Consider the following 72,089-nt stretch of genomic DNA (forward strand, 5'->3'; position numbering starts at 1 on the left):
CTCTTTATTTCTAAGGGCAGCACGATACTCCCTTAGATTCATACCCAGCTGGTGAGCCTCTAGAAATTGAGCTTTCTCCTTATTAGTAGAGAGCCTTTGACCACTGTTGTTTAATTATACACCAATCAATGCCATAAGTCAAGGCAGTGATGTAGAGTGGCTGATCAAGGGGATGATGCAACAATCTAACTTGGCGTATCCTTTCATTGATAGCAGCTTGTCTTTGCTCAAGAAATTCCTGTACAGTGATCTACAGCCGGTAAGCATCTCTTTCATCTGGATTCATTTTAAATAAGTCTGGCTCACCACGGGTAACCGAATCATCTTCCCAAGTTCTGTGTTTACCATGACATTTTGGGGAAGATGGAGGATACATGATTGATTCACCTATGCCAGATGAACTCACTAGAAACTGATTGACACGATTATCCTTTGTTCTGTTAAAATAAGTGAGGGTCTGAGGAGAGATAGGTGATTGAACAAATAAATGATCTCCACTACCCCAGACTGTAAAGTCAGCAGGATTAACCGTATCATCATCTTGATTAGCACCCAGCTCAACCACCTTGGCTGGGTCTTCAACACTTGTAACACCCAGCAGCACACTTCTGGCTGGGTCTTCATTCATAGCACTCCTTGCTGTGTCTTCAGTACCAGCTGACTGATTAGTATCAGCTGGTACAACCACCTCAGTATCTTCATCAGCTGCCTCAAATAAGGGTCCTTTCCTTAGGGGCTGATTGTCCCTAGGAGCAGATTTCACCCTTTGTTTATCTATGGGCATGGGTTCAGCTGATAGTTCTTGTGTTGATACTGGCTCAAGTGGAGGCAGGTAGGGAACGATAGCAAGATGCTCCTCCTAAATATCATCATCATCAAGATTGATTGTTTCTGCTGGCTTATGTTGTGTAGCTGGCTATGCAGAAGATGTTGGGCGTGAAGATGAGCTGGTTTCTAACATAGCATCTAACCACTTCATAAAAATGTCAGCTCTAACTCCTCCCCCTGACTCAGTAGATGCAAGATAATCTTTCATTTCTTCTGGAGTCATCCGTTTGATCCTATCTGCTCGCTCAGCATACAGCTTTGCCCTCTTTTTGTCGTATTTGACCATGAATTTGGCATTTCTTTTTCGTGCATCCTTTTTGAATCTATCAATGCCAATCAGGTCATCATCAATGTCCCTCTTTTTCGGGGTCAGCCATTTCCTATGCTCAATTCTGTGGCGTTTAAGAGCAACATAGGCATCCCATTTGACATTGAAGGCATCATTTAATTCTTGCTGTCTCTTCTGATGTCTCTCCATTTTTCTTTTCATTCTTCTTCCAATAGTTTGAGAGACAACAAAAGTTTCAGCAACAGCCAAAGCAGAAACATCACTGGGCTTATGCCAGAACCAATATCATCCACTGATGTGGCAGACACACTGGGTTGAGATTCACCAGCTGCCTGTACACCAGCTTCAGTATGAGCGTTGCTGGGCTTAGTGCCAGAGTCTTGACCAGTAGAACCATCACCACCATTACCATCATCATCTCTCCTTGGTTGTTTTGGAGCCTTTTCATGCTCATGCTCCCCCTCTGATTGTTTTCTCTTTTTGAGTTTCTTTTTAGATTTCTTCTCCCCCTTTTTGTCATCAGCAGGGGCAGAAAGGTAAATAGGGGAGACCTGTGCATCAAGGTCACTATCTGAATCTGGAACAGAGAATGCAAAATCAGCAACTTCAGGAGTAAGATGGGCACTAGGATCCACGCCAAATTGTTGAAGAAGGAGGTTGGAAGACCTAACTTTATTCCTTGCAACACCCATAGCCATCTGTTCAACAATGGCCCTAACATCACCCTGTAGGGTAGCCAGTCGATGCATATTTTCAACCATTTGAACATAGGCAGAAGCAGGAATCATGTTAGCCATTTGCTGTTCCTGTGAATTCAATCTCTCATGTAGCACTGTATTTTCTTCATTAAGAAAAAGAATTCTGCGATTTGCAGCATCTAAATCAGCTTAAAGACAGGCAATGTCCTCAGTATACTCATTGTGAGAGATGATTCGTTTCTTTAAGTCCTCCTCCTCTTCATGTAGTTTGACAATGGCAGCCACCACAAGATCTGCAAAGGCACATACTTGTTTGAGATGAGCTTCAATATTGGAAGTGGTAGCTTGCCCAGCGTTACGTATGGCTTCAGTCACACTATCAGCAATAGCAGTGCGAATGGTGGATTGTAGATCAGGTGTAACCTCGGCTAGTGTCTTATAGACAGCCAGGGTAGTGATGTCAGCCACCTCATCAGCATTAAATTTAATATAGCTGGTTGAGGGGTGGTCAGAAGCAGCTAACATAGGATTACCTCCGTGGGGTGGTGGAGGTGGAAGGTCAGAATCTGACTCGTCACCATGATCACCATCTTTTTTACCTTCACCCGAAGGTTTAAAACCACTGGTATCCTTGTCAGCATCAAGATCAGCATCATCGGTGAGATCCACTGGTTTATCTTTGGTACCAGTCACATTATCATGAGTGACTGGTTCATCCTTACCAGTACCTTTATCAGCATCACCATCAGAAGAAGAAGATGATGAGGAATAAGCTGATGAATCAGAAGGTACTGGTGAATCAGGAATATGCTGCATAACATATTTACCAGTAGAGGGATCTCTGATGAACTTGAGAGGCCTCCATGTACCAGGCCACGGAGAAGCAGCGGGAGTCATGCCAAAAAAATGATAATATGGCTGCTCGTTGATCTGTTCTAAAGTAGCCAGCCTCTCATAAACTTCTTCTCGAGCTGGTCGATCAAGCTAAGACAATAGTTCAGTCAGATCCTCGCGAGGCAATTTGCTGGCTGAGACTATGGCAGTTTGAGGATCAATAGTTAGCTGATCCACCAGCAGAGTAACTCTGGGAGTAATAGATGCTCCCCGATAGATGAAGTTAGGTACAACTTCATCAGGATCTGGTACCTGGCACACATAAGGTTTCTTCTCAGCAGAAACAGAAGCCTGAGAAGAATCAGTAGTGCCAATAGCAGAGGTAACAGCATCCACAATGGGTTCCGTAGAACCAGTAGCAGCGGTAGGTAACTGTGCAGTAGGTGAAGAAGCAGCATCTGCAGCATCTTTAAAGAAAGTATCCGGTGTGGAATCAGAAACATTCGGAATAACACTAGTAGCATCAGTATCCACCGTTGGCTCTATGGGGACATAGCCAACATAGCCAGCATTAACAAAATCAAGACCCTCCAGAACAGTATTACCCTGTGAACCAGAATCTGATGGAAAAGTAGCACTTTTACCAGCATCCATGATAACATCAGATGGAAAAGTAGCATAAGTACTAGCATCCACAATAACATTTTGTGCATCGGTAGCAGCAGCAGACGCAATGTCACCCTTTGGTTCAGTGACAGGTTCATCAAGTAGAACATCCTTGACAATATTGTCAATTACCTTTTTAAGAACAGGAAGATCCACTATGATTTCACCTTCCACTTCAGGTGTAGTAGTGGAAGCAGCAATACTGGGAGCAGTATCACCAGCAGCTGTAGAAGCAATAGTACTAGCATCAGCACCACTAGTAGGAGAAACAGTAGCACCAATACCAGTAGCAGAGGCAGCAATCTGCTCAGTAGGAATAATATCATCTTTAACTTGCTCCCCCTCTGCTTGTTCATCTACCATGCTAAGAACTGAAACAATAGAAAATTTTATGTTAACAACTGTAGAACCAAATAAATTTGACTCAACAATTGCATCTGATGTTGGTCTCTAGGGACAGACTGGTGATTTGGTCAGCCCTTCGAATGAGACAGAATAAGGTGTCTGTAAGTACAACTGTGACTCTGCTGACTCATTGGCGACACATGTTGACCCAGATAGTGTAAGAGTTATGGCTGGTAATGATGTAGGAGTGAGACTCTTATCATGATCCGAGTAACATAATGGTTGTGCAGTATCCTGAGCTGGTTCAACACGATGAGGACCCACCTCAAGTTTGCTTTGGGGGACAGGTATGTGCTCTGCTGGTTGTACTGTTAGCAGAGGATATAGCATTAAGTTCAATTTAGAAAAATGTGGAAGTGTCTGGCTAGAAGAGTATGGGTTGCTACTCTTCTTAACAATAGTTTTAAAACCAGTCAGCTTGGGAACCAGGGTTATACCTTTAACTCCACTTTCATTTTTCAAGTCAACAGATAAAAGATTTTTAATTATGTTAGAATTTTCTGCTGTTTGGTCTAGAAATGCACCAGGTTCCATAGCCACATCCTTTGCAGGAGCAGCAGTTGAGACTGGTGCAATCTCCCATGTGGTGAGCCTGGAGCCAGCTTTTGCTCGTTTGGATTTTTCCGTTACCAAGAAATAGTTAAGCAACGGATTCCAATACTATAAGTGGATAGTCAGTATATAAGACTAGGGTTGTTCTTTATGATCAGAGAGTACTACATTCTAATACAACTACTGCTTTACCAGTATGTGAGATGGTGACTGTACTAGTTGAGGTAGCTGGCTTCTTCCTTTTTACAGCTGGCTTTCACTGAGGTCCCTCCCCCTCAGCTGGTGCAGCACCAGAGGCAGCCGGTTGGTTCACTCCACCTCGAGCAGCAAGATACTCAAGCATGCCTGGTGTTAGGACATTATATGGAGCAGCAGGAGCATCTTTTGGCATTCCCCCTTGTTTTGGAGGCAGGTCGAATGATTCATCAGCAATCTGCTGGTAAGCTTCACCCATCTCATTTTCAAAAACAAGGCTCAAAAACCTTGGAAAAGGGATTAAGTGTGTTCGTTTAGGTGCAAGCACCATTTCCCTTAGCCTTAAGTAAATTTCACCGGCATAATCAATATTTTGATTGAACAGCATCCCATGACCAATCTTCAGCTCAAAATCTGAGCACTGATCAAAGCTCCCGGACTTCTGACTGATGCAATGAGTCAGCAAGCCAAAGAAATAGTTCCACAGAGGTGGCATCTGCTTCCTTAAGGGCATATGAGCCACTGGTCCATCAAACCCTATAATCTCCAGTACCTCTCTTCTAAACTCATCACTGGTTGGTGAATTAACGAACGGACCAATGCGTAATTAGAGAGCACGTCGAATGGCATCAACAGTGATGGAGCAGGCTAGGGTTTCAGTCACCATGCCACAAATACATGGAACGTTCTGTTGAGTGGTGGCCGTGGTGGCAGTATACCAGAATCTGGCCAAACAAGCCGGATAAAGACGAGAAGGTACGCCGGTAATAGCTCGAGCCAGTGGTGATTGTCTTATGTAGTCAATAAGTGTATCATAGCCCAAGTTGGCTTTGGATTTGGGAATTGAAAGGGCATGAGCAGCATTGCCTCTTGATAGGCGAATGGAAGAGTGTTCTGGTGCATTTGCAGCCCTAACAAGGCTTGGGTGCAGGTTGAACAGAGGGCCCTGCACCACTTGTTCTTTAATGACCGGTGGTGGTTGCTGTTCCGGTTGTTGTGGTGCTACTGGTTGTTGTTGCTGTGGTTGTTGTTCCTATGGCTGGTTTGCAGCAGGTGGTGATTGATGTTGTTGTTGTTCTGCCATTGATGATTTCATAGAAGATGGATGTATGAATTGATTTGAAGATTTGGGGATTTTTAGAGAGAAGAGTGTGAATTTGATGATTTCTCGAGTCCCCAGTCTCCCTACATTCACACAGTCTCCTTAGGCCCGACTGGTGCCATTCACACAATGTACACATAATTTACACACAACATCAGGCATACTATATTATTCTAACATGGCAATCCCTACATTATGCATGGTAAAAGAGTCGACCACAGTAGCATGATATGCTACTTAAACTCTATTCGGAAATAGACCCACTCACCAATTACCAACAACTGCTCAGTTATTAATTCTGAGCTTCTTCTCTGTTCTTATCTAGGGATGGCAATGGATACCCGATCCAGTGGATATCCATCCGATCCACCCGGTTATTCGTGGATATGGACGATCTAAATGAATATGGATATGGATATGGATGTGGATGAAAAAATTTCATCCATGGATGAACACGCTTTCACCCGAAATAACTAAATATATAAATTTATCACTCAAATTAGTATCATTTATGTAGTGATATTTCATTAATTATATTCATATTCATCTTTCTTTATATTTTCTCTAAAAATATAACTTTCTTCTTATATTTTGTTTTGTTTAAATAATCAAATGTATTTATCGTACTTTGGTGGTTCAAATGTGATTCCATGTAACTAAAAGTAAGCAACTTACATGTCGATATCTTTACACGTTTAATAGGTTATCTATTGAATATTTGTTATATATATTAGTAAAATGTGACTTTCGGTCGCATAAACTTTTAAAAATATTACTTTTGATCGTATATAGTGAACTACCGCTTATAATTGTTAAAAATAAAATAAATTTAAACGGATATGGATAATTATCCATTAACCCGCTTCACCCGACGGATATGGATATGGATGGATGAAAAGTAAAAAAAAATAAATGGATACGGATATGGATACGGCCTCACCCGATTCATATCCGATCCATTGCCATCCCTATTCTTATCTCCTGAGAACAACAAAAACCAAGTTATAATAGTGTTCCAATCAAAATTAGACACACTGACAGCACATTTCAGCAAATTAGTAAAAAAGCGTTCGCTAAAAATTCATGCTTAACACTTATGCATTTTCAAACTTTACATCCTGGAAATCATAAAAACACACGGGCAGCATAACGGCTATAAATCAACTCTTAGTAAAATTTTAACTACCGAAGACCATCGGCCGACCGACCAAGACAATCGGACGACTGTCTTCACACCATCGGCCGAGGGTCTTTTCTACCGATCGAACGACTAAAGAAATTTCACCAACTGAAAGACTCCCACCATCGGTCGATGGTCAACGACCATCGGTCGGTTGTCAGTCACCATCGGTCGATGGTCAAAGACCATCGGCCGTAGGTAGTTCATCAGCTGCAGCAGCAGCAAAGTGACGGGTTTCAAGCTCAAACCACCAAATCTCGACCTTGGACTCATTTTAGACCCCAAAACAGAACACATCTTGTACACAAAATATTTAGAAACATAAACCCACAACCTTTAAGCACAAACAACAACAAAATGAACCAATTTTGACATCAAAACCCACTTTCATAAAACTTAACTGAAACACCCATTTTGATACTGATTTGATCACAAAATCAAACAAACTTTACCTTGTTAGAATCACAACAACACAAGGAACGATTTGACACCAAAATCAAGTTTTAATTCGAGATCAAATGATTTAGGGTTGTTTGAGATAATGAAGATGAGGTTAGGTGAGAGTGAGTGATTAAATGAATTTTCTAGAGAAAGTGAGAAAGTGGCAGCTGGTATAACACTTAATTGTGTTATATCACAATACCCCTCGACACACGGGTATTTACCAGTTATCTGATATCTTTCGCACAGGATTAGGTAACCCAAACGAGGTCCAATTAAAATAAACAAACCTGTTCTGGGACCCTTGTCACAAACTGGTTTCAACACAAATATAATAAAATACTAATAAAATAATTAAAATAAAAGCACTTAAGACTAAGCACAAACCCTAAGGGCAAAATAGACAACTTACAACTAGCCCGGGTTTCAGTCTGTTACACACACTACCCGAATCGACAACAAACACCTTATTATCCAACACTACCCGACGAATCTGATGAAGCACGTGTTCCTGAAACTCCATGTGCCGAACCCGAACTCGAGGCCGAACCCAAAACCGTAGCCGATCCGAAAGGAAAGAAAGTGAAGTGTCCGAAAGTTGATTGGTTCGACTTGGAAACTATAATTTTAGCAGAGCATTATGTGTTTGTTTGCGAACATCTGGATGCGAGAAACGACCAAACTTATAATTCATTTTGGGGTAAGTCCGAAGACAATATAATTCGCTAGCTCCGGAGCAAAGACGTACAGATAAAACTAGTGGGAAATGGGCTAAAATTGCATGGGGTGTTAAGCAATTTATTGCAATTTATTAAAAGCCCGAGGGACATTGGCAAAGTGGTTGTGTGGAGGAAAGGAAGGGATCTTTTGAACGCGGCCCGAAAACAATTCAAGCAACAAGAAAAAGGCAGTTTAATTTTGAGAATGCGTGGCGCATTTTGAGGGATTGCCTAAAGTTTTTAGAAGGTGAAGGTATTGCGGCAACTAACAGATGAAAACAATCCAACGATATAAATGTTACAGATGAAATTTCTAACTCGAACACAAGCATGAACTCAGACCCAAGGCAATTTGAAAATTTGTTTAAGGATCAAGACCTAATCTGACACCCTCCAAATCGAGCTAGAAGTCAAAGGGATTCATACTCATCTAATTTCGCGAGCCGTATTTCATTCGATGAAGTACGTTTAAAGATAGCTCAATCCGTCGAAACTTCATAATTAGCGGTGAATCGAGCCTTGGAAAAGCTATGTGAAGATAGCGACATGCGGACAATGTTTAAAGGTTTGAAACTTCTTCCATACGACATGATGATGAGGGCTCGGACGAGAATTATGAAAAGATATGCGAAGGCATTGGAAGCTTCGAACGAGGACGAGTAGTTTGATTGTTTAGTTTCTAGTATTTATTTTAATTTTTGTTGCATTTTAATAATCATCGTAATGTTTTAAATTTTAATTATTGTAATGTTTTAATTTTTAATGAAAATCTAGTTTTATTTGAATAAGTATTTATAATTTATATTTAAATAATTATAATTATTTAATTTTATAACTAAAAAAGTAATATAAAAATTAATTGAAAATATTGAGGAAATATGTCATTGTTGGCAGTGTTTAGTCCTGGAAAGGAAGTGAGTGACGCTAATGTGATATCTAGTCTTGGGGAGGAAGTATGTCACCATGGGATCACTTTATGACTACTCAGGCCGGATGCCATGGTCCGCCACCCACATCGGTAATGATCCGCCACCCATTCACCACCGTCGGCAGCAAATAGTGAGCGAGTCCACCAGTTGGGCCTGCAACGAGGGTAACGGTCCTCTGGTGGGCCCCCTTGTGACATATATTTTTTTTTATTTGCAATGGTTTTTCATCATCATCTTAAATTCATCATCATCTTCATCAATTTGAAAAGCTTGTTGCTAGAAGTTAGAGTTGTAAGAAATTAGGGAAACAAAGCTAAACCAAAAATGAAACCTTGTTAAAAGAAATTAGGGAAACAACCTTGTTGCTAGATGTTAGAGTTGTAAGAAATCAGAAATGCAAACCTTAAATTCATCATCATCTTCATCAATTTGAAAACTAGAGTCCTTGGATGTGTGTGTGTATGTGTGTGTGTGTTTTGGGTCGTGAACCAGATAGGGAGAATGGGACGAACGAGCCAGGGAGAAAAATAAAAGAATTTTGATATTTGCTAACTCGAATAAGTGATAAAATCCTTACACGATAATACACGGGTATTTAACTATTATCTAAAATCTTACGTACCTCGTTCGGTAACCCAAACGAAGTTCAATTTTAACAAACGAATGTAATGTTTTATTTTTAATAATGTAATGTTTTTATTTTATTTAATAAAATGTTATTTGTATTTATGTATTGTATTTAAATAATAATTTTAAATTGATTAAAGTTTGAAATGAAGAGTATGATAGTGAGGGTTTAGTGAAAGGAATGTTAAAGGTTTTATGCTGATGTGGCGAATAAAAGTTGTGTTAAAATCATGACCCATTGCATGTGGCCTCAGAACCATGACTTATTTCCTCACTACCAACTCAGCGCTACATCAGCGATCTCTCTCCACTTCCTCACCACTTTCTCCCATGACATTCCCATAACACACAATTGCCAACCAAGTCATACTTCCTCAAACTTTATTATTATTTTTTATTTATTAACTAACAAATAAATAATTATTATTAAAAATGTATTATTTTTTTAAACAAACCTTTTATTAAATAACATGAATACACTTACATTTTTTATATAAAAAACATAATTAAATATTACATAGACTTAAACATAACTTAAAAGCTATAAAACTATTGGCCATCTTCATCACACTGGTCTTCCTCGTCTTCGTTTGATTCTGCGGTTTCTTCTTTGTTTTCGTCTTCTTCATCACTTTCGGTTGTGTTGGAAGGTCCCACATGTGGCGCGTGTCGAACACAGAAATTAGCCGGAATATTTCAATTGTGTTCGATGAGCTTTTATCGTAGTAGATGATGAAAGGTCGAATCTCGCAATTCTTTATTAACTCGAAGGTGCGCTTGAACCCTTTCCTCAAATGATCTTCTTGGACACGAACCGGCCTGTAATTTTCTTCAAGCTCACACATTGCACGTTCGTTGTCTCTGGTGATCATATTGTGTAATATAACACAAGTGTGCATAATTTTTCGAATTCTTTCGACATAGAATTGTCGGCTAGGGTTTTTAATTAATTGCCAACGACCTTGAAGCACTCCGAATGGCTATTCATTATCTTTTCGAGCAGATTCTTGAGACTTTGAATTTTGCTGCTTCAGGGATAGGCGGACTTTTGAAAGACTTTACTAACGTCGACCATTTGGGATGTATCTCGTCGGTTAGATAGTAACCTTTATCGAGGTTACACCCACTTACCGAAAAATTACACGATGGTGCCGTGTCTTGAAGTAACTCGTTAAATATATCAGATTGATTAACCACATTGATGCTGTTGTTTGAACTAGCGGGTCCAAAGTAAGAGTGCCAAATCCATAAGTCATACGAAGTCATTGCTTCTAACATGATTGTTGGGTATCCATGATAGCCCCTTGTATAATGGCCTTTATACTATATGGGCAATTTTTCCATGCCAATGTATGCAATCTAGACTACCCAACATTCCCGGAAAACCATGTATTTCTGCATCTGCGGTTACAAAATGTTGTACATCTTGTGGAGTCGGTTTTCTCAAATATTTAAAAGCATACAAGTGAAACACACTTTTAAAAAAAATATTCAAACAATCGTATGATGTTTGTTGGCTCAAATGTAAATACTCATCAAAAGCATCAGGGGCAGTACCGTACACTAATTATCGTATCGCGGATGTGCTTTTTTGAAAAACTTTAAAACCTAGCAACCCGGTAGCATCTCGCCTTTGACGAAAATATAAAAATAATTCGGAATAGGTTCTTGAGAGAAAATTCATTATACCTTGGCATATGCGTATAAATAATCGCCGACTCATTCTATAACATTTGCGAAAATAATCTCTGGGAAAAGTCGGATTTTGAGAAAAATAATCATTCCATAAACACATACCAGTTCCCTCTCGATCTCTTGGCATAAATCTTCAAGGCGATCTTGGAATCGGTTGGACAAGTTCTTCTTCTTCTTCATCCATCATTTCAAGTAGATCGAGTACGACAATATTAAAATCCGAACTCACTATTTCAATTACATATTGTGTAAGACTATCCATTTTTTTAGAGACATTGTTAATGATATAGAAGGTATAAAATTGTGATAAAAAGTTGAGATTTTAGAGTGATATTGATAGAATAAGTGTGATATAGATTGAAATGGTATAGGAGTATATATATATATATATATATATATATATATATATATATATATATATATATATATATATATATAGTGAAGATTTTTTTTATTTTTTTTTAAATGTGTTTAACGGCTATATAGCGGTTTGAACTGCAAAAAACTCACAAAATTTCGTTCGCACTTATGCTTCCACAAGATATAAACGAAAGCAAAATGGAGCGAGAAAAGTGAGGGCGGCCCAGGGCGGCTTGAATGCCAATGGCACCCTCGCTAAATTTGGTTGAGGGCGGCATCGTTTAGAGTGGTCTAATAGTCCGTAATAAGCATGGTATATAAGCGAAAAAAACAAACACGTGCCCCACTAATGAGGAATATCTACCTAACGGCATACCTTCAAAACGACAACTTTTCAGAAGAATTTTAAACCCCAAACGACAAATACCCCTTACGATGATATATATATATATATATATATATATATATATATATATATATATATATATATATATATATATATATATATATATATATATATATATATGGGGAAGTTCAATACAGAATCAAAAAACTACAAAACTAATTAATGTGCACAGATTTATACTTGTGCACAACGGTGCATATTAAAAAGTTTTGTATTTATGCACAAAAATACATTTGTGCATAATGGTGCACATTGAAAAAGTTATGTATTGAACTTTTGAATATATATATATATATATATATATATATATATATATATATATATAGTGGTAGGATCAAGAGGGAAGTAACCATTCCGGGGGAAGCGGGGGGAAGCAAAAACTTTTTTTTTTCTTCGTTTTTTGAAAAAACTTTATTCACGAACATTATAGATGAGATGAAAATATGAACATTTAGTAGAGACACTTTGTGATAAATGTTTTTATTTTGGCGGGAAAACGCTCGAAGAAGTAATATATAACAATTATCGTGTTTTTCGAGCGTATTTTGAGGTTTTAGCTATTGGGGTTTAGATATTAGGGTTTAGATATTAGGGTTTATAGGGTTTAGATATTAGGGTTTAGAAATTTAGGGTTTATGATTTAGATTTAGGATTTAGATTGAGTTTTTAACACGAACGGTTTAGAGTTTAGGGTTTAGGGTTTTGGGTTTGGTGTTTTGGGTTTATGGAATAAACCCAAAACATCAAACCCTAAACCCTAAACTCTAAATCGGGCTAAATTTTACTTCACAAAACATGAAGAAGAAAAAAACGTTCATATTCTTTACGAACAATATTATCTTGAATGTTATTTTTGTCGATCGTTTTTCCGCCTAAATAATAACATTCATCACGAAGTGTCTCTTCTAAATGTTCATATTTTCGTGTGATCTTGATGCCGGAAAAAAAAATTCAAAAAAAACGGAAAAAAAAAAATTTGCTTCCCCCCGCTTCCCCCCGATTGGTTACTTCCCCATTGATCCTGCCTATATATATATATATATATATATATATATATATATATATATATATATATATATATATATATATATATATATATATATGTTGGTTAACTTTTCTATTTTTATTTTTAAACCTTGTAAACCACAAACAGTATAAATTGTGTCATAATTTGACACTATACAAACTATGACTCAATAAATAATTCTAAGTATAACTTAATTTAGATACTTAAAATTTTGTAATATAACTTATACGGAGTATATGTATATTGTCTTATACGGAGTATATGTATATGTATATGTATATTGTCTTATCTAAACAACCTAAAGTAAAAAATAAAATTAAATAATCAAATAGTGTAGAAATACCAGTGAAGCATAATCAAGAATTCAGAAGTCATCACATGTGCTCCCTTCTTGTAATTATTATTTCACAAAAGAAAAAGACTTAGGTTAATAGGATATACAGATATAATGGTAACTTATTAGGAGCATGAAAACCCGTTTTCCGTGTACTTACTATGTTGCTGTTCGATAATTGCCTTTTGATTGACAAAAACCAAAACTAAATTATTTACTAATTTAATCAAATATCAAATAATAATAATAATCACTATTAAAACAAAACCCCAAACACCTTTTAAGGATTAATCACTTAACAATGTTGCACAACTTAGAGGCTCTATTTGAAAAAAAAAAAAAAAAAAAAAAGAATTCAACCATAAACAAATTGAAATATGAAAAATCTATCTATTCTATCTAAGAAAATGGACTTTAAACTGAGGTCATTTCATGCTTTAAAGGGTTGTAACATATCCTTTGAAAGTTGTAACATGTACTTTGATGACGTAATAGTAGTGAATTACTCTATATAGCTTACACAACACAATTTTACAGAGTATTTAATTCACATTGCATATCTTTGTCCTCCAATCGATTCTTCCATTTATTCAGCTCCTAATTTGAAATTTGAAATTGAAATCTACTGCCCTGTATTTACTAGGTATGTATTTTCTATCTATTACAGTATATATTTGATTTTCTTTATTTGTTCTTACTATTTTTTTCTATATATTTCTCAATTTCATCTCAATGATCTATCTCATGATTCGTAACCTTCTTTCAAAAGTAAGTTTTCATAATTATTTAATTTATGTATATTTCGCTCATCATTATTATATCTTTATGTATATTTATGGATTCTCTCTCTGTTAGGGTTCTTTGCTTCGTTTCATTAAGGTAAGATTAGTATTTTAGGGTTTTCTCCACTTTTTTCCCAATAATTTTATGCTAGGTGTTGAATCGTTGTTGTACTTCAAAATCCTCAATACGAGCTCAAAATACCATATGATCGCAATTAAATTTGCAGGGGATAGATGTTGTTCAAATCTCTTTCGTAGATGTTATTGGAATCTCCTTTGTAAATGTGTTTCTATAACTCATGAGGAATTTAACATGATTTTTAGCAACATCAACAATTTGTGCTCCCATCAAATACCTTAAGGTTAAAAGGTATGCTTTGCATCATTCATTCAATATCCTCCGAGATTTTCTTATTTTCTTCCTGTGTGTTTCACAAGTTTTTGATGGTTGATATATGGTTGGTTTAGATGTACTTTATTATTTTATATTTTTGTTGAACACCAACTATTTGATGAAATGGCTAGATATTTTTATGCTTTGAATACGAGTTTGTCTGATTTTGTATATGAAATTTTGATTTATACAAATGTATCGATTCAAGAAGACAAGCTTTATTGGAGCTATAGTTTGGATTGAAGAACAACTTTGCCGTGTGATAAGTGCTTTATTAGAGCTATAGTTTTGAAATAAGATGATGTAATTAACATGTTTATTTGCAGTCCTTTTTCGGGTATCTGTCGCCTTTTCAGTGATTAAGGAGTGAAGTTCCTTTGGTAATTTCGTCATTGGTGAAGTCATTTGATGCTTCTTATAAGGTAATATGGTGCACAATAGTAATATATGTTGAAAAAATAATTATATTCATATTCTATGTATTCAGTAGAGTAATGGAAAGTCATAACTGATAATTTTTTCTTCAGGTATTACCTTCAATTTCTTTTCATTTACCTACTGATTAATTATAGTGGCAGTTGGTAAAGTTCTTGGTCATGCATATTGAAATGAGTATGACTTGAAACATGATATATAAATTTGAAAAAATGGGCTTTCAACTGAAACTGAATGGGTCTCATAATGTGTCAAACAAAAAGTGGCAATGCACATCAATTAATAATTATATACCGTGAAGATGGAATATTGGAAGTTGATGTTGTGAACTACTGCCAAAGCATCTTGTATTGATGTGTGGCTTTATCTTGGATTTGTGCATACATAACAGAAAGTGGATGAGTGTTATTCTTGCAATCTTGCAATAAATTGTCTTTTGAATTTAGAGAATGATGTGTCTCTTCTTTTACGCGCATATGGTGTCTGAAGAAATGATGGAAGGAAATTCGGTTTTAGTCCCGGGTATGGTGAGCATTTGTTTTCATCTTTAAAGAACGGATGCTTTGATATTGATGTTGAAGATTTTTATGCTCATTATAGAAGTATTGAGTCATGTGGCTTTTTTTAATGTTGACTACTTGATGTTAAAAATAAAATGCTTTATTGTTATTGATGCATGATCGCCGTCTCTTACAAATCTGCTTTTGTTATTTTAAATCCTAATATTTGTTGTAATATCATAGCATTTGTCTCAAACAAAGAACACGAATATGAACTGTCATTTTCGTTTGAATTTGTGACAGTATAAGGGGCAGTTTTTGTTGTATACTATGATAGTTTTAATGATACTTCGAGTATATTTGGTGAGCAACAATACACTATCTACTGTACCACTACACTTAAAGAAAATGTTGTTGCAGGTCCCGAGCTTTGAGCCTTTGTATATATCGTAAGCAATATTTGAAATGGTTATGTTAATTCGCGGGTCAGTGGCCGTAATATTATAATGTAGACTCCTTCAGTAAATCCGTGAATTCACGGGTCCCTAAACTAGTTTAATTACATAAAAGCTACTGTTCCTTGAAAGATACTGTAAAACCTTCAAAATATCTTTTAGAGAATTAATCTGGACACCTAAAACGCTAAAACCTTCAAGTCTGGCCCACTGGGCTACATATAATATGGTAAGGCCCATTTATATTATGCATACATATTGAAGACCTAAAACCCTTCATCACTTCACCTCGCCACTTTATTTTTGTGCGCCGTCTCTCTCAGGTATCGGCTTTCAACCTTTTTCTTTCATGATCGCTGCATCTATATCTATATCTGTATATTTGTATACATCAATTATATATATCGTTCCGTAAACTATAATACTAGCATATATCCACTAGGTTTTCTGTTCGCCGTAGCTGTTATTTAATTGTTATTAGGCTTTATAAGAAGTTAATTTTGCTTTTAACACGAAACTTCATATATTCATTAGCAGGAGGTTTGAACAAGTGATTTGTGCATTAACGGCAGGCAAAAATGGTTCATGTTTCGTTTTATCGCAACTGTAAGTTGGCTCCTCTTTAAATTGCTTTCTGTTACACTTATACATGCTTTAGCTTTTAATTAATATATTTTTTTTTTGTTAATTTTTGAAATTTGACTTTATTGTCTGTTGTAATAATTTGTGATTTTACATTTTCATTCCACGGTATATAAGGAATCTTTATAGAGGGTTTGAGAATTGCACCTCTTGATATATCTTTTTTAAATAATACTAGTGATTAAATATTATATCTAACACTTGAAATGAGTACTTAATTTGTAGTTACATATAATGACTGTTGTTATTACAAGTTATGTAACATCTCAAATTTATATATTGATCCTACTTGATGAAAATGTGAATATAACAAGGTTTTAACTATTCCAGATGGAAAAACTTTTAAGAAGCCTCGACGCCCATATGAGAAGGAGCGTTTGGACGCTGAGTTAAAGCTTGTTGGAGAATACGGTTTACGATGTAAGAGGGAGCTCTGGAGGGTGCAGTACGCTTTGAGCCGTATCCGTAATGCCGCCAGAATGCTTTTGACTCTTGAAGAGAAGGACCCACGTAGGATCTTTGAGGGTGAAGCTCTCATGAGGAGGATGAACCGATATGGGCTGTTGGATGAGAGCCAAAACAAGCTCGATTATGTTCTTGCACTCACTGTCGAGAACTTTCTAGAACGTCGCTTGCAGACTCTCGTTTTCAAGACTGGTATGGCTAAGTCCATTCACCATGCTAGAGTCCTCATCAAGCAGAGGCATATCAGGTATACTTTTTTATTTTTGTTTTAATTCTAACATAGAATCATTTAATTGTTAACTGCTTAGGGTCGATTTTGTCTGTCTTTTTTTATTAACATCAATGTGTTTATTTCCGAATAACACATAATGTGAACCATATGGGCTAAAACAGCAGACCGTTTGGGCTAGAACTTGTTGATTTATGTAAATAATTAAGTGGTTGTTTTTTATTACAAAAACTCTTGACCCATCGCAGTGCTATTTATATTTATTGAAAAAGTCCTTGATTTTGATCTGTTATCTAAATTGTTTATTTTCTTGTGTATACTTTATTTTTTGTACTAATCATGAAATTTAATCTGTATTATCATATGAACTGTTTGTATACTAGTGTTTTTCTATCAAATAATTAAATGGAAATATATGTATCTGTGTTATCTGGCTACCATGTTTTTTAATCTGTAACTATAGGATTTAATGTTATTGTCAGTTTTTTTAGTTAGTTTTGCTTGCTTAAACTTCTCTCTTTGTTTTTTAAATTCAACTTGTGTTTCTCACATAACACATGAATCTCTTGATTTGCTCTAGCATTGCATCAGTTTAGGTTCAATGTTTTAACTTGATTGTGGTTGTGAGTACAGGGTTGGAAGGCAAGTTGTGAATGTACCATCATTCATGGTTAGAGTTGACTCCCAGAAACACATTGACTTTTCTCTTACAAGTCCATTCGGAGGTGGTCGACCTGGCAGAGTGAAGCGAAAGAATCAGAAGGCTGCAGCAAAGAAGGCAGCTGGTGGCGATGCGGAAGAGGATGAAGAAGAATGAGCTTTTCATGGTTAGAGGATGAAATCTTTCAGCCCATCTTTGTTTTTGAAAGGTTTCGTGTTTTATTGTTTTTGGTCGACATGTTTATTTCATCTATTTACCTGTTATCATAGGGAGGATTTCAGTAATTGTTACTTATGTTGTTAAGAACTTGATCCTGCTATGTGTTAATGGATTAATATGCTAAGTTATTAAATGTCGGACAACAGGGTTTTTATTTAAGGGTGTATATCATTAGGCCCCATTACCGAACCTAACCTGATTCAACCTTTTTAAAATGCGCGCTTGCTTTTTAGTTGAAGAATTTTTTTTCCCTGCTAATAAAATCTAGTAACTTTTGATTAGGTCGCTTACATCATTCTTCTTGAATAAACTGACAAAAAAAAAACAAAATCCTCACGGTTTACCTTTTCTAATTTAAAAGATCAAACTCCACATCACTAAGAAACATGCTACAAAGTACAAAAGGACTTTGTGTGGTAAGATATGAGGAACGGTAGGGAAGACAATGGATCGGATATGGAGCGGGTGAAGCCGTATCCATATCTATATGCATTTAGTTTTTGTTTATCCATATCAATATTCATTTAATTTCAGTTCATCTATATCCATATCCAATGAATTAAGCGGGTTAATGGATATCCATGGAGTATTCAGAAAATGTTATAATATTTTCTAATACGTGATTAAAATAAAAACGTAATATAAGAAAATTTTATATAATGTGGTATAATTAAAATTTATCCATAAGAACATGTAATCTTTGTCGAAAATATAACACAATTTGTTAAACTTAATATTAAACATATAGTATGATAAACTAAATTTGTAATTTGTATGTTTATTTGATTATATATACGTGTTTTATTGTATTTTTTCATGGTTAATTCATTATATAATTTCAAAAAAAAATATGTGTAATTGTAAATGCCTTTATAATATATTAATAGTAAATGTGTTTGCATATATCTATATTTATCTATTTATAAATGTTTTTCGGGTGTATATGGATTATGGATATATCCATAGTCCATGGATGAAATTTTTTCATCCATATACGTATCCATTTAGGTTCATCCATATCCTTATCTATATCCATTTAGATTCATCCATAGTATTTTTTTTAGAACGGCAATAATCGGCATCGAATCCCCTCATTTGCCACCCACGCACCCGTTAGGAAGAAACTCCTCGCATCCATCACGCAAAGCGTACCAGAAATGCTTTAAGTTAACTGCTTGGCCCGCACATAGTGAAAGATACCACAGGCACAGCATTTGGAGAAAACTCCCCCTACCCCCAGGATTTGAATCTGCACATATTTTTTCAAGGATAAAGGCCCACAAACAACTGACGCTTATTATCACTCAACCAATAGTTCATCCATGGTGTTTTATTCCTCGTTCATGTGGTGAGCTTCGGTTGTGGTTAGGTTTATGTTAAAGGTTTCCCAACGTCTAGTGAATTCGAAGACATGCGAAACGCTCCAGTTTCAGTCTCTTCAATTATAACAATTATGAGTGGGTTGAGATGTTTTTATTCATGTTGCCGGGTCATTTTGATATAATCATATTGATAAATATATTAATTTGGCTCAAATCAACATCAACAATATTGAACAGCCATGGATGTGAAGATTTAAAGGGTATGGGATGATCATCCATGGATGTGAAGATTTAAAGGATATGGGATGATAATCCATGGATGCTTTTCAAGGGCGGAACGTAGTGGAGACCCAAAAGGGCCAAGGTCTCTCCAATTGGTTGGGCTTTTAGTGTATTTTTTCTATTTTTTCATGGGTCAAATATTTTTTATTTAACTGGCCTGCCTAAATTATTTTTTACCTAGCTGAGCCTCTCGACTAAAATCATCACGTTCCGCCACCGATGCTTTTGTGGTTCTATGGTTGGTAGATGTAAAGATTTGCGAGTATCTCCAATTTTATGCATGGAATGATCAACTTGGATGCTTATGTGAGTTTATAGTGTTCTTATGTGAAGATAAGCTTGGCTCTGTTAGTGATGGCTTAGGTTGTTAAGAGTTGTTTTTTGCTTTTTTACAGTTTAAGCGGGTGTGATCTCCTGATTTAATCTCCAAATTTTCACAATTTTGTGAAAAGTTTTATTAATTTTAATTTTCTGTTTTTTGCCAAAAATAAAAAATAAAAATTGAACAGCTATACATTAAATTAAATCTCCTAATTGTTGAGCTCGTATATTGTATTCACACTATCACATCATGTATCCCAATTCGGTTCCTATTTCAATTCCAATGGCTATAAAAATAATTTCATACTAGTAATAGATAATAGATGCTCATCATTTATAATTTCATACTTGTCTAAATTATGTCGTTTATGTGTTTCGATTGCTTTACCATCTTTGAAGTGTTTTGATGTATTTTATTTCTTACGATAGTTCGGCTTCAATTTTTGCATTTGTAGTTAACAAACGTAACATGAGTTTGGCTTCAAATTTCGTATTCGACACACTCCAAACGTGGGACATTCAAACGTTGCCAAAAATGCAAGTGAAGAGGACTAGGAGTAACACGAAAAAGAATGTTAGTTTTAAAATTTTATTAGTTACAATGTAACTTTTTTATATTGAACGTAATTCTAGTTTAATTAATGTTTATTTATTTTAATGAAAGTAGTTTGTTTTAAATTAATGTAAAGTTATTTTATTTTCATGAAAGTAATTTGTTTTAATTTAATGTAATGTTATTTAATTTTAATGAAAGTAATTTTAGATTAATGGAGGCTAGAGTGATATGAAGAAAGGTGTCATGAATGACATTATATTAGTTATTGGTTTAGTGATAAAAGAAAGTGTTGATGTGATTCTGAAATGACAAGTCAGTTGATGTAAAGGGCGGGACCTAGAGGTTGATCGTTGTGGTTCGTCTTGTGTATTTCGTTTCATTTGGTTCTTACCTTTTTCATGTAGTTTTCGGTTTTGTTTGGTTTGTTTGTTTTAAGGTTTTCAAAAAGTTAGGGGAGGCTCGGTTATATATAGTTTTCGATTAGATGGTTGCTATCTAGGTGCGAGCTTTCTCGTTTCCCCCGTCGTTTGTAATCCTTGTTGAGGGCACTTTCCTTTGAAAAACAACCACGGTTTATATAAGTTTTCGTTATTTTCGCAAAAAAAAAAAAAAAAAAGTTGATGTAAATTTAACTTTCACCATTTGTATACATATTCAATGTTTCCGATGCTTACATATTGATTTTATAGTCAACCTTGCGTTTTGAGCTGCATTGTTATAAACTTGAAACTGGGTGCACCAGAGTAGATGGTTGTGGTGTGACCATCCAAGCTAGCTTGGATTTGTAATATAATTATTTTAATATATAAAGGGGTAAAAAATTATTGGGGAAAATAATAAATAAGTTGATGAATAGTAATCCGAATTTGCTCAATTGATTATAAGAATAATATAGCGTTTCACTGTTAATTTTAGTGGTAAAGATTTGTATTTGAAAAATTCATCCGAAACTTCTTTTTTTGAACGTTGAGTACTATGTTTTGGTTATAAGGATCATTCTCAACGAGCCTCATGATGGGGCTTAACGTCTTGTGATAGCCTTGTCCTTAGGATGGAAAAAAGAACCGTATCTGATGGGTAAAGCCAAAACCCGACATTTTTGGGACAGGTTCGGGTGCGGGTATTCGGGTCATGGGCCGGGTATGAGGATGATTTTATTTTTTTGCGGGTTCAGGTATGGGGATGAGTTTAGATAAAAACCAGCATACCCGACTCGTATACCTGACCCGCAGGGGATTTCAATTTCATTAATAACAATATTAAAATCAAATAGGTATTGAAACAAAATTAGAAATAAATGAATGGTAAATGAGAATGACTAACGACGAGGATATTCGATACCTGCGAGAATACCCGCTAATCCAAGAGTTAGTAAGTAAATGGGGATCCTCGTTTATCCGTGGAAAAACCCGATAACCCGACAGTTAGTAGTAAATAGGAACCCGACGGGTATGGGTCCGAGTTTGGGACATGGTTTCTTAATTGGATTCGGGCCTGGCATTACCTAGATCCTACCCAAACCAGACCCGATGCCATCCCTACTTGTCCTTGAGGACACCGTTGATAGTGGTGTGTGATGATGCTTGCTCTCAGTTTGTCCACACACTTTGCCATGATTTTTATTTAAATAACATTTTGTAGCACGAGCCTAGTTCATTTTCTTTATTTATTTGTGCTATATTTATTTGTACTCATAACTTTAACACTTGTAAATTAGTTTATTTAATTAATTTGGTGGGGCGTATGTTGGGGAGGAAATATGTCATAGCTAAGAGCGGTATGCGATGAGGAGGAAATGAATAAAAAAAGCTGATGTAATTGTGTGTGATAGAAAGGAAGAGCGTCATAGTTGGGAGAGTTTTAATAAGTAACTTTTTTTTTCTATCTTTTCCTTTACTTTTCTTACATATCAAGAATGCACATAAATCAATTGATATTACCGAGTACTTCATTTCCATTCGTATTCTCTAGGGATATAAACGAGTTGAGCTGAGTTCTAGCTCGGTTCGTTTAACATTCACAAAGTTCGAGCTCGGCTCGATTCGAGCTTAATATCTTAAGCTTGAGCTCGCCTCGACTAATATAATACAAGTTAGAGTTCGGCTCGAGTTTGACTCGTTTATTACATAATTATTTTTCTTATTAATTAATTAATTATATTACATATATTTATTTATTTTGCATTTTTACCTATATATAATTTGATTTACTATTACTATTAAATTTTAACTTTTATATGTACCGTAGTAGTTATTATTATGTAATTATATATTACATTGCTAAAAATATTAACTTGTGTATATAGATGAAAAACTCGTTTAATCTCGCGAGTTTGTTCGAGCTCGAAATATGAATTCGAGTTCGAGCTCGTTTAAGCTCGAGCTCACTTAGGTTCGGCTCAAATCGGATTTTTAACGAGTTGATTTCGACTAACTCGTAAATAATTCGATTCATTTACACCCCTAGTATTCCCTATCCGTTTCCATCACATTCGTGTAATCGTGTGGGCAGAACTGAAAACTCTAAAAGATGAGGTAACAAAAGATGAAAGTCGGCTAAACCGTTTGCTCAATTAAAAGGTACGGGAGTAAATATAAGTAAGTCTAGGGGTCATATGGCAAATAAACTACACCGTTAAAATTTCCCCAATTCACCTTCATCATTATTCATTAAAAATTGAAATTAGGGTTTTGCACGATTGATGGAGTGCGATTACACTTCTGTACGAAGCAACACCAAATCTATGTAAGTTTGCTGTATCTATTCTTCTCATATATATTTATCTATACACTATCTATCTATATTTGATTTGGATTTAAATACTCTATCACTTATATTTTTTTTTAGAAAAGCAACAAATTTCATTATATAAAAAATTACAGTGGGATAAGCATTAGAGATCATGCTTATCAGGAACAATTCGAAACAAGTAGAAAAGCAGAGGATAGCAACCTCTATACCTACAAGTCATATCACACTAAAAAATATGACAGGATGCACAAGACTTTGAACAGTACAATATAAATTAAACTTGATCATCGTAAGAACTCGGGTTAATAAGCCATTGACTCCATTCGAAGGAACACTTTCTCACTCTTTTGGAAATCCACTCGAACGATTTTATTTGAACCTCGTTTAAAGCCATCGGACCATTCCCTCTTTTTCGTTGGAATAAGGTAAGATTTCGATTTCTCCATATATGATACCCGCAAACCCATTCGATAGATTGCCACAACTTGGATTTGGAACCACCAATATCACCCTTGAACATATCCCCCAGACACGAGTACATATGCCGATTAGATCCCCACCATCTAAAGATTCGACTCCAAATATCCTTTGCGAACTCACAATGCAAGAAAGTGTGTTCAGCCGTCTCGATATCATCGTCGCATACCGGACATCTAACCGAGTCCATATCAACCCCACGTTTGTCTAGCTCAACTCTAACCGGAATTCTTTCTTGCATGACCCGCCAAATCAAGATTCCTATTTTTTGTGGAAGTAGATGCAACCTTGCTGTCTCAAATGACATATTCGCGTTTGGCAGAATCTTTTCGTCGAGCAATTTGGTTAGAACAGAGGTGTAAAACGTCTCGCTAGGATGCAAGTTCCATGCCCATTTGTCCGTTTCACCATTTTCATAAGAAAAACCATTTAGCAAGTCGCACAATCTGTTAAGTTCGGATAGTGTTCGCCCAGTTGGGGGGCGTATCCACTTCCAGCAGAAGAGATTACTTGGATCGTTTTTGATAATTCTAGTTTCAAGCTTGACCTCCTTGTCCATCTCTAGCATGAATAGCCTTGGAAACTTGTAGCAAATAGCTTCATTATTTAGCCATTTGTCCGTCCAAAATTGTACCTTGTCCCCTTTGCAAATTTTCTTAACAAACGAATTATTGAACGAGATACCCAAACTGTTAATGTAGTTACCCGCTTTGATAATGTTTTTCCATGTAGAACCCATACCCGAAAAACCGTATGTTGATGTAAGACCCAAACCCCCATCCCGACCATACAAGCTTATAATGATTTTTACCCAAAAAGCATTCCTTTCATTAAGAAAACGCCACCACCATTTTCCCAAAAGAGCGTAGTTTTTTGCCTTTAAGGCTCCAATATTTAACCCCCCCCTTTCGTATGGAAATAAAATATGGTCCCATTTTACCCATGAAATTTTAGTGTTATCCCCCGACCCGCCCCAAAAAAACTTACGTCGCAAACCTTCAAGCTTGTTGATGACACACGATGGAGCACGGAATAGGGAAAAAGCATACAATGGAAGACTACTAAGAACCGATTTGATTAGAGTAAGACGGCCACCGAATGAAATTGTTTTCGCTTTCCAATCCGCCAACTTCGAATGGATTTTTTCGATGTATTGGTCCCAATCCCTTAAATTACTCATCTTCTTCCCGATAGGTAAGCCAAGGTAGGTGAAAGGCGTTTTCCCAACTTGGCACCCATATGAATTAGCCATGCTTTCGACTCGACTTTTTTGGACACCCACCCCGAATAACCAACTTTTAGACAAGTTAACTTTTAACCCCGAGAAAATTTCAAAGCATTTTAAAACATTAAGAGCGTTACGTATGTTTTTACCACTCCATTCTCCGAAAAGAATTGTGTCATCCGCATATTGCAAGTGCGAAACTAGAACCTTATCCCTCCCGACTTCCAAACCTTTCATGATATTTACTCGAGTAGCTTGATGTAGAAAAGCATTTAGACCCTCGGCTACAATAAGGAAAAGGTATGGTGAAAGAGGATCCCCTTGTCTTACTCCTCTATGTAAAGAAAATTCCTCGGTAGGGCTACCATTTACTAGTACCGAAACCGTAGCCGAAGAAAGACATGCTCGAATCCAATTCCTCCATTTAATCCCAAACCCCATTTGCTCCATGACTTTAAAAAGAAAATCCCAATTAATACTATCAAACGCCTTTTCGAAATCTGCTTTGAGAATAAAGCATTTTTTCTTTTGTCTTTTGGCGTCTTCAAGCGTTTCGTTAGCCACTAAAATGCCATCTAATATGAATCTTCCCTTTAGGAAAGCACTCTGCTCAGCCCCTATTAATTTGTGAATTATTTTTTGAAGTCGCCTGGAAAGCATCTTGGAAATGATCTTGTAATAACTCCCGATTAGACTAATCGGACGATAGTCGCCAAGGTTCATTGGGGAGGCTTTTTTCGGGATCAAGGATAAGAAGCTTGCGTTGCAACCTTTTGATATCGATTCCTTGGCCCAAAACCAATCAGTAGCCGCCTTCAAGTCATCTTTTATGAGCCAAAAGAATTTTTTAAAGAAGTTTAGGTTGAAACCATCTGGACCCGGGGCACGATTTGAGTCACAACTGTTTATTGCGTCCCATATCTCCGCTTCAGAGAACTGAACTTCTAGCGACATAGCATCGGAGCTGGAAAGTTTTTCAAACATGATGGAATCCAAAGTGTGCAGGATAGGTTTGTCTTCTTGCTTGAAATCGAACAATTTTTTGTAAAAGTCAAAAATCTCCCGTTTTATAGCTGTAGGTGATTCATCCCAATTTCCGTTTATGAAGAGACCTCGCAAGTTTGATCGGTTAAAATTCCTCCTGATAGAAGCATGAAAATATGAAGTGTTATCATCTCCCTCAGCGGCCCATTTAATTCTCGCCTTTTGTTTAAGCATATCCGCCTTTTCTTGTTCTTTTTTTAACCAATTAATTCTAGCATCCATCCACCTTTCTCGTTCCACCTCATTTAAATCTCCCCTGTCAGCTTTCAACTCAAATTCTGTTACTATGTTATTCCATTTTTCGATGTCAACATCCAGGGGGCCATACTTTGATTTGCTCCACACTCGTAATGCCTCCTTCACCGCTTTAAGTTTATCCCTGAATTTACAGTCCACTCTAGTGCTCCACACATGTTTATTCCATGCGTCGATGATGATCTTTTCAACGTCCTTAGATTGTAACCATATATCGAAAAGCTTGAAAGGTTTGGGACCAAAATCCACATTTGTGTCCCTGAGAAGGATTGGACAATGGTCGGATTTATTGCGATCCAAAGGTGCAACCGATAAATCACCCCAAGATCGAAGGAACGAATCATTCACCAAGAATCGGTCAAGCTTACTGAACTTTTTACCGTTATCACAAATCCGAGTAAATCTTTTCCCTATTAGCGGTATCTCGATTAGATGGTTTGATGCGATAAAATTATTAAACCCCTCTGCCCTTCGTGAAATAAACTGGGTGTTCTGTCTTTCTTCTTGTGATCTAACCTCATTAAAGTCACCCCCGAATGTCCAGTCCATCTCAGTATCGAACATCAGCCCATCTAAGATCTCCCAAAATCTTTTCTTTTCATTGTCTTTATGTGGTCCATACACGTTGACCACAATAGAATCTTTCTCCTTGCCTATCCATCTTCCTTTTATAGCTAGGATAAAATTTTTCTCAACAGCTTCATCCACTTTGAAAATCTTCGGGTCCCAAATGATCATCATGCCACCCGATTTACCAACCTTTGGTTTTTGGACAAAGTTGAAATTGGGGGAACCCCATATCTTCTCGATCCATTTATCGTCTACAAGATTGCATTTTGATTCCTGTATCAACACAATATCAGGCTTTTCTTTTATTCTCATTCTCCTGAACCAACCTATCTTGTTTTCTTTTTGGTTGTCGCCACCAAAACCCCGGACATTGATAGATAGTATCTTCATAAGAAAACTAACTGAATCGAAGTACTTGATGCCCTTTACTGTTGGGGTGTAGATTCCCACTGAACCCCCAGTTTTGCCCCTATCTCCTTCAGACCAATACTTTGAGAAGATGATGAAGTCCTGGAATTACCACTTACGGTTCTTTTTCTCGAGACTGAGTTCGGTTTTTGCTTTCTTGGAGTCATCCTTGCCATGTGTTTGAACTGTAAAATTTTTGAAGTGCCAATCCTTTTTCTCGAAATACGCCCCGAATCTTTGCCACTGTTACATTCATGGTTGATGGTTTCATTGTTGTTTTTAGGTGGGTGATGGGAGGTTTTTGGTGGTAATTGGTTAGGATCATTTAGGTCATGGTTAGTGACAGTAGCCTTTTGTTTTCTATTTTGGCTGGACATTTTGGTAGATTTTTGGTTTTGTGGTTTGGGAAACTTAGGGGATTGCGTGTTAATGATTGTTTTTGGCTCATGTTCTTGAAAGAGATTAAAGGATCTAACGGGACTGATAGGTGCATCACTTAGATTAGGTTCATTGTGATTGATATAGTCACAAGGAGGGGTAGGCCGAGATGGAAGGGGTTGGTCAGTTTCTGTTCGATTGGTTCGAGATAAATTTGGTGACGGGTTGATTGGATTAAAGTTGGAATGTGGTTCCATTGGAGATATTTTTTCTTTTGGAGATTGAAGAGACGAGTCAGGAAGGTGGGTGTGTGTATGGATATTATATTGGTTTTGGTATGTGCCTGATTGATTAAATGGTTGGGTATCTTCTGGGTTATTCTGATTTTGTTGGGCTGCCTGGGGAAAGTTTGTATGGGTTACCTTTGGGTCGATTTGGTTGAATTGGGCTGCATGTGGGTCTGTTTGATTGTGTTGGGCTGTTTGGTTTATAGGGCTTGTTGGATTCGTGGGATGCACACAAGGAGAGCAAAAGGAATAATTATCATTTACCTGGTGGTTGGGATTTTCGGGAGGCCCACCATTTGATTTTTGTGATTGTTGGTTACAGCTTGCATCGAGTCCCACAAAATTCGCCTCTGGAAAATGATTATCTTTTTTGAAATTGTCACATGTTCCAACGCATTTAGACGTTTGATCTTCCATCTTCTTCTTTTGAACTGTCTCCGGCGCCTCTTCAGATTCCGGCACCGAGTCTACATCAGTGTTGTCAACATAATCCAAATTATCATTAGAATCCCAGTCTGAAACACTAACATTATCCTCTAAATCTAGTTCCACAACATCCCGAATCTCCTCCGAGGCTCTGATATATTCAATTGTCGAGTCGAATTTGACTCTGATTGATTCCTGAATTGGGACCACGCTTCTGACTTTCACCAGGACCTTTCCCGCTATTAGATTTTGGTTTTGTTCATTGACATTACAGTTTTTCGTATCCAGAACTTGACCCCACCATGCCGCAATTTTTCTAAAATTGGATTCATTCCAACATGGAATTGGAACACCGTAAATACTGATCCAAGCCAAACGACCTGGAGCTAGTCCTTTTCGGTCCCATCTCCTCAAGTTGTTAACCCATCGTTTTAGATTATGGTCTTCTGTTTCTAGTATATTTGTGACTGTTGCTTCTGACTCGAATAGGAAAATGGCTTCGAGACCTCCGATGTATTTTATTGCAAAATTGTTCAGCCCTTCTTCTTCACAAAGGTCTTGAATTTGCTCCAAGATATCGAGATTTGAAATTTCTCCTATTAAGGCCCTTTTCATTGAATCTATTAGACTGGAGTCTTCTTCCAAGTTTACTAGTCTGCCAGTTGGGTTGAGGTTTGTTGGTAAGGTGTTGGTGTGGGTAGATTGATTAGGGATCGGTTGATTGGTATTGGGTGGGTGATTGGGTTTGGTTTGGGTGTAGTGTTTTGGGTGGTTGTAGTGCTTGGTACGTTGTGTATGGTGACGGGTTTGAGGAGTCTGATGGTTGGAATGGTGATGGTTGTGTTTGGTGGGTTGTTCATGCTTGTGGTTGTCATATTTGTTGTGATGGACATGCTGATGGTTAGGTGGAAAAAAGTGGTTTGATTGATGGTGGTGGTCATGGTAGTGGGAACATGTGTTAACAACCTCTGTATATTTTCTGCCGTCGTTATTGTATCTTGAAGTATGGATTCCATGAAGGTCTGGAAAGTCATGCTCTTTCCAAACATAATCACTTTTTCTTACATCTTCCATGTACCTTTTCTTTTCTGACCTAGCCTTATACACCCTTAGATAAGTATTATTAGTTAGAGTGTTGTTTAACTTTGCTGCTAACGAATCTGGATTCACGACCTCCTCATATCTGACAAAACCATAGCGTTGCCCATTTCTAAGGGTGTTTCTTGCCATATAGATATCGTTCACTTTGCCAAACCTTTTGAAGAACCTCCACATATCTGTTACCATCCATGAAGTAGGAAAATTGAAAAACAAAAACGATGTTACCCGTTTGCCGTTTACCATTGAAGTAGATCCGTAGTAGCTTCCATTGTTCCCTCCTCTCGCCGCCGCCGTGTACCTCGTACTGCCATAACCAGCCCGGAAAAAAGTTTCTCTCTCACCTACTCTCTCTCTCATTCTCTCTCGTGATTTTTAATACTTACTCTATCACTTATATACTCCACCTAGTTTTTTCTAATACATATATAGCTGATTTTACGTATATGTGTATGCATTTTCGATAAATATACTTTAATTGTATATGTAATGTTATCCCTGACCTGAAGTATCCACCAGGTCGCCTTTCGCTTAGTGCGGGGCAGCGGGGAGGGGGTTTTACCGGCCATGTCCTCGGATTGGTCCGGGTTTCCTCCAGGGCAGTAGTTGGGGGCGGGTTATGCAACTAGAGATGAACGCGTGGGTGGTTTAGTTTCCCTGGGTGATCCCAATTGTTAAAAAAAAAAAAAAAAATTGTATATGTAATGTAATTTTTTGTTTATCTTAGGTCGCCTGATAGTGCAGCTAATCTGTTTAATGTGATATGTGCTTGGTCTCTTCTAGTCCTGTATAATGTGACCGTACTGCTTCTTCGATTGAAGTACACTGGAAAAGAACAAACTCCCTTTGAAACGCATGGCTTATTGATGAAAACTTCTATAGTAGCGTATTTCACTACTGGGATGTTGTCGTTGATTATGTTTCGCAATTACCTGCCATTTACGAATAGGAAACCATTATCGCCTGCTGCTTCGTTATTCTTAAAATTTGTTGTGATTTTCTTGGGTGTTCTTGCACACCTGTTACTGTTGATGGTATTAGTTGCAGGCTAAGTTGTTATCCAGGTTCCTGTTATAATGTTCCATGTGTTTTCACTGTCTTTAGTATTGTATTCGGTGTTTAAATACAAGACACTTATCGTACTTAATTATCATTTATCATCTTGTTAATAGATAATATTCACTCTCTATCTCTTTTTCTATAAAGTTCCATGTGTTTTCATATGTAGTTTGTGTGCGGTTAGAGGCATGTGATTGAGTTCATTTGCTTTTGGTTAAGAGATTTGCTACCATCATTAACTACACTAAAAAGTTTATTAGTAAGACTATTTGTAGTGGTAGAGGGCGTTGTTTTGTGGTGTTGGTTGTTTTTCGAACTTTTTTTATTTGCACTTTTTTTGATGACTAGGATGTGTTGGTTTTTGGTGTAGAGTATTGGTGGTGTTCGTTTTTGGTGTGAGTTAGGAGTATTGTGATAATGCGTTAAAAATATAATTGGTAAAGTAGTTAAAAAAGGATAAAAATAATATTTTTAAAATAATATAAGATCAAATTGCTTCCCCCCACCCCACCACCAAACCAACACCACCAACCGCCACCGCGATACGCCGGATATTGGTGTTGCTTTTCTCCACCTTGGATCCAACGCATTGCTTGCTGGCGATACAATCGGTCTAACACCCTTCTTTGAAGGTATCTTTAAATAGAAGGGATTGATTCGTTCCAATAGAACCAATTATCTTGTTGTCCAGCACAAAAGTTTGAGGCAGTGATATATCATATCAACCAATAAATTATGAATTAGTAGACGTATTTACACAAACTGAACAGTGAACATAATAATAATTTGTGAATTCAAACATATATAAACAATTAGATGTACTTCTAGTTGTGTAAATGTGTGAACTGAAATAAACAATTACTTAGTAATCACGTTCCATGTGTGAACTGAATTTGAGCAGCCACGTGATGAATGGGAATATGAGATGTGCGAATAAAGTATAGAATCGAATGAAAATGAGAATTATGAACCAAGATAACTAAAATTTTATAAACATAACTGTTGATACCTATTTTCGATTAGCGGCTAACAAGTATCAATACATGTCTAGAACAACTTAGTGTGATTAGATGAATTTCCTATTGATATTTACCCTCTGGACGGATCTCTGCAGACCGGATCACGGTCTAAAACCGTGCGGTGGATTTATCAATATTTGTGGAGCCATTTTGACCTATACATTTTCTTTTATATGATGTATAATAATAAGTAATATGTTAATATTATTTTGTTTTTAAGATATTAATGTCATTAACTGTTAAAACCACTTTAATTTCATGATATAAGTTTTATGATATGTGTTTGTTTTCTATGTCAGGCCACATGACTACACAGATTCTAAGATATTGCATATATGCTTGGTACGAATCTGATATTGATAGTAGTCTTTGAAGCAAATTTTGCATTGGAAAAACATGCTTACTGTGCATCCACTACTTATACAATTCTCTATTCCTCTGTATGCATTCCCGTGTCTGACTCTCATTATTCTGGCTTGTATGTTTAATGCTTTGAAAAACTCGTCACAACAACGCCACTTCTCACGTGGCCGTTACAAGATCGCAAAGTATATTTATTACTTCTTGTGCTTTCTTGCACACTTACTGCACGTGCTCATGATTTTTCATCTCTATGTTCATCACTAGATGGGCAGTCTACTTTGGAGGTTGAAATACTCTTCAAGGGAAATTAGACAATAAAAAAACATATGTATCCATCCCTGTGTAATACTTTTGCTGGATGAATTGATACTAAGATTTATCCAAAACAGTATCTTCTAAGTTCGGGTTCACACAGGTCACAGACTCACAAGTTTTGTGATCGTTGTATAATGTATATTCAAGTAATAGCTAATTTATTACTCAGTCACTTTTAGTCAAAGATTTCAGAATACAAGTTTAACTGTTTAAGATCGCCCTCTTTAAGTTGTTTTGGCAACCGCCAGTGACAATCCAAAATTTATTTGTTGATGTGGCAATGGCCAAGGGGGTGGAAAAATAATCTGAAAATGTTAATACTCTTGAGTCTCGATCTTTAACAATCTTTGACAATTAAGAAAATATTACAATTGTCGCATGTATTAATGCTATACGCTACTAAAGTACTAATATGGGTTAAACTACTATAACGATGCCAAAAAAAAAAAAAAAAAAAAGTTGCAAATAACCCAAACATGCCATGCAAAAACCGAGTTATTATATTATGGACACAAAATCAAGAAGATAAAATTTTACTAACGTTACAAATTACCACAAAAAGCACGCTTCCCCTCAACTCCAACCAAGCTAAGTGTTGGAAGAAAATTAATAAAAAGGGGGGCAAAAATGAAGCCGTACAAAGAAAACACAGCCCCAGCCTTTAATCGAATACACGCATCACACGCCATACAAATATACAAGATTCACAAGCAAATTAATAGACCGAAACAGACTCACTCTTAATCATCACCCTGCCACTAGTCCTGAATAGTAGTACCCGTTCTTGCTTGTGATATACGGTTCGCATATATTGTAACTAACCGCAACTGTGTACTGTTGAGACCTTCTAAATGCGGTAAAAAGGCTTTCCCGAGCATTATGTAGATGTCTACCAGACAAAAAACAACAGTCTGCAATGACAACCAACAAAGATAGCATGAGTTTGATGCTCGACAAAACATAATGATTAATTCATTTAAGCAAATGGTCGAGGTTGCCACCTTTGAGAAATATTGTTAAAACTACCAAGTAATTTACCTTACGAACATCGGCACTTTGGTTACCAAAAGCATCAAAAAGAGCAGGCAAGAAAGACGGTAACTGAGCCGTTAGTTCCTTCTGGGAAAGCCGACCCACAAGCTGAAGAAAAAACAGTAGACAAATTTTCAGATACAAAAATGTTTTTGCATTATATATTCATATGTATAAAAAATGGCATTTACTTGCATAGAACAGAAGACAGAATATTTAATTTCACGAGAATCTACCTTAGTCAAACAGTTTATACACGTTACAAGAGTTTTCTCATCTTCTGTAACCAATAATGGAACAATAACCTACACAACGTCAGAACACGGATCGTGAAAATGTATATAATATAACGCAAGTATATTGCAATACGTATTAATGTTAGGTAAAATAACAACACTGCAACATAGAATAACTTACACTCAAGCATCTAAAAGGATCATACTGAGATAAAACAACACTTATGCAATGTTCTGCTTCACTTGATACCTACATTGCGGAAAAAGATGTCATAAATAACTCCTATTATCGAATATATTATAAATTATAAAGTATATATTTATTTTTTGGAAGAACCAATAGTCTGATAGGAACTTACATTTGGGACTGGGTCCTTCGTAAGATTTAATAACTTCTCAATTACAATCTCAACAGACTCTTCCATAGTATTTTTCTAGAGGAATCAGAGGATGAAAACTTAATGCCAGACAAGAACATCTTATAAACATTAGCACAACATGAAACTTAAGAGAGCATACCTGGTTCTTCAGCATTTCGGCTATTAATGAAAGAGCAAGCTCTCGAATTGATGGTTCAGGGTCATCCAATATCTCAAGGACAACCATCAAAATTTGGTTGAAATACTGCATACAAATCAAAATAACAAAAGTTATTCAGTATGGTTGTTGCTATTTGCTACTAGTACATTGTATGCATTAATGATTGACTTGTACCAACCTTGGTCCATATAGAGAAATCATTGGCAACAGAAGCATCAACCAACTGCTGAAGGGCTGTACGTTTGGTTGCCGTATCACATTCATCAGCCCCATTAGAAATCTGAATGAGCAAATAAGAAAATGAGATTACAATGTTGGAGCGTAACCAAAAAAAAAAAAAAAAGACGTTGCTCTTTCAGAACTTGAACTCACCATATGAAGAATTTGAGGGATGCTTGGTCTAGTATCAGGAGCAGAATTGATCTTCAAAGCTGCAAGTTTCGAAAGACTGTTTTCCAAATCAGGTGCACCCTCAATGTCAATATCACGCTTAACAGCAATATGTTGAGTATCAGAGCTAACTAATCCGTTCTCCATGTTTGAGTTGCTTTCTAAATATTCTGACCATTTTACATCCTTCGCACTTAAACTGTGTCCACCATTATTGGAACCAACATACAGATTGTCTTCACTTCCATCAGCAGCTGCTCGACTAGTAATTTGGGCGGGTTCTTGTGCAAAACCCGCTCTCCATTTCTTACCACTATCACTATCCATAGAACTGTTAGAATACCTGCCATATACGGGAGTCTTTTTTGATACTGCAATATATCCTTCTTCAGAAGATGTGCCAGCAACATCGTACGGGTCATACGAGGTTTTGGATCGTTGTCTGTCTTTCTTCTGTTGCAGATAATTCATCAAGTCAACCTCTATACGAGGTGTATGTTGCTTGAGTGCTCGTCTTAAAGAATTTTGCTCTTCAACCGATAAACTAAGAATATAATTTAAAACAGATGTCGAATCAAAATGAGAGTATACAGATATGATGCATGTGATAGCTGCTTCCTTCAACTTTGTATTTTTGTCATAAACTAATGGTGCTAATTTAGCAAGCCATAGCTTTAAGATGCCACTATTTGCAGCACCCTCGGAATTTGTCGCGTGTTTATTGAATGAAACGATAGCGAATTCAATTACAGCCAGTTTTGCCTTGGGAGATCGTTGTTCATCTAATGACCGGAGCAAAGCGGGTAACAAAGAATCAACACCGTACGTTTTACCGACAATTTCTAAAGTTGTTGAGCACGGTTGTCTTACCAATTCTTTTGGATCAATTAAACGGGAGAACACATGAGGTAATATTCTTTCCATGTAACTTTCGAAAGGTCTTCGACAAGCTGGGATGATGTCAGCAAGTGTAGTTAGAGCTGCTTGTGCAACTTTATGGTGAGGATCATCCAAATGTTGAAAAAATAACTTCATTACTTTCTCAAAACTTTGTGTAACTTCTTGAACTCCTTTCGGGCCTTGTTGGAGTAGTGTGCGAAGATAGTTGAATGCAGAAACCCTAGCGTTCCAATCGGAACCGGATCTGAGACCATAACTAAGGGCATCATTGAGTGAAGTGGGGCCCTCGGTATAACTTGATGTGTCTCCGGGAGAAAACTGGCTCTCATCGAAGCTCCTGCGTCGGCTTGAAGCCGCTCTCCCGGGTACGTTTTTCCTTGATAACGGTCGTTGAAAATTGGGCACATGACTATTATGCGGGTCCCTGTACGGTGTCTCTAAGTATTGCCTATCGGTATGCAAATTTACCGATCGTCTGGCCTCTCTAAAATCATGGTTATCTTCAAATGAGCTTCTCTGTTTTTGAACCTTTTCAGAAGCTTGTCTTGATGAGTAAGATGAAAGTGAGGACAACGTCTCGTTTGCAATGTTACCGCGATACGAGTGTTTAGCAGAATCCCGTGAAGCCTGAATCTGAGTGATGATGTCAGACAAGACCAAACCGCCATTACGATTGTTACCTTTTGAGATACCATGTGTGGTGGTTGTATCTAATGATAAAGAACTGGTGAGACTATTGGAAGCAGGAACAGCAAGAGGGAATGGTGGATCACGAGATGATGGTGGGTCCACTCCTGCACTAGGGGCAATAAAAGTAAAAATCTGACCATTCAGAAATCAGAAAACACACACTGTGCACAAAAATCAATTAGCACTTTATACAGTACGTTACCTAGATCGAGGCTCGATGATCTAACTCGCCCGGAATCTAAACCTTTAAGCATGCTTTCAATGGCAGAAACTTTCTGTTTGCTAGAATGCAACACACTTTCTAGGCTACGTTCTGTACTCTTGTTCGTGGACTTTGGTTGAGATGAATAAAGCCCAGATGAGTGAGAAGCTGCAGACACAGACGGTAAGCTTGCATTTCTGTCCATTGCAACAATGGCTGAAGTTCCATAACCAGATAGATTAGAAGAAGCGGTATTTTGAGTGTTATGTGCTGTTTGCGGATTCCTGTCACGAAGTAAGGGTGACGCATGCCTCCTGTGCATACCCCCATCCTCATCGTTAATTATCTATGCATCCAATATACAAAAGTACCTTATTAGTTTGATGAGAAGGAGTTTACATGTTCAAAACAAAGATGGATCAAACACATACCCTTTGAATGACAGGATCGAACAATGAAAATAACCGCCGTGAATGATCCGGCCAGGTTTTAGAGAACATTCTGTAGCATGCTCTAGCAGTTGACCGTACCTAATTTGCTTATATGTTAATTACCTAGAGTAAGAATATACTAACAAGTGTATAAACTATAATAACAGACCTCACTCATTGCATCTCCCACGCAACATTTAATAAGGTCTTCATAAAGGTCAGCTGACCGTTGTATCTCAGGTGCATCAGCCCAATATTCCAGAATCAGCAAAGCATATTCACAACATCTGTAGAATTGAAAAGTGATATTAGCATCAATAATATATGATAATGATCGTGACTGACGCTTGGTTATAAGAGGGAATCAAAACCTGGCACGAAGTATTGAACTTCGGTCATGCTTTGCAGTTTCAGCCACGCGAGGAAGTATCCGCGAAACTTTGCAATTACGCAACATCTAGAAAAAGAAAACTGAGAAGTAGTTTTATCTAATGAAATAAGATACAAAGAATGAAAACGTAAAATAAGATACCGTTTTTATGCAGTTATCAGCAGACTCTGCAATTACAAGTACTGTTATCACGACAAGTTTGAAAAGTGCCTGAATGTGAAAACAAGGTTCAGATAGATATTAGCCATGTCCATAGCTCTAAAAGAACGAGATAAGTTTCATACTTACAGGTATGAACATCTCTGCAAAGGTCTCAAAATCTCCCAGAAGCTCTTTGGATAAAAAGTTCAATAAGTGGCAAGCCTATAACATAAGTTATACAAAAACAATTTAGAAAGCTTCATCGTACAAGGCGCATGTATCTTACGAACACGCAACCAGACATCATAGTTGAGATTGTTGTCAGACATCATGTGATTCTCTCACTACACGAAGGACCACATTAGCCAAAAACCAGACTTAATTCGAAAAATTAACTAGGGTGCATGTGATCCCATATTTCCATCATACCTGCTTAACTATGCTAGATCTTCTATCAGCTAACTGTGTGGTTAGAGGACCTATAAGCTGCTTCAGAAGTCCACGGAAACATGGATAGTCAATTGCACCTGATGTGAAACAATAAATGGAATGATGATAATGAGCAGTGACAAGTTTTGTGCATATATTATGTATATATATGCACATATATATGTATATACATACAAATATATAAACACTATAATTTTGGAAATAGACGACGTAAGTCATTGACATCACTAATAAATACAATACATACCTCCAATGACAAGACCTTCAACTCTTTGCATTGCACCAATGCGGAGGGACCAATCTTTTTCTGGAACAAGGATTGAAGCAATCTTCTCAAACTCACGGATCAGCTCCTTTTCAGAATATACTTTAATTGGGTCTACAGGCTTTTCAGTGACATCACTTTCACCTGAATATAAGAAGAAGAAAAAAACGAATAGGGTCAATCCAACATTAAATCCAAATTGAAATAACAAAAATATCATACAAATTGCCCATAAAGTTATATATAAATAACCATCCCAAAAATAGCCTAGTAGTTGGGGACATGATTTCCTCAAAAGAGGTCTCGGGTTCAAACCTCAATAGGAGCATATATTGAGGTGGCTGGGAAAAAGACTCAGTAACGGTAAACGGTCTGTGAGACCGCATACATCTGAGTAAAAATAGTCCCCTTCCTCAGGTAGCCTGAACAAGGAAAACCTTATCCGTTTAAAGTAATAAAATATATGAGCATATAAACTGATATAAAAATGTACACAGAAGAATAGTGACATGAATGGGAACAAGCTAAAATCTATAAGAGAAAAATCTAACCTCCAAAAAGGGATACTTCACGAGAAGAGGTTTTGGCCTTAGGGCTGCTTCTTTTGTGATTATGATTAGAATGCTTCACAGCAGCAGGAGCATAAGGATTAACTTGTACATTTGAAGAACGTTGTTTTGGTTCAATTCTTTCTAGTCTGGCATTGATATCTTTAACCTGTAATCAACGCAAGTCAGAAAAAGAAAATTTAGCACAATATTAAGAGCATACATCCAAAGAAAGAAAAAAAACGGCAGGTTAAATTCCAAATACACCCAAACATAATATGCGTTCAAACATAAAAGTGTACAGGTTGAGCGTATTGCTTTTACATCGTTAGTTTAGGTTATCTAATGGTTTAGAATAAATGCCTGTAAATCAGGTAACATAACGTTAACAATCGCCAATTCAGTGCACCTCTCTATTACTACATAAGAAAGACATACATTGTGCAAAGAAAATTTAAAACAATGAACAGGCACGTGAGCCCTAATAGTTACCATTGAAGATGGAAGCTGATGGCGATGGAGTTCTTCACGAAATTGAGGCCCAATTTGAGCATACATCTCCTGCATCAGAAGATATATGTTAAAACAAAATCATTTGTAGAATGATTGACTACAAAATGATAATTAGGTTAGCAGTATGGCATTTCGATATACACTGTATATGATACAGGCATGCAGCCAATACAATAAAGTTCAAAGAACTATTTTCTCTTCTTTTGATGACTTCCAGCCCGAATCACTTGCTAGTCAAGCGTCGTTCTGGTACTAATTTATTCTGTAAGCACCTATTGCTTATAAGTAAGGTTGAAAAGAGTTACTAAATCAGATGAAAGATGAGGTGGCATATTATTACACCTATAAAATTCAAATAAATCATACCCTTTTGCTTGAGGGAGAAAAAAACTGTGAACCAATGTAGTAGTAAATACCGGTCTCTGAGTTATTATTAATTTATTATTACAACAAGAAGCGTTTTGAAAAACTTTAATATCAACTTAAGTATAGCACTTAGTAGCCATAACCCTTAAAAACTAGTATATAAGCAGCTAACTAACCTCGATGCATGAAATGGCGGCTTCTCTCACACCTGGATTAGGGTCATGTAGCATATTTAATATCTGGACGATAATGACAGGGGTACAACTTCAAGCATTAGTATGATATTTACACACTAAAATTATCAAGTTATAAGCCTCAAAAAACACTAGAATACAACATACAGAGGGAAGAATAGCGCGTTGCAGGGGTAGCTCGGTAGATGCAAATAGACCAATGGCAGATGTGACAGTCCTTGCAAACTCTTCTCTAACTCTCCAGCTTTTGTGTGTCCAAGCATTAGACCCAGCTCTTTCGACAATAAGAGTCGGAGATGAAACCTGCACCACCAACACGATGCAAGCAAGTAAACCTTTCAGCTGTTTGCTTTCAGTTATAATTAATTAAAAGAGGTTTTGTACTACCAATCTAAATACAACAGATAAGACTGAAAACAAAGGAATACTACAAAGCCATAGAAGTTAACTGAATCAAGGGTAGAGTGATGAATCATTTTGAATATACCTCTACAAACAAAATAAAGAAAACAAAAGAAAACTAAGGCTAATTCGTTCAGGATATATCTCTAGTTACATATCATAAAACTCATGCACGGACTCTTAACAACGTATTTTTCCATCACGGAAGCGGAGTTAGAATGCTTACTATGGCTGACATCGGAATATTATTATGGGAAAAATTTACTCCTACAATACTAAATGAGATGGGAATTAGGGTCGTTTTACCCATCCCAAACTTTTCAAACGACAACAACAATACATTTACAAAACTGGTCCTCAAACAATGCTATATATGTCAAATTGTCAGGGATAAAAATTGTCAAATTTTTATTTTATTAAAAAAACTTAAACAAACTTCGCCCAAATTTTTAACGGCCCATATCTGCCCGCTCACCACACTTTAAATTTTCCCAACACCGCCGTTCATCTCGAAATAATTTTACGAACACGATGCAACTAACTATACGCGAAACGGACGTTTTTTAAAAACCGCTAAATATTTCAGACTATCTTTTATACATATACATACACGTATAATAAACAACCTAAATTACGTGATTTTTCTGGCGTTAAAAACGCGCATGCCATTAGGTATACTAAGTACTGACCACGTGTATCCAAACACAACCGCCGCAACGCGTTTTTAATTCTATAAATATAAAACGATACGTTAAATATGAATATTCAACCCGGAAGGCCCCGCCGCATCGTGCGGGCCGATCCGGAACTAGTTATAGCTAATATGCGTTATTCTAGTTGTTTAAAGAATATATATGTGCAAGAAGAGTCATGTACGTATGACACCGACGGCCTTTTAGCATAATGCAATAGGAATGCCGCATACAAAAGTGTCTCTCCCCAATCCAACAAAATTCGTTACACCTAACTGACCCTTCTATAGTCCTCTACAAAGTTACACGATCAAATCACCAGTCATTTGGGAATGAGGTCACAAGCAGCAGCCAATCTAACAAATATTATGCAAGAAAGCATTGAGCATGAATAAACTCAAAATGGACGCAGAGATAAGTCCTGTTTTCCCAGAAAACAAACTCTGTGTACTTCAGAGTTACACAGTTAATATCTCCCGCTTATGATACCATAGATCATGTAACATGAATAATATAATTAATTATATACTACTCCCGCCATATATTTTTTTTTACACGGCAGTTCGGATCACCCAGGGAGACTAAACCACCCACGCGTTCATATCCCGCAGTTGCCTAACCCGCCCCCAACTGCTGTCCAGGAAGAAACCCGGCCCAATACGAGGGCAACAACAACAACAACAATACCCAATCCCACAAATGTAGGGTATGGGGGAGGTAGGGTGTAGACAATCATTCCTCGTACCCTAGATTAGAAGGAAGTCACTACTCCACCCTCGGGTATAGAACCCGCGACTAGATCAGGTCTTCCCTCCCTCTACTCTAGAAGCAAAAGAGATTGTTTCCTAAGGACCTCCGGCCAGAAATGCTCATAAAAACAAAAAGTGTGGGCAAATGATACGCACCTGTAAACGTTATGTGCGCCTAGAAAGATGCAACCATACAAAGTAGCCATAAAGAGAGGACACATATAGCAAGTAAAGCATAACAATAGGACAAATAACATGGATCATATAGTGCGCAGAGACATGTAATTTCAAGTAGGCCTACAAACAAGCAAAATACACACCCACCCTCCCAACCGCACACCCAGCCACACAAATACACCTACACATACACATACACATACACATACACACTCATATATATATACCCCTACACACACATAGGCAGGTATAAATACCAATACATAAAAATATATACGTATAGGAATTTTCGTAGATCTGTATACCTAAGTACATAAACATACATACATCTAGATACAAGCACATAGATACATACACACACATAAGCATGTATAAAAACCTATACCTAAACACATATACGTATAGATACATTCATAGATATAACTTAAATATATTCACTTAGATACATCCATATATATATATATATATATATATATATATATATATATATATATATATATATAGGTACAGATACAGACATGCATACATACACCTAATAACTTACTCAATTATTCTAATTCTACTCCTCCACAGGCTCCTATCAGAAGTCATGTCCTCCGTAAGTAGTTCTTTCATGTCAAGCTTCAATCTATCCTCCAACCTACGTCTAGGTCTACCCCTTCTCCTAACGCCGCTAACAGCGAGGGTCTCGACTCTCCTAACCGGGGCTAAAAGTGGGCGCCTCATAACATACCCAAACCATCTAAGTCGTCCTTCCCTCAGCTTGTTGACGATGTTCCCAACTTCCAAGTTGTCCCTAAAAACTCCGTTTGGTATCATATCTAGCATGGTCTTACCACACGTCCACCTAAGCATCCTCATTTCTGTCACCTCCATCCTCCTCTCTTGGGCCTTCGTCCAAGGTTTAAAAAAACGGAAACGCGCCTCGAGGCGTTTCCCCTTTGTGAGGCGAGGCGTATGCCTCGAGGCGAACCGAGGCGTACGTTCGAGGCGGAGTTAAAAATATATATTTTCTAATATATGTATGTATAAATATCAAGTTTATTCAAGTTATTTTAGTTTTGTTAAACTTCAGGGACTATTATTGTTATTTGACAGAAGTAAAAAGAAATTAAGCTAGCTGTAAATAATAAATAATGATAAATAAATAATAAATAATACGGGTAGACTTCAGATTTGAGCAACATGAGCATATTTTTCTCTCTCCAACTTATCTTCTTCTCAACTTAAAAACCCTAAAAGAAATTAAAAAACTACAGCCACTATCCTTCCTATCTCATCTTTTTTTCTCTTTTCACGTCTCTTACGGCGAGATCTGCACAATTGACCGCCGTTGACTGCCATATTTTGCTAAACAACACGAGGCGCACGCTTTTCAGTCACCTGTGAGGCGTACAAAAATCGAACCGCCTCTCCAAATTAGGCGTACGTTTTTAGTTGGCCTTTGAGGCGTACGTTCCTAAACGGGTAATTCGAAAATCGTACTGAGGCGCATCTCGAGTCGTACGCCTCGACCGTTTTTTTAAACCATGCCTTCGTCATTGGCCAACAATCAGATCCGTACAACATGGCTGGTCTGATCGCCACCTTGAAAAATTTTCCTTTCAACTTAAGGGGTATCTTCTTGTCGCACAACACCCCTTTCGCCGCTCTCCACTTCAACCATCCTACTCGTATACCGGCCCAATACGAGGGCATGGGAGGTAAAAACCCCCTCCCCCACTGCCCCCGCAACGATGTGTGGAAGGCACCCTTAGGTGGAATTCAAGGGTTAGGGGGCAACCTTGTGTGCAATGTTGCACCCCACGGAAGTCGAACTTCCGAACACTCGCTAAGAGAGGCACGCCACTACCACATGAGCTACAACACAAGGTTGCTAAGTCCCGCTAATCGCTATTGATCAATTAATTCCAAGTAAATAACAATTATAATGCAGCTTAACCTCCACATATTCCTCACACCGCTCGTAGTAATCCCAAATTTTCTACCTAAAACTAAACGAATTTAAATCTAATAGCATGGGACATTGGGAATTTACCAAAAAAACAGCCAAAATAACCAAATACATTACCATCATTCATAATTTCATAATACACAAACAATAATGAGCAATTATAGCGTTAATTTATCTTCTACAGATATCTCCGTACCAATACCCTATCCAGTGTATCCAACGCATACATACAACAATTCTATATCTACAACTGAAGTAAAGAACTGACACAATACCTGCATGAGAGTGAGCAACAGGCGCCTAGCAGCATCACGAACAGGCTGTTTAGCATCACCTAAACGTTCAACGGTAGCAGGAACTAAAGAATTAAAATGAAGCTTCAAATGTTCACCAGAAAGCACGGCAGCAGAATCAAGCGCTTGTAAGCCTCCTTGTGAAACCCTAAAATTATTATCTTTTAAGAGATCTAAACAAGTATCAACAAGTGATGTTACTTCTGAAGATGATAAACTCTTTCTAGAAGCTTCTAGAAGTTCGTGAAGTCTCTCTACTCCGGCCATTCGTTCTTTCGTATCCTTAGCGCGTGCCATTTCGAGAGCTTCCTCCATTGTACGGACGGTTAGGTTATAGATATAGATACAGATCTGATCTAATATTCAGATCCACTACGACGTCGTTAGATAGATTAAAGTTAAGTGTATGTTTATTTGTGTTACCGGCGACGGTGGTAGTAGTGGTGGTGCAGAGACAGAGAGATAGATGTTAAAAGCGCTGCGGGATCGACGGACGAGATAATATGAAGAGGAGAGAGAAATGACAAATTGTTTAATGAAGTATTTCTAAAACTATATAATATAATATATAATATAATAATAAAATAAATAATAAATAATAATAATAAAATAATTAATAATTAATAATTAATAATTATAATATATAATATTAAATATTAATATAATATAATTATTAATTAAAATTAAATACAATATAAATAAAGTAATTAATTACTAACCGACCACCGGCATCTCGGCGGTGGTCCGGTTTTACTTGCTTTCTGTCTGATAAAAAGATCCACTGCTTTATTCCCTTTTTGGCTTATTCTGATGGCTTTATCCTGATTGGTTTCTCCGAACACAAGGTCGGACTCTAGGCGACCATCTTGTTAGGGATTTCCTTGGAATCTGGCTTCCGGTTCTTGGTTTGGGGTTGACTGTCGGATTCTCGATGTCGCTCGGGGTTTTAGGGAGCTTCGGCTCATGTGGCTCTCTTCCTTTCGCTGTTGGTTGTCTTTGTTTGTGGGTTTGTAGGCAGCGAGCTCCACTTCTGAAACTCTACTTCCCATTTGGTCGAAAATCAATTATGGGTTCGGGTAGGGGCCGATTTGGGCAGATCTGTGGTGATTGTGTGTTTGTGAGCTGGAATTTGGTAGGTTCTGGCGGTTTGCTCGTTGTTGGCGAATACTGTGGTTGGCTCGTGGCTGCTGGCGGCCATGGTTAGACGCTAGTTAACACAATCGGTCCTTGGTGGTTGTGGGTGGTGCTTTACAGTGGTTGGCGGTTGTGCTTGGTGCTTGGTGCTATTAGTGATTGTATGGCGGCCACCGGGTGGCTGTCGGCGGTTGTGTTTGTTGCTATTAATGATTATCAGGTGGCCACCGGGTGGCTATCAGCGACTGATAGTGATTCTGGTTACTTATGACGCTGTTGGCGTCCGTTGGTGGTCACCGGTAACCTAAGATGGTGTTGATCGTAGTTGGTTTTCGTTGGCGGCTTCTGGTTTTTGCCAACGGTTACCGGCAAAAGCTGGTTGTTGTTTTGATGACTGTCGGAATCTGCGGGTTTGTAAATATCCCTAGAAAACTGGTGGAGATGACTGATTCCTTTATGGTGTGATTCTGTGTTTTGATTTGTTTGGTTGCTGCTCGTCTGGTACGTTCATTCGATTTAACCTGTCGCCGAGTCTATTCGGGTGGGCGTAGTGCCGTTTCGGCGTTGTTGACTTGGTTGACATCAGAAAACGAATGTTTGTTAGGATCTCTCTCGAGGTCGTATGGTTTGCCCGAACGGTTATTGGTACTTACTCAATGAGTTCGAATATTGGGTTTATCGGATATGAGGATTTCTTTGGTTTGCAGGCATCGGGTCAGGTGTTCTTGGGTTGCACGGTTAACGTTTTGGTTGTGCGGTTCTTTATGAGTGACTGATGCGGGGTTGGATACTGGATATGATTTATATGTTTGTTTTAGGTTAATGTCATGTGGTTGTTGTCTGTTTCTATTTTCAATTGCAATTTCAGTAGTGTTCGCTCTGATTTTAATGTTGTCGTCCATATTGTGTAGGACGCACAGAGCGAGAGTCAATGAGTTGTGGTCGATTGCGGCCAAGTACTCCTACAACAGATCAATAGGATATGCAATGTAAGTCTTAGACACCGGGAATCTAGACGTCACTCTATTGCCGAGTAAAGCACTTTTCATTGTAAATCATTAGTTAGGTTGATCTATCTTTGCCAATGATCGAATATATAACCTGCAGCTTTACTGGAAATTCTGATGGTCATTTGCTAAGTGATTAATTGAGTAATTTTGTTGTAGAAAATATAATTTTTATTTATAGTATAAGTATGAATTATATATGCATTTGAATTGTATTATTATAACTAGAAGTAGGTGGGGCTCGCTTCGCTGGGCAAACTGTGTTGTTGTTGACGACATGATTATCGTTATACAAATTAAATGTTTTCTTTTAAAATATCTTGTACCGTGTTTAAAAGAAAAAAATCAGTTCTGACCAAATCCGCATAATTCAATTTTTAATAATTTAACAAATTAAATTCACATAATTTAGTTGTTACTTTAAATTGTTTGCGCAACTAAATAATTGTTGAACAAAGTACATAATAATTATTATGCACAACTCATTTATGCACATTAACAACATCGAATAAATCGCAAAAATATATACATAATTATAACAATAAAATAAAACAACTAAAAATACATAATTATAAAAAATATCATGTAAAAACCCTTTTTGTAGTATTTTTATAACTAAATACAAAAAAAAAAAAAAAAAAAAAAAAAAACCTCAACCTAACTTGGTACCATGTAGGCCATGACATGTGGCCACTAACTTCAAAACCTCTCAGTGAAAGTGTGAAACTACATTTTGAGTAGTAATTCAAAACACAAAACTACAATACAAACCTTTTGTTATTATATACTGTATATGGATAATGGATAATAGATAATTATAGTTATAATAATAATTATACTTATACTTATAGTTATAACTAGATCTGAATCTACTCGCGCGATGCGGCGGGGCCTTTCGGGTTGAATATTCATATTTAACGTAGCGTTTTGTATTTATAGAATTACAAACGCGTTGTGGCAGGTGTATTTGAATACACCTGATTAGTACCTAGTATACCTAATGGCATGCGCATTTTTAACGCCAGGAATCGCTTAACTTGGATTGTTTATTATAGATATATGTATATGTGTGAAAGATATCCCGAAATATTTAGTGGTTTTTATAAAGCGTCTGTTTCGTGTATAGTTAGTTGCATTGTGTTCGTAAAATTATTTCGAGTTGAACGGTGGTGTCGGAAAAATTTAACGTGTGGCGAGCTGGAAGATATGAGCCGTTAAATATTTAGGTGGAGTTTGTTTAAGATTTTTTAATAAAATAATAATTTTACATTTTTAACCCCCTAGAAGTTGACAAATTGAAGATTGTTTAAGGGGCAGTTTTGTAACTTTTGTTGTAGTTGTCGTTTGGAAAGTGGGAAAAATCACCTCTTTTAGTATATAAAGGATTAATTATAATTTATAATTAATAATTATAATATAATGATATAATGCTAATGCAAAATCTATATATAATATAATAGTGACTCCCATTGTCATAAATGAGCCACCATTAAATATATTTTCCTTTAACTAGAAAATTAAATTAGTAATTTATTATAATGGTCAAAAAGTTAAAAACCTCATCCACCCATTGTAAGTAAATGGTAAAAAATAACTATAAATTATTATTTACTCTTTAATAAATTGCGATAAATATAAATTAATTACTCTTCATTCACATTTTTAATCTGCTAAACAAAACATACGTTGGATGGTCACAATATCAACCATACATTAATTATTGAAGAGGAAAGGTCACTTATGAGAACCTTTGATAAGAACATAATGTGAGTTACAACCCTTCATTTCTTAATTAGAGTATGATTTTTAATTGTAATTCTTAAATATGATAAATGATACTTAAATATGATAGGCGATAAGAGAGTTACTTACTTCACACTATCTATTATATATACCTTATTTTTATTCATACATTGCATACAAAACACTTCTTACAAAATCGTGTGATGATAAGAAACTATGAGCGAAAGAAATGTCATGATTGATGGCAAGTTTAATTGTATGATGCATGTACACGTCAATATTCATATTCATTTACAAGATACACGCACGCATATTAGAGAATGCAAATTGTTTTGTTTTTGTATTCGAGTGTAAGTATGTTTTATTTAATTTAGCTTTTCTCTTGAGGTTCAACATTTTCTTTTGACGTTGTATTATTAAATATATTCTTTAGCAATTATTTGCATCATATAGTTCTTTGATAATGTAAAAGAAATTACGCCTTCTTTTTTATATCATATTTGTTATGGTTATAAGTTATAGATATTAGAGAATGCAAGTTGTTCTACTATTGTATTGAATTGTATGTACATTTTGTTTAATTTGTTTTTTCTATTGATTCTTAATATTTCCTTTTGATGTTGTATTATTAAATGTTATCTTCTAACAATCATTTATATTATATAGTTCTTTGATAGATTATGTGATAAAAAAAATTATGCATGTAATACATTATACATGGATAATACTTACTCCGTATGATTTAATCGTCGATAAATGATGGTCGAAGATAGTAAACAGCGTTTTTTAATTTTAATCCTTGATAAATGATGGTTAAAGACACTAAATGATGATTCTGTTTTTTAATCCATATGATAGTGATGAATAACATTATGATAGATTATAGTAAAATGATTATTATTGTGACTAATGATGGTAAAAAAAAAGTTATTGATTCTTGAGTGACAAAGATAATTTAACATCTTAACATGCACGATATTAAAGAAAGTGAATAAATCAACTACATTATATGTTTGGTCGAGTAGTATATTAGTTTATTAGCATATACTACGTAATTATTACCGTTTTTACATCAAGTTCAATATTAAATGCTTAATAAATATTAAGTGAATACTTACTACGTATAAAATCATGAGTTTTAATATTATTATAATTACTAATTTATTATAATAGATGAGTTTAAGAAAATTAAAATATAAGATGCTAGATAGTTGATCAATTACACAGGATGAGATAATTTTGAACTAAAAAATTATTAATTAAATGTTGCGTATATAGTCTTTTAGTTTGATTATTAATATTAAGTTATTATCATACATTTGATCCTAAATATTCTTTTTTTTTTGTAAGCGATGAAACCTCCTATGAATGGGTACATTTCTCCCCCATAGAAGGTAAAACCTCGAGTAATCATTCTTAATAACGACAAATATTGATGCATGTTATACATAATAGTAACAGTTTTAAACTTTTCATTTTCCCTAAGTATTCATAATTCATAATAACTTTATGTTATGTCATAAATAATAATAATAATTTTAAACTTTTTACTTTTCTTATTAAATATCTAATTAAAATTATATTGATAGTTATTGTTGTCTATAAATACTACTTTTTCATTTTTCACATTAATTACACTTTTCAAATGAAATAATTGATAGAGTTATAAAAATGGCGATTATCATCTATCACATGAAAGATGAAAATACATTTCGTTATCACTTCTTTAAAATATTATTTATGTACATTTTATTTTCCTAATTGACATTCTCCTAATATATTCACTTGCTCAATGTTATATCCAGGTGAATGTTGATAGAATGTTCTACCAATTATAGTTGATGGTATCATGTTGACCCTTACTTAAATGTTTAACCTACGGACGTAAGATATAACTGAACTTTAAGCGCTTGCCAGATCAATTGTTGGGACCAATTAAAAAGAGGTGATCGAAAATCTATACACTTAAAAGGTAAAATTATCATCTTATCAAATTTTTACATCAACAATGATATTATTCTCATTATGTTTAGTTTCAGATGAAGGAGTAGATGTTTCTTCACTTTTGTAGGTTGCCACGCCACTCCATGGCTGCTAACCCCTGCTGATATGTAGCCATTTATTCTCATTACTCAATCAAGCTGACACAAATTTATCATCACAGCCTCCCATTATAAAACTTTTCAAAATAAAGGAACTCGCACACAATCTTTTGCAATACTAAATGACACATCAGGCTAAATTGACAGTCAGATGCATATATATAGCTCCAATCAAAGAAAAATAAATCGTCGAGGTTGCAACTAATTGGTTGCCCTGCCAAAATATGACATATCTATCCCATTGAGAGAAAACTATATGCTTTTCAGTTCATCATCAGAATGTCGTTATTGGAGTTTTTTGAACAAAACGACCAAAACTCGGGTGTATATTAGTATATAAGGCTGCCAACATACAACTTATTGTTTATCATCCAGAAGTACATGAGCTGCCATTGCTGCAACTCAGTTGCCTTGCCAAGATATAACTCATTTTCTCCGATAGTAACCCACAATCGAAAAAAGATAGCAATAGTTGTAAGTCATAAAACATTAGCCACAATTTCAAGTATTCATATATCAAAACATAATAATCGAAGTGCATAAAACAGTATACGAACAAATGTAAACGAAACTGGCCATTTAATGCAAACCACGACAACCACTAACGACACCATTGCAACCGATTCCAAGCCTATTTGGTGCAAAATCTAACAAAAAAAATCCATAAAATCAACAACGTAATTTTTTTAGACATGCAATAACGTCATTACTTAAGTAAACAATAGTAGACAGTACTTTCTAATGCTTGGAAGGACAGAAATATCTCAGATTGCAGCAAAGGTGGTTACAACGGCGGTGGCTATGGCGCTAATCTTTTCAGCCATCTTTGAATTGATTTTAATGAATCAGAAAAAAACAGATAAGCGGCTAACAACGTCGCTAGATCCAAAGGAATCATCGAAACGAATCTGGGTTTGTAACACAAAGACGAAAATTTGACTGTATCTCCAATCAATTGCAAGAAATCATAGTAAAATCGTAGAATCCGTAAGCATCTGTAGACGATTCCAACGAATCAGTGATTAGAAATCAGGAAAAAATATGAATCGCCCAAATCACCTATGTTAGGTAAACCCTAATTTTTTATTTCAAGAGGCGATGGAATCAATTGCAAGAAATCAAAGTAAAATCGTAGAATTCGTAAGCATCTGCACACGATTCCAACGAATCAGTGATTAGAAATGAGGGAAAAAGATGAATCGCCCTGATCGCATAGTAAACCCCTTTTTTTTTGTTTTTTAGAGGCGAATGAATCCTTATAATGGATAAGTGGAGTGTCGTTTTGAGGGTTTTTTGGAACAAAACGACCAAAATCTGAGTGGTAATTAGTATATAAGGGTAATAATAATAACTTTTGCTATTATTATTTTTATTCGAAATAAGATAATTAAGTGTAGTTTTCGTATAAGACTATATATAATGGTGGCTGACAACGCCAAAATCATACATGTTTATTGTCGTTATTTCAATCTAATTCTGTATCTATTTGCATGTAATTGTTGTACGTATGTATTGTAATTCATGTATATTTGTAAAAGTCCATTGTGATTGAAGAAATGAAGACCAACAGCGAAAACGATGCTTAAAATGAAGTCCGATAACGAAAACAGCCCAGAAATACACTTTCAGACTCAGATGAGGCGCATCCCAAAAGGGATGAGGCGCATCTGTATGCGTGTTTTTGCCGAAGGTTTCAGATACGGCGTTTTCAAGCCATAAGACGCATTTTGGGAGCCAGATGCGGCGCATCTGGTGGGAGATGCGGCGCATCTCCCTTCCTGCCGACAGTTTTGAGTGCCAAATCTAGCTGGAATCAACAAACTTAAAGGAATGCGGCGCATCCTTAGGAGATGCGGCGCATCTGGTGTTTTTCTGGCCAGTTTACCTAACTTTTGAGCCTATTTAAGAGAGCCTTTAATTCATTGTTTCATACACCTTGACTATTACATTCTCCCTCAGTTTCAATACGTTTTTCAAGGCTCAAGGAAGGCTACAAGTCAATCTCCATTCTTTCAACATCAAGATTAAGCTAGGATTATTCATCGCAATCGGTATTATCGTTCTATATCTTTTAAACATGAATTCAACTTGTATTAACTGTTCCATTAGTTCTATTATGATTATGTTTGGCTAAAAGCCTTGTGTGTTTGCTTCAATGTAAGATTTATGGCTTGGGATTGTTCTATACTTTGATGTTATGCTAGTTATATATATATGTTTGATTGATTAAATCATCTAGTCCAACTACAAGAACCATAGTTATGATTGCTTAGTTCATTACTTCAATTATATAGATTGAAAACCTATTAATGTGAATTAACTAGGAAACAATCTATACTTCAATACACCTAGTAATCTAGACGATTAGATGCATAAGTTTAAGTGATTTTGTTATGTGTTTAATTCGGTAATTGAATAAGTTCCAAAGCAACATAGTTATGAAATTACCTCAAGTGATTGTTGTAATTTAGGTTTCACGTGAGTTTAACCGGGTTGGGTCTAGTTAGTTAATCAATCTAAATCACCATGTTCTTTCAAAAGATCCATTGTTGTAACCATCCTTGTATCCTAGTTCAATTATGTAAGTTATGACTTGGTTTATGTGAGTTTATCAAAGACCATAGCTTATACTTCAACACCTAGTGATTTAGCCACCTATATGTGAGTATAGGATGTTAATTGAATGATATCTAGGATATACAATCATGTAGATTACTTAGAGTGATATTAGTAAACTAGGTTTTATGTGAATTCAACCATGAAAGAATCTTGTTGATTAAACATAGCTCTTAAGTTTATAGATATTGTGAAATTGATATAAACTAATTACTTTTAACTATGAAATAACCTTTTTAATTACAAAAGAACAATCCCTGTCATTTATCAAGCATAGAAGTAAGCACCACATTCTCATTCTTGTTATTCATTATATTTATTTACTGTTTCGTTAAACAAAAATACAACTTCAAACACAAACCCCCCTTTAGAATAATTAATCGTTATAAAGTCCTTAAAACAAACTTCTCCCTGTGGTTCGAACTGGTCAATTTACTTGCTAGTTACTGCATGATCGGGGTTAGTTGCCTGTATTATGTGTTAATTATTGAGCATATTGTCTACATTTTAAAGGCTACGTCTTGACACATCAACTTTTTGGCGCCGCTGCCGGGGAGCAGTTTTGTTAAAAGATTTTAATAAACTTTAAATTATTCGATCCTTTTGTAGGAATTCAATTCCTAGAAAAGTTACTTTTTATTGTAAGCTTGTGTTTTTGCAATTGGTTTGTTTGTGGTGTTGTGATTGCAGGATAGGTATTGATGCACGAATCTACGTTCTTCCAACTCTAATTTAATTCCTCCATATCCTGAACCTGAAAGAGAACTTCACGAACGCCTAAGAGCTCAAGAAGTAGAGTCTCTTGCTCAGGGTTTAGAATCACTTTCATTAAATTCTAACTCTGAACCAGTTATTCAACCAATCATAGGGCCAGTTATTAAAGAAGAGGAAGAGATGGCTGCTACAAATCAAACGATGGATGCATTGATGAAGGCAACAAGGACAGGTCAAGGCCACACAATTATTCAACCTACGATGACTGACGGCTTTGAAATAAAGGGTCAATTTCTCCACATGGTGACTAATACATGCCAATTCGGTGGATCTCCAAATGAGGATGCTAACGAGCATCTTCGTAAGTTTGTAAGCATTTGCAAGATATTCAAGATCAAGGATGTCACCGATGATATCGCATGTTTAAAAATCTTTCCATGGTCATTAAAGGATGATGCAAGAGATTGGCTAGACTCATTACCAGAAGGTTATATTGAAGATTGGAATGATATGATGGACAAGTTTTTGTCGGAATTCTTCCCTGCTTCAAAAGCAGCAAAGTTGCAAAGTGATATAAATCACTTCAAGCAAAAGTCTAATGATACTCTTTATGAAGCTTGGACCCGATTCAATAAAATGCTTAGGGTATGTCCTCAACATGGGTTGAATACATTCCAAAAGGTCCAAATATTCTATAAAGGAGTCAATGTGGCTACTCGAAAGGATATTGATGTTGCAGCAGGAGGATCAATCATGAAAAAATGCTCGAAGAAGCTTACACAATCAATGCTGATATAGCAGCACATTCTCATAATTGGCATCAAGAGATGGAGTTCTCTAGATCAACCACGGTTGCTAGTATTGAAAGCAACGATGAAATCGCTGCTTTAAAAGTTTAATTGGCAAATCAAGGAAGGCAAATTGAGAAGATGACAAAAGAAATGTATGCTATCAAGGTAGAGTGCGAATTATGCCAAGGTCCCCATCTTACTAGAGATTGTGACCAGACGACAATAGAAGAGCAAGCAAATTTTTTAGGTTACTTGTGTAAAGGTGAAATGAATTTTGACGACTTTCCGGCGGTTGAAGTAATGAACCGAAAATATCCTCCTATCAACAGTTATCAAATAGGAGGACCTTCAGGTTCAAACAATAATTACCATAGAGGAAATTCAGGTTACCAAAATAACCGGAATTTCCCAAATCAAAATCAAAGAAATGCACCACCGGGTTACAATCACCTAAACAACCGTAATCAACCTCCACGAAATTACCAAAATAATTTCCAACACAATCAACCACAACCACAACCCGAGAAGAAATCCGGTTTAGAAGATCTTTTGAGAGATTTTATGGTTAAACACGAGCAAAATGCGGAACTTCAAACTCAGCAAATTCGAAATTAACAAGCTACGATTTAGAATTTAGAAAGAGATGTTAGAAGGATGTCACAGTTATTAGCAGAGAGGCCGCCTGGTGAAATGTCCCGTTCTTATTGATTAAAAACGTTCCATATTAATTGATTTCGTTGCGAGGTTTTGACCTCTATATGAGACGTTTTTCAAAGACTGCATTCATTTTAAAACAAACAATAACCTTTATTTCATCAATAAAGGTTTAAAAAGCTTTATGTAGATTATCAAATAATGATAATCTAAAATATCCTGTTTACACACGACCATTACATAATGGTTTACAATACAAATATGTTACAACAAAATAAGTTTCTTGAATGCAGTTTTTACACAATATCATACAAGCATGGACTCCAAATCTCGTCCTTATTTAAGTATGCGACAGCGGAAGCTCTTAATAATCACCTGAGAATAAACATGCTTAAAACGTCAACAAAAATGTTGGTGAGTTATAGGTTTAACCTCTATATATCAAATCATAATAATAGACCACAAGATTTCATATTTCAATACACATACCATACATAGAGAAAAAATCATTCATATGGTGAACACCTGGTAACCGACATTAACAAGATGCATATATAAGAATATCCCCATCATTCCGGGACACCCTTCGGATATGATATAAATTTCGAAGTACTAAAACATCCGGTACTTTGGATGGGGTTTGTTAGGCCCAATAGATCTATCTTTAGGATTCGCGTCAATTAGGGTGTCTGTTCCCTAATTCTTAGATTACCAGACTTAATAAAAAGGGGCATATTCGATTTCGATAATTCAACCATAGAATGTAGTTTCACGTGTGTGTCTATTTTGTAAATCATTTATAAAACCTGCATGTATTCTCATCCCAAAAATATTAGATTTTAAAAGTGGGACTATAACTCACTTTCACAGATTTTTACTTCGTCGGGAAGTAAGACTTGGCCACTGGTTGATTCACGAACCTATAACAATATATACATATATATCAAAGTATGTTCAAAATATATTTACAAAACTTTTAATATATTTTGATGTTTTAAGTTTATTAAGTCAGCTGTCCTCGTTAGTAACCTACAACTAGTTGTTCACAGTTAGATGTACAGAAATAAATCGATAAATATTATCTTGAATCAATCCACGACCCAGTGTATACGTATCTCAGTATTGATCACAACTCAAACTATATATATTTTGGAATCAACCTCAACCCTGTATAGCTAACTCCAACATTCACATATAGAGTGTCTATGGTTGTTCCGAAATATATATAGATGTGTCGACATGATAGGTCGAAACATTGTATACGTGTCTATGGTATCTCAAGATTACATAATATACAATACAAGTTGATTAAGTTATGGTTGGAATAGATTTGTTACCAATTTTCACGTAGCTAAAATGAGAAAAATTATCCAATCTTGTTTTACCCATAACTTCTTCATTTTAAATCCGTTTTGAGTGAATCAAATTGCTATGGTTTCATATTGAACTCTATTTTATGAATCTAAACAGAAAAAGTATAGGTTTATAGTCAGAAAAATAAGTTACAAGTCATTTTTGTAAAGGTAGTCATTTCAGTCGAAAGAACGACGTCTAGATGACCATTTTAGAAAACATACATCCACTTTGAGTTTAACCATAATTTTTGGATATAGTTTCATGTTCATAATAAAAATCATTTTCTCAGAATAACAACTTTTAAATCAAAGTTTATCATAGTTTTTAATTAACTAACCCAAAACAGCCCGCGGTGTTACTACGACGGCGTAAATCCGGTTTTACGGTGTTTTTCGTGTTTCCAGGTTTTAAATCATTAAGTTAGCATATCATATAGATATAGAACATGTGTTTAGTTGATTTTAAAAGTCAAGTTAGAAGGATTAACTTTTGTTTGCGAACAAGTTTAGAATTAACTAAACTATGTTCTAGTGATTACAAGTTTAAACCTTCGAATAAGATAGCTTTATATGTATGAATCGAATGATGTTATGAACATCATTACTACCTTAAGTTCCTTGGATAAACCTACTGGAAAATAGAAAAATAGATCTAGCTTCAACGGATCCTTGAATGGCTCGAAGTTCTTGAAGCAGAATCATGACACGAAAACAAGTTCAAGTATGATCATCACTTGAAATAAGATTGTTATAGTTATATAAATTGAACCAAAGTTTTAATATGATTATTACCTTGTATTAGAATGATAACCTACTGTAAGAAACAAAGATTTCTTGAGGTTGGATGATCACCTTTCAAGATTGGAAGTGAGCTAGCAAACTTGAAAGTATTCTTGATTTTATGTAACTAGAACTTGTAGAATTTATGAAGAACACTTAGAACTTGAAGATAGAACTTGAGAGAGATCAATTAGATGAAGAAAATTGAAGAATGAAAGTATTTGTAGGTGTTTTTGGTCGTTGGTGTATGGATTAGATATAAAGGATATGTAATTTTGTTTTCATGTAAATAAGTCATGAATGATTACTCATATTTTTGTAATTTTATGAGATATTTTATGCTAGTTGCCAAATGATGGTTCCCACATGTGTTAGGTGACTCACATGGGCTGCTAAGATCTGATCATTGGAGTGTATATACCAATAGTACATACATCTAAAAGCTGTGTATTGTACGAGTACGAATACGGGTGCATACGAGTAGAATTGTTGATGAAACTGAACGAGGATGTAATTGTAAGCATTTTTGTTAAGTAGAAGTATTTTGATAAGTGTATTGAAGTCTTTAAAAAGTGTATAAATACATATTAAAACACTACATGTATATACATTTTAACTGAGTCGTTAAGTCATCGTTAGTCATTACATGTAAGTGTTGTTTTGAAACCTTTAGGTTAACGATCTTGTTAAATGTTGTTAACCCAATGTTTATAATATCAAATGAGATTTTAAATTATTATATTATCATGATATTATCATGTATGAATATCTCTTAATATGATATATATACATTAAATGTCTTTACAACGATAATCGTTACATATATGTCTCGTTTAAAAATCATTAAGTTAGTAGTCTTGTTTTTACATATGTAGTTCATTGTTAATATACTTAATGATATGTTTACTTATCATAGTATCATGTTAACTATATATATCCATATATATGTCATCATATAGTTTTTACAAGTTTTAACGTTCGTGAATCACCGGTCAACTTGGGTGGTCAATTGTCTATATGAAACATATTTCAATTAATCAAGTCTTAACAAGTTTGATTGCTTAACATGTTAGAAACATTTAATCATGTAAATATCAATCTTAATTAATATATATAAACATGAAAAAGTTCAGGTCACTACAGTACCTACCCGTTAAATAAATTTCGTCCCGAAATTTTAAGCTGTTGAAGGTGTTGACGAATCTTCTGGAAATAGATGTGGGTATTTCTTCTTCATCTGATCTTCACGCTCCCAGGTAAACTCGGGTCCTCTACGAGCATTCCATCGAACCTTAACAATTGGTTTCTTGTTTTGCTTAAGTCTTTTAACCTCACGATCCATTATTTCGACGGGTTCTTCGATGAATTGAAGTTTTTCGTTGATTTGGATTTCATCTAATGGAATAGTGAGATCTTCTTTAGCAAAACATTTCTTCAAATTCGAGACGTGGAAAGTGTTATGTACAGCCGCGATTTGTTGAGGTAACTCAAGTCGGTAAGCTACTGGTCCGACACGATCAATAATCTTGAATGGTCCAATATACCTTGGATTTAATTTTCCTCGTTTACCAAATCGAACAACGCCTTTCCAAGGTGCAACTTTAAGCATGACCATCTCTCCAATTTCAAATTCTATATCTTTTCTTTTAATGTCAGCGTAGCTCTTTTGTCGACTTTGGGCGGTTTTCAACCGTTGTTGAATTTGGATGATCTTCTCGGTAGTTTCTTGTATAATCTCCGGACCCGTAATCTGTTTATCCCCCACTTCACTCCAACAAATCGGAGACCTGCACTTTCTACCATAAAGTGCTTCAAACGGCGCCATCTCAATGTTTGAATGGTAGCTGTTGTTGTAGGAAAATTCTGCTAACGGTAGATGTCGATCCCAACTGTTTCCGAAATCAATAACACATGCTCGTAGCATGTCTTCAAGCATTTATATCGTCCTTTCGCTCTGCCCATCAGTTTGTGGATGATAGGCAGTACTCATGTCTAGACGAGTTCCTAATGCTTGCTGTAATGTCTGCCAGAATCTTGAAATAAATCTGCCATCCCTATCAGAGATAATAGAGATTGGTATTCCATGTCTGGAGATGACTTCCTTCAAATACAGTCGTGCTAACTTCTCCATCTTGTCATCTTCTCTTATTGGCAGGAAGTGTGCTGATTTGGTGAGACGATCAACTATTACCCAAATAGTATCAAAACCACTTGCAGTCCTTGGCAATTTAGTGATGAAATCCATGGTAATGTTTTCCCATTTCCATTCCGGGATTTCGGGTTGTTGAAGTAGACCTGATGGTTTCTGATGCTCAGCTTTGATCTTAGAACACGTCAAACATTCTCCTACGTATTTAGCAACATCGACTTTCATACCCGGCCACCAAAAATGTTTCTTGAGATCCTTGTACATCTTCCCCGTTCCAGGATGTATTGAGTATCTGGTTTTATGAGCTTCTCTAAGGACCATTTCTCTCATATCTCCAAATTTTGGTACCCAAATCCTTTCAACCCTATACCGGGTTCCGTCTTCCCGAATATTAAGATGCTTCTCCGATCCTTTGGGTATTTCATCCTTTAAATTTCCCTCTTTTAAAACTCCTTGTTGCGCCTCCTTTATTTGAGTAGTAAGGTTATTATGAATCATTATATTCATAGATTTTACTCGAATGGGTTCTCTGTCCTTCCTGCTCAAGGCATCGGCTACCACATTTTCCTTCCCCGGGTGGTAACGAATCTCAAAGTCGTAATCATTCAACAATTCAATCCACCTACGCTGCCTCATATTCAGTTGTTTCTGATTAAATATGTGTTGAAGACTTTTGTGGTCGGTATATATAATACTTTTGACCCCATATAAGTAGTGCCTCCAAGTCTTTAATGCAAAAACAACCGCGCCTAATTCCAAATCATGCGTCGTATAATTTTATTCGTGAATCTTCAATTGTCTAGACGCATAAGCAATCACCTTCATTCGTTGCATTAATACACAACCGAGACCTTGCTTTGATGCGTCACAATAAATCACAAAATCATCATTCCCTTCAGGCAATGACAATATAGGTGCCGTAGTTAGCTTTTTCTTCAATAACTGAAACGCTTTCTCTTGTTCATCATTCCATTCAAATTTCTTCCCTTTATGCGTTAATGCAGTCAAGGGTTTTGCTATTCTGGAAAAGTCTTGGATGAACCTTCTGTAGTAACCAGCTAGTCCTAAAAACTGGCTTATGTGTTTCGGAGTTTTCGGGGTTTTCCACTTTTCAACAGTTTCTATCTTTGCCGGATCCACCTTAATACCTTCTTTGTTCACTATGTGACCGAGGAATTGAACTTCTTCCAACCAAAATGCACACTTTGAAAACTTAGCGTACAATTCTTCCTTCCTCAATACTTCTAACACCTTTCTCAAATGTTCACCGTGTTCTTGGTCATTCTTTGAGTAAATAAGTATGTCATCAATGAAAACAATGACAAACTTGTCAAGGTATGGTCCACACACTCGGTTCATAAGGTCCATGAACACAGCTGGTGCATTAGTTAAACCAAACGGCATGACCATAAACTCGTAATGACCGTAACGTGTTCTGAAAGCAGTCTTTGGAATATCATCTTCTTTCACCCGCATTTGATGATACCCGGAACGTAAGTCAATCTTTGAATAAACAGACGAGCCTTGTAGTTGATCAAATAAGTCGTCGATTCTCGGTAGTGGGTAGCGGTTCTTGATGGTAAGTTTGTTCAACTCTCGGTAGTCGATACACAACCTGAATATACCATCTTTCTTCTTGACAAACAAAACAGGAGCTCCCCACGGTGATGTGCTTGGTCGAATGAAACCACGCTCTAAAAGTTCTTGTAATTGGCTTTGCAGTTCTTTCATCTCGCTTGGTGCGAGTCTATAAGGAGCACGAGCTATTGGTGCAGCTCCTGGTACAAGATCTATTTGAAATTCAACGGATCGATGTGGGGGTAATCCCGGTAATTCTATCAGAAATACATCGGGAAATTCTTTTGCAATGGGAACATCATTGATGCTCTTTTCTTCAGTTTGTACTTTCTCGACGTGTGCTAGAACAGCATAGCAACCTTTTCTTATTAGTTTTTGTGCCTTTAAATTACTAATAAGATGTAGCTTCGTGTTGCCCTTTTCTCCGTACACCATTAAGGGTTTTCCTTTTTCTCGTATAATGCGAATTGCATTTTTGTAACAAACGATCTCTGCTTTCACTTCTTTCAACCAGTCCATACCAATTATCACATCAAAACTCCCTAACTCTACTGGTATCAAATCAATCTTAAATGTTTCGCTAACCAGTTTAATTTCTCAATTCCGACATATATTATCTGCTGAAATTAATTTACCATTTGCTAATTCAAGTAAAAATTTACTATCCAAAGGCGTCAATGGACAACTTAATTTAGCACAAAAATCTCTACTCATATAGCTTCTATCCGCACCCGAATCAAATAAAACGTAAGCAGATTTATTGTCAATAAGAAACGTACCCGTAACAAGCTCCGGGTCTTCCTGTGCCTCTGCCGCATTAATATTGAAAACTCTTCCGCGGCCTTGTCCATTCGTGTTCTCCTGATTCGGGCAATTTCTAATAATGTGGCCCGGTTTTCCACATTTATAACAATCTACATTGGCATAACTTGCTCCGACACTACTTGCTCCGCCATTACTCGTTCCGACACCATTTGTTCCTTTCGTTCTATTAACCCCTGGTCCGTAGACCTCACACTTCGCCGCGCTATGACCATTTCTTTTACACTTGTTGCAAAATTTGGTGCAGAACCCCGAGTGATACTTTTCACACCTTTGGCATAGCTGCTTCTGATTGTTGTTGTTGTTGCGGTTATTATTGTTGTTGCGATGATTGTTGTAGTTGCTATTGTTGTTGTTGTTGTTGTTGGGCCGTTTGTTGTAGTTGCGATTGATGTTGCGATTGTTGGGATAATTGTTGCGATTATTGTTGTAATTGCTGTTGTTGTTGTATTGGTGATTCTTATCACCGTTTTCCTCCCACTTTCTTTTGACTTGCTTCACATTGGCCTCTTTAGCAGTCTGTTCTTTAATTCTTTCTTCAATCTGGTTCACTAGTTTGTGAGCCATTCTACATGCCTGTTGTATGGAGGCGGGCTCGTGTGAACTTATATCTTCTTGGATTCTTTCCGGTAATCCTTTCACAAACGCGTCGATCTTCTCTTCCTCATCTTCGAATGCTCCCGGACACAATAGGCACAATTCTGTGAATCGTCTTTCGTAAGTGGTAATATCAAATCCTTGGGTTCGTAACCCTCCAAGTTCTGTCTTGAGCTTATTGACCTCGGTTCTGGGACGGTACTTCTCATTCATCAAGTGCTTGAATGCTGATCACGGTAGTGCGTACGCATCGTCTTGTCCCACTTGCTCTAGATAGGTATTCCACCATGTTAACGCAGAACCTGTGAAGGTATGCGTAGCGTACTTCACTTTTTCCTCTTCAGTACACTTACTTATGGCAAACACCGATTCGACCTTCTCGGTCCACCGTTTCAATCCGATCGGTCCTTCGGTTCCATCAAATTCCAAAGGTTTGCAGGCAGTGAATTCTTTGTAGGTGCATCCTACATGATTTCCTGTACTGCTAGATCCAAGGTTATTGTTGGTATGTAGCGCAGCCTGTACTGCGGCTATGTTTGAAGCTAGAAAAGTACGGAATTCCTCTTCATTCATATTCACGGTGTGTCGAGTAGTCGGTGCCATTACCTTCAAAATAGTCAAATGGAACAAGTTAATCATACAGAATATTAAGAGTAGTTAATAGTATTTCGTAGCATAATATGAACTCATTTATAAAAGCTTTTTCTTCACATTAGCGTTTTATAAGTTTAAATTCGGGTAGTACCTACCCGTTAAGTTCATACTTAGTAGCTAATATACAATTCAACTACTACAATTCTATATGAAAAACTGATTATAATAATATTTTGCGTTCAAACTTTTACACAATATTTTACAAACTTACAATACCGCTTATTTTACATATAGCATGAAATATAGCACACAATAAATTTGATACAAGATGGTTGTGAAGATAATTCTAGCTAGTACACAAGTCGTTCAGCAAAGGCAATAAAGACACGTAATTCATACGTCCAGAAACAAGTCATGCATTCTGGTTTTACTAGGATTACTTCCCATCCTTGGTCTTGTGGAACATAATCGTTACGGCCGTTGATAAGACAGCGTGTTGTAACGTCGTCAAAGGGACGAGGGTTACGTAATGTCCAACAGTCCCGTAACAATCTAAAAACCTCATTTCTTACCCCAATTACCGACTCCGTCACTTGTGGGAACGTTTTGTTTAATAGTTGTAGCCCGATGTTCTTATTCTCACTTTGGTGAGAAGTGAACATTACTAATCCGTAAGCATAACATGCTTCTTTATATTGCATGTTAGCCGCTTTTTCTAAATCACGAAGTCCAATATTCGGATATATTGAATCAAAATAATTTCTTAACCCATTGCGTAAAATAGCATTTGGGTTCCCCGCAATATATGCGTCAAAGTAAACACATCGTAACTTATGGATTTCCCAATGTGATATCCCCCATCTTTCGAACGAAAGCCTTTTATAAACCAAGGCATTCTTAGAACGTTCTTCGAATGTCTTACAAACTGATCTCGCCTTAAATAGTTGTGCCGAAGAATTCTGACCGACTCTAGACAAGATTTCATCAATCATGTCTCCGGGTAGGTCTCTTAAAATATTGGGTTGTCTATCCATTTTGTGTTTTTATACTGTAAAATAGACAAGTGTTAGATTCATAAAAAAAATACTTATTAATACAAGCAATTTTTACATATATCATAAAGCATAAGCACACTATATTACATATATTACACCACACGAATACAACTATATTATTCCGACTCGCTCGTTTCTTCTTCTTCGGTTTTGGTTCGTTTTGCCAAGTTTCTAGGGATATATGATGTTCCCCTAATACGAGCCGTCGTTTTCCACATTGGTGTAGAAAAACCTGGTGGTTTAGAGGTTCCCGGGTCATTGTTATAACTTAAGGACTTCGGGGGTTGACGATACATATAAAGTTCATCGGGGTTGGAATTAGATTTCTCTATTTTTATGCCCTTTCCCTTATTATTTTCTTTTGCCTTTTTAAATTCAGTTGGGGTAATTTCTATAACATCATCGAAATTCTCGTCGGAATCCGATTCATCGGAGAATTGGTAATCCTCCCAATATTTTGCTTCCTTGGCGGAAACACCATTGACCATAATTAACCTTGGTCGGTTGGTTGAGGATTTTATTTTACTTAACCGTTTTATTATTTCCCCCACCGGTTCTATTTCTTCATCCGGTTCCGATTCTTCTTCCGGTTCCGATTCTTCTTCCGATTCCGACTCTTCTTCCGTTTCCTCTTCAGGAAATTGTGAATCAGTCCACGAATCCTTCCAATTTACATTTGACTCTTCATTATTATTAGGTGAGTCAATGGGACTTGTTTTAGACGTAGACATCTATCACATAATATCAAACGCGTTAAGAGATTAATATATCACATAATATTCACATGTTAAAAATATATAGTTTCCAACAAAATTTGTTAAGCAATCATTTTTCAAGTAAACACGGTCGAAGTCCAGACTCACTAATGCATCCTAACAAACTCGATAAGACACACTAATGCAAAATTCTGGTTCTCTAAGACCAACGCTCGGATACCAACTGAAATGTCACGTTTTTATTGATTAAAAACGTTCCATATTAATTGATTTCGTTGCGAGGTTTTGACCTCTATATGAGACGTTTTTCAAAGACTGCATTCATTTTAAAACAAACAATAACCTTTATTTCATCAATAAAGGTTTAAAAAGCTTTATGTAGATTATCAAATAATGATAATCTAAAATATCCTGTTTACACACGACCATTACATAATGGTTTACAATACAAATATGTTACAACAAAATAAGTTTCTTGAATGCAGTTTTTACACAATATCATACAAGCATGGACTCCAAATCTCGTCCTTATTTAAGTATGCGACAGCGGAAGCTCTTAATAATCACCTGAGAATAAACATGCTTAAAACGACAACAAAAATATTGGTGAGTTATAGGTTTAACCTATATATATCAAATCATAATAATAGACCACAAGATTTCATATTTCAATACACATCCCATACATAGAGATAAAAATCATTCATATGGTGAACACCTGGTAACCGACATTAACAAGATGCATATATAAGAATATCCCCATCATTCCGGGATACCCTTCGGATATGATATAAATTTCGAAGTACTAAAGCATCCGGTACTTTGGATGGGGTTTGTTAGGCCCAATAGATCTATCTTTAGGATTCGCGTCAATTAAGGTGTCTGTTCCCTAATTCTTAGATTACCAGACTTAATAAAAAGGGGCATATTCGATTTCGATAATTCAACCATAGAATGTAGTTTCACGTACTTGTGTCTATTTTGTAAATCATTTATAAAACCTGCATATATTCTCATCCCAAAAATATTAGATTTTAAAAGTGGGACTATAACTCACTTTCACATATTTTTACTTCGTCGAGAAGTAAGACTTGGCCACTGGTTGATTCACGAACCTATAACAATATATACATATATATCAAAGTATGTTCAAAATATATTTACAACACTTTTAATATATTTTGATATTTTAAGTTTATTAAGTTAGCTGTCCTCGTTAGTAACCTACAACTAGTTGTTCACAGTTAGATGTACAGAAATAAATTGATAAATATTATCTTAAATCAATCCACGACCCAGTGTATACGTATCTCAGTATTGATCACAACTCAAACTATATATATTTTGGAATCAACCTCAACCCTGTATAGCTAACTCCAACATTCACATATAGAGTGTCTATGGTTGTTCCGAAATATATATAGATGTGTCGACATGATAGGTCGAAACATTGTATACGCGTCTATGGTATCTCAAGATTATATAATATATAATACAAGTTGATTAAGTTATGGTTGGAATAGATTTGTTACCAATTTTCACGTAGCTAAAATGAGAAAAATTATCCAATCTTGTTTTACCCATAACTTCTTCATTTTAAATCCGTTTTGAGTGAATCAAATTGCTATGGTTTCATATTGAACTCTATTTTATGAATCTAAATAGAAAAAGTATAGGTTTATAGTCGGAAAAATAAGTTACAAGTCATTTTTGTAAAGGTAGTCATTTCAGTCGAAAGAACGACGTCTAGATGACCATTTTAGAAAACATACATCCACTTTGAGTTTAACCATAATTTTTGGATATAGTTTCATGTTCATAATAAAAATCATTTTCTCAGAATAACAACTTTTAAATCAAAGTTTATCATAGTTTTTAATTAACTAACCCAAAACAGCCCGCGGTGTTACTACGACGGCGTAAATCCGGTTTTACGGTGTTTTTCGTGTTTCCAGATTTTAAATCATTAAGTTAGCATATCATATAGATATAGAACATGTGTTTAGTTGATTTTAAAAGTCAAGTTAGAAGGAGTAACTTTTGTTTGCGAACAAGTTTAGAATTAACTAAACTATGTTCTAGTAATTACAAGTTTAAACCTTCGAATAAGATAGCTTTATATGTATGAATCAAATGATGTTATGAACATCATTACTACCTTAAGTTCCTTGGATAAACCTACTGGAAAATAAAAAAATGGATCTAGCTTCAACGGATCCTTGGATGGCTCGAAGTTCTTGAAGCAGAATCATGACACGAAAACAAGTTCAAGTAAGATCATCACTTGAAATAAGATTGTTATAGTTATAGAAATTGAACCAAAGTTTTAATATGATTATTACCTTATATTAGAATGATAACCTACTGTAAGAAACAAAGATTTCTTGAGGTTGGATGATCACCTTACAAGATTGGAAGTGAGCTAGCAAACTTGAAAGTATTCTTGATTTTATGTAACTAGAACTTGTAGAATTTATGAAGAACACTTAGAACTTGAAGATAGAACTTGAGAGAGATCAATTAGATGAAGAAAATTGAAGAATGAAAGTGTTTGTAGGTGTTTTTGGTCGTTGTTGTATGGATTAGATATAAAGGATATGTAATTTTGTTTTCATGTAAATAAGTCATGAATGATTACTCATATTTTTGTAATTTTATGAGATATTTCATGCTAGTTGCCAAATGATGGTTCCCACATGTGTTAGGTGACTCAAATGGGTTACTAAGAGCTGATCATTGGAGTGTATATACCAATAGTACATACATCTAAAAGCTGTGTATTGTACGAGTACGAATACGGGTGCATACGAGTAGAATTGTTGATGAAACTGAACGAGGATGTAATTGTAAGAATTTTTGTTAAGTAGAAGTATTTTGATAAGTGTATTGAAGTCTTTCAAAAGTGTATAAATACATATTAAAACACTACATGTATATACATTTTAACTGAGTCATTAAGTCATCGTTAGTCATTACATGTAAGTGTTGTTTTGAAACCTTTAGGTTAACGATCTTGTTAAATGTTGTTAACCCAATGTTTATAATATCTAATGAGATTTTAAATTATTATATTATCATGATATTATCATGTATGAATATCTCTTAATATGATATATATACATTAAATGTCTTTACAACGATAATCGTTACATATATGTCTCGTTTAAAAATCATTAAGTTAGTAGTCTTGTTTTTACATATGTAGTTCATTGTTAATATACTTAATGATATGTTTACTTATCATAGTATCATGTTAACTATATATATATCCATATATATGTCATCATATAGTTTTTACAAGTTTTAACGCTCGTGAATCACCGGTTAACTTGGGTGGTCAATTGTCTATATGAAACATATTTCAATTAATCAAGTCTTAACAAGTTTGATTGCTTAACATGTTGGAAACATTTAATCATGTAAATATCAATCTCAATTAATATATATAAACATGGAAAAGTTCGGGTCACTACACCTGGTGCTCTCCCTTCAAATACTCAAGTGAATCCCAACAACAATCAAACAAGGAATGAGTATGTAAATGCTATAACTACTAGAAGTGGTTTAACTATTAACCCGGAGACCCTAAGTCCCCAGAAGTTCCTTTGTCTCCTTCTGTTTTGCAGGTACCCGTTAATGTAGATGAACATGTTGAAAAAGAACAAGAGAAAGATGATCCACCAGTGATCATATCGAAGAAGAGTGAAGAACCACCAGTAAAGGTGTACAAGGCACCTATTCCATACCCAAAAGCATTGAAGAAAGACAGACTCGCTAGCCAATATCAAAAATTTGCGGATATGATCAAGCAAATCAGCATTAACATGCCACTCGCGGAGGTTCTTAAGGGTATGCCCCATTACGGAAAGTTTTTGAAAGATCTCATATCCTTGAAGGGTAAATACCACGAAGTTTCTGCCACATTCCTCCATGAGGAGTGTTCGACCATCTTGAAAAAGCAAAATATACCTCCAAAATTGGGAGATCCGGGTAGTTTTATCATACCATGTATGATGGGTGATTCGGTAGTGTACGATGCACTAGCCAACCTAGGTGCAAGTATTAACCTAATGCCTTACTCGTTATATTTTAAACTTGACTTAGGAGACTTGAAACCAACCCGGATGGGTATTCGATTAGTAAACCAATCATTTGATACTCCCATAGGTATAGCCGAGGATATTCTTGTAAAAGTTGGCTCACTTATCTTTCCCGTTGACTTTGTTATTCTAGAAATGCAAGAGGACACAAAAGTTCCTATCATTTTAGGACGTCCTTTCCTTAACACCGCAGATGCTATCATTAATGTCCAAAAAGAACAATTAAGTCTAGGTGTGAGAAACGAGAGAATAATTTGTCATATTGACAAAGCCATGAAAAGACCCACTTCCACCGATGACTCTTGTTTTCAAATTTTATAAATCTTTGTGTTGAGGATGAATTGCAGGAGCTACTTGAAATTAATACCTCGGGGTTTGCCCCGGTAAATGAAAGTGAATACTTCAATATTGATGAAGATTTTGATGAGTTGATGAAGGTGGTCACGGATGATGAGACCATAGAAGAAGGAATTCCCAAGGAAGAGGAATCATTTGAAGATATCAAAAATAAAGATAGATTCCGTATAAAGAATTCCTTGGAAGAACCACCCGTACTAGACCTTAAGGAGCTACCCAAACACTTGGAGTATGCTTATCTTGAAGGTACATCTCAATTACCGGTAATTATTGCTTCACATCTTTTCGGTAACGAGAAGGATAGGTTAATCTCTGTTTTGAAAACCCATAAAAAGGCTATAGCCTGAAAAACGATCGACATTCCTGGGATAAACCCGTCTTATTGTACACATAAAATTCTCCTTGAGAATGACTTTAAACCAGTAGTACAAAGACAACGTAGGCTAAATCCCAACATGAAAGAGGTTGTTAAAAAGGAGGTAGTCAAGCTTCTTGACGTCGGGTTAATCTACCCCATCTCTGATAGTCCTTGGGTTAGTCCAGTACAAGTAGTACCCAAAAGGGGGGGGGGGTACAACCGTTATTGTAAATGAAAAGAACGAACTCGTTCCAACTAGAACGGTTATCAGCTGGAGAGTCTGTATTGATTACAGACGTCTCAATGATGCCACTAGAAAGGATCATTTCCCGTTGCCTTTTATTGATCAAATGATTAAACGATTAGCGGGGAAAGAATATTATTGCTTTCTAGATGGTTTCTCCGGTTACTTCCAAATTCCAATTGATCCCAACGGCTAAGAAAAGACCACATTCACTTGTCCTTTCGGTACCTTTGCCTATCGCCGCATGCCATTTGGTTTATGCAATGCACCCGGAACCTTTCAAAGGTGCATGATGGCAATTTTTGATGATATGGTAGAGGATTGTATGGAAGTCTTCATGGATGACTTTTCCGTGTTTGGAGACTCCTTTGAATCGTGTCTTTTTTTCCTTGAACGTATGCTTATCCGATGTGAGAAAGCAAACTTGGTCCTAAATTAGGAAAAATGCCACTTCATGGTGAAGGAGGGCATTGTACTTGGCCACAAGATATCTCGTGCGGGAATAGAGGTAGATAAAGCTAAAATTGAAGTTATTTCTAAGCTACCTATACCATCGAATGTTAAGGCCATTAGAAGCTTTCTTGGTCACGCGGGATTCTATAGACGATTTATCAAAGATTTTTCTAAAATCGCCCGCCCAATGACCAAACTTCTTGAAAAGGATGCTCCATTTGACTTTGATTCTAATTGCGAGAACGCATTCTCCATTCTAAAGTCAAAACTCACACAAGCTCCCATTATCGTATCTCCGGATTGGAGTATGCCATTTAAGCTAATGTGTGATGCGAGCGACTATGCCTTAGGTGCTGTTTTAGGACAACGCCCAGAAAACATTTTCGTCCAATTTATTATGCGAGTAAAACTCTAACGGGAGCTCAAATTAATTATACCACCACAGAAAAGGAGCTCCTGGCGGTTGTTTATGCGTTTGATAAATTTCAGTCATATTTGGTGTTGTCCAAAACCATTGTTTACACGGACCATTCGGCCCTTAGGTACTTATTCTCGAAACTAGATGCAAAGCATCGTCTCATACGTTGAGTTCTTTTACTTCAAGAATTTGACATTGAGATATGTGACAAGAAAGGAGTCAAGAATCTAGCTGCTGATCATTTATCCCGACTTGATAACCCTGAATTAGATAAACTCGATGATACAATCATCAAGGATACATTTCCCAACGAATCTCTAATGAGGGTTGATAAGGAATCTGAAATCCTATGGTTTGCCCATTTTGAAAACTATCTTGCTTCAGGCATTCTTCAAAAAGGACTTTCTTATCAATAAAAGAAGAAATTCTTTGCGGATTTGAAGTCCTATTTCTGGGAACACCCCAACCTATTTCGTGTTGGTGCAGATCAAGTGATTCACCATTGTGTGTGCGGAAAAGAGGCTCAACAAATTCTTGAGCATTGCCATCAAGGGCCAACTGGCGGTCATTTCGGACCAAACCACACCGCAAGAAAAATCCTTGACTCGGGCTTTTATTAGACCACGATCTTCAAAGATGCCCATAGTTTCGTTCGGAATTGCAATGCATGCCAACGAACGAGTAACATATCAAAAAGGGATGAGATGCCTCAAAACAGCATCCAAGTTTGTGAAGTCTTTGATATTTGGGGAATCGATTTCATGGGACCATTTCCAAGTTCCCATAAGTGCAAGTACATCTTAGTAGCCGTTGACTATGTGTCCAAGTGGGCTGAAGCAAAAGCTTTGCCTACAACTGATGCTAGGGTGGTGGCGAACTTCTTGAAAAATCTCTTCTCGCGCTTTGGAATCCCAAAGGCGCTCATATCCGATCGAGGAACACATTTTTCCAACAACCTTCTTGAAAAGGTGTTGAAGAAGTATGGCGTAACTCATAGTTTCTCTACTCCGTACCACCCGCAAATGAGTGGTCAAGTAGAGAAAACAAATCGTGTCTTAAAACGCATACTTGAGAAGACGGTTGATAACAACCCTAAGATTTGGCAACGCAAGTTAGATGACGCGTTGTGGGCTTTTCGAACTGCATTTAAAACACCTATCGGTACCACACCATTTAAACTTGTATATGGTAAAGCGTGCCATCTACCGGTTGAAGTAGAACATCAAGCATACTGGGTGTTGAAGCTTTGTAACTTGGACATGGAAAAGGCCGGAGAAAACTGATTCATGCAAATGCATGAATTGGAGGAGTTAAGGTTAGAAGCGTACGAGAATTCGAGCTCGTATAAGGAGAAAACGAAAAGATGGCATGATGCCCGATTGAAGGAAGTGAAAATTTTAAAATCGATGATAAGATTTTGGTTTTTAACTCACGGTTAAATTTTCTCCCGGAAAGTTGAGGTCCCGATGGACGAGACCTTATTTAGTGAAACAAGCATTCCCGTCGGGGTACGTTGAGTTGTTTGGAAACGGAAATACCTTTAAGGTAAATGGTCATCGCTTGAAACTCTATTTCGATGGAGTTGACACTACGGTTCGAGATAACATCACCCTATTCCCCAAGGCTAATTAGCTTGGGACGGAGTCGCGTGAAAGACTCACTAATAAACTTCACACTTTGTATATAGTTCCACTCGTATGTCTCGTTGATAGATTTTAGTGTTTTAATTTAATTTTTTGAGTTTTAATTGCGAGCCAAGTGATTTAGACACATTACGAACTGAACTAAAGGTGAAAAACATCGAAAACTGGTGAACCAGGGCCAGATGCGCCGCATCTGTGATGGATGTGCCGCATCTGAAGGCATGAAAATCCCGACGATTTTGGATGCGCCTCATAGAGGCAATGCGCCTCATTTTTACAGGCAGATGCGCCGCATCTAACCCCAGATGCACCGCATCTGGGGTGTTTT

The 72,089-nt window shown here is 36.3% G+C and overlaps 3 protein-coding genes across 4 annotated transcripts; 2 read left to right on the forward strand and 1 right to left on the reverse strand.

The window, feature by feature from the left end:
- Nucleotides 1-16,098: 16,098 nt before the first annotated feature.
- Nucleotides 16,099-18,202, forward strand: LOC139880162 (small ribosomal subunit protein uS4y-like). 2 transcript variants are annotated; one of them, XM_071865462.1, is made up of 4 exons: nucleotides 16,099-16,176; nucleotides 16,391-16,459; nucleotides 16,826-17,207; nucleotides 17,823-18,202. In XM_071865462.1, the coding sequence occupies exons 2-4, from the start codon at nucleotides 16,432-16,434 to the stop codon at nucleotides 18,004-18,006; spliced, it is 594 nt and encodes a 197-aa protein (XP_071721563.1). In that variant the 5' UTR covers nucleotides 16,099-16,176; nucleotides 16,391-16,431; the 3' UTR covers nucleotides 18,007-18,202. The 2 variants fall into 2 exon arrangements, with proteins under 2 accessions (XP_071721563.1, XP_071721564.1); XM_071865463.1 differs by having other exon boundaries at nucleotides 16,122-16,176; nucleotides 16,388-16,459.
- A 4,956-nt stretch (nucleotides 18,203-23,158) lies between these two features.
- Nucleotides 23,159-30,675, forward strand: LOC139880188 (uncharacterized). The gene is made up of 2 exons (XM_071865464.1): nucleotides 23,159-23,295; nucleotides 30,197-30,675. Exons 1-2 carry the CDS (start codon nucleotides 23,252-23,254, stop codon nucleotides 30,519-30,521), a joined length of 369 nt encoding a protein of 122 aa, XP_071721565.1. The 5' UTR covers nucleotides 23,159-23,251; the 3' UTR covers nucleotides 30,522-30,675.
- Nucleotides 30,676-32,702: 2,027 nt separating this feature from the next.
- Nucleotides 32,703-44,294, reverse strand: LOC139880204 (CLIP-associated protein-like). Its single transcript, XM_071865465.1, has 21 exons — nucleotides 43,764-44,294; nucleotides 39,662-39,817; nucleotides 39,497-39,559; nucleotides 38,934-39,002; nucleotides 38,445-38,610; nucleotides 37,876-38,037; nucleotides 37,608-37,705; nucleotides 37,326-37,400; nucleotides 37,179-37,247; nucleotides 37,018-37,103; nucleotides 36,816-36,933; nucleotides 36,647-36,745; nucleotides 36,216-36,561; nucleotides 34,406-36,117; nucleotides 34,212-34,313; nucleotides 34,013-34,117; nucleotides 33,853-33,927; nucleotides 33,675-33,743; nucleotides 33,494-33,562; nucleotides 33,264-33,365; nucleotides 32,703-33,136 (listed from the first exon to the last, which is right to left on the reverse strand). The coding sequence occupies exons 1-21, from the start codon at nucleotides 44,094-44,096 to the stop codon at nucleotides 32,984-32,986; spliced, it is 4,227 nt and encodes a 1,408-aa protein (XP_071721566.1). The 5' UTR covers nucleotides 44,097-44,294; the 3' UTR covers nucleotides 32,703-32,983.
- Nucleotides 44,295-72,089: the final 27,795 nt, after the last annotated feature.

The sequence above is a fragment of the Rutidosis leptorrhynchoides genome, chromosome 1, assembly GCF_046630445.1.
Source record: "Rutidosis leptorrhynchoides isolate AG116_Rl617_1_P2 chromosome 1, CSIRO_AGI_Rlap_v1, whole genome shotgun sequence".
In the NCBI taxonomy this organism is placed as follows: domain Eukaryota; kingdom Viridiplantae; phylum Streptophyta; class Magnoliopsida; order Asterales; family Asteraceae; genus Rutidosis; species Rutidosis leptorrhynchoides.

Excerpts from the sequence above, each read along its gene's own strand:
- LOC139880188 (XM_071865464.1), top strand. The coding sequence starts at position 23,252 with ATGGAGTGCGATTACACTTCTGTACGAAGCAACACCAAATCTAT. Across the intron at positions 23,296-30,196 it reads CGAAGCAACACCAAATCTAT|GTCGCCTGATAGTGCAGCTA; the intron begins GTAAGTTTGCTG and ends TGTTTATCTTAG.
- LOC139880204 (XM_071865465.1), bottom strand. The coding sequence starts at position 44,096 with ATGGAGGAAGCTCTCGAAATGGCACGCGCTAAGGATACGAAAGAACGA. Across the intron at positions 39,818-43,763 it reads TGTTGCTCACTCTCATGCAG|GTTTCATCTCCGACTCTTAT; the intron begins GTATTGTGTCAG and ends TTGGTGGTGCAG. Across the intron at positions 33,366-33,493 it reads GTATAAACTGTTTGACTAAG|CTTGTGGGTCGGCTTTCCCA; the intron begins GTAGATTCTCGT and ends TTTTTTCTTCAG.
- LOC139880162 (XM_071865462.1), top strand. The coding sequence starts at position 16,432 with ATGGTTCATGTTTCGTTTTATCGCAACT. Across the intron at positions 16,460-16,825 it reads TGTTTCGTTTTATCGCAACT|ATGGAAAAACTTTTAAGAAG; the intron begins GTAAGTTGGCTC and ends TAACTATTCCAG. Across the intron at positions 17,208-17,822 it reads ATCAAGCAGAGGCATATCAG|GGTTGGAAGGCAAGTTGTGA; the intron begins GTATACTTTTTT and ends TTGTGAGTACAG.